At 37.9% G+C, this 72,089-nt stretch overlaps 3 protein-coding genes across 3 annotated transcripts; 1 reads left to right on the forward strand and 2 right to left on the reverse strand.

Annotated features, from left to right (window-relative positions):
• Window positions 1-15,936: 15,936 nt before the first annotated feature.
• Window positions 15,937-20,277, forward strand: LOC141684283 (eukaryotic translation initiation factor-like). Its single transcript, XM_074489200.1, has 5 exons — window positions 15,937-16,210; window positions 16,655-16,823; window positions 16,941-17,066; window positions 19,838-19,903; window positions 19,995-20,277. The coding sequence occupies exons 1-5, from the start codon at window positions 16,020-16,022 to the stop codon at window positions 20,040-20,042; spliced, it is 600 nt and encodes a 199-aa protein (XP_074345301.1). The 5' UTR covers window positions 15,937-16,019; the 3' UTR covers window positions 20,043-20,277.
• Window positions 20,278-21,276: 999 nt separating this feature from the next.
• LOC141684572 (uncharacterized) lies at window positions 21,277-22,736 on the reverse strand. Its single transcript, XM_074489610.1, has 3 exons — window positions 22,519-22,736; window positions 22,361-22,428; window positions 21,277-22,229 (listed from the first exon to the last, which is right to left on the reverse strand). The coding sequence occupies exons 1-3, from the start codon at window positions 22,603-22,605 to the stop codon at window positions 21,395-21,397; spliced, it is 990 nt and encodes a 329-aa protein (XP_074345711.1). The 5' UTR covers window positions 22,606-22,736; the 3' UTR covers window positions 21,277-21,394.
• Window positions 22,737-31,967: 9,231 nt separating this feature from the next.
• Window positions 31,968-32,763, reverse strand: LOC141685954 (uncharacterized). The gene is made up of 3 exons (XM_074491027.1): window positions 32,559-32,763; window positions 32,218-32,368; window positions 31,968-32,166 (listed from the first exon to the last, which is right to left on the reverse strand). The coding sequence occupies exons 1-3, from the start codon at window positions 32,761-32,763 to the stop codon at window positions 31,968-31,970; spliced, it is 555 nt and encodes a 184-aa protein (XP_074347128.1).
• Between the last annotated feature and the right edge of the window lie 39,326 nt (window positions 32,764-72,089).

Genomic DNA, 72,089 nt, shown 5'->3' on the forward strand with positions numbered 1-72,089 from the left:
GTAATAAGATCCCGGGTATGATCCCTCAAACGAGAAACGAGAACGAAAGTTAAGCGAACCGTATAACAGATCAGTGGTCATTAGGCAAACAATTAGGAAGTTAATCAAGCAGGTTAGGGATGATGAGGTCATCCAACCAATAAGAAGAGGGCAAGTAAGGGATGATGACATCACAAAGTGACATAAGCATGACATAAGGGGAATGAGGTGTGGTTGATTTAAAACCACACAAAGGTCAAGGTTAGAAAGGTAATTAACCAAAAAACAAAACAAAAACAACCAAGCTAGCCAAAACAAATCAAAGCAAAACACAAAATCATTTCTTTCTTCAACATTGCTCTCGGCTTTTCTTCATTTCAAGAAGAAGAATTTTCAAAATTCAAGTTCCAAGCTTCCTAAATTAGTAAGGTAATTATCTAGTACTCCTTATGCATAGATATGGCTATCCTATAAGTTTCAGCCTCCAATTCATTCTCAATCTCTTCCAAGAAATCAATGAAGAAGATAATGAATAGTTATTTCAAGATTTTTAACTTGATTTTTCTTGTTTTTCCTTTAAGATCCAAGCATCCCTAAGACATCTCAAGGCTTCTTAAGGCTTCCTAGCTACTCACATCACTTCAAGGAAGGTATATCATCTCCAAACCCTAGCTTTACTTTGTATATTAGGATGATTTTGGTTGTTATGGTAAAAGAGTAGCTTAATGCTTGTAGGTTTAGAGTTTGGGTTGGAGTTGTAGTGAACTGAATGTTGAAACTTGTTGATTAGTAAAGGACTTAAGTATAGTTTTAAATTCATGATTGAGAATAACATAAATTGGAGAACTTGAGGTTTTGGGTGCTGTTGTAATGTGATATGGATGGACTTTGGTTGTATGAATGGATTGGGGTTGATTGGTGATTGTTTTGGAATGGTATAAATTTGGGAAATCGCGTAAACATAGCCGTCGTAATGTCCGATTTACTTTAGACTGCTTTTGTTCATAACATTAGGACCCGAGAACTCCCTGCTAGGTTTTGACCATTGCCATGTTTAGATAGTTCATGTTACGAGCTTCGTTTTGATATGTGGTTCGTTTGATTCCGATGTACGGTTTAGGAGAAACGGCCGTTTTAAGTAACGACGTTTCGCGAACGAATCATTACCCCTCGCCTTACTTTGAAACATATGTTAAAGACCAAAAAGGGCTAATTGGAGTATGAAACATTTATGTAAAGTGTAATAGGCAGTTTGTAAGACACTCACGAAGGAATCGCCTTAAAACTCGTAACGGTTAAATTATTAAAAATGGTGGAGCCGAGGGTACTGGAGTGACTTAAGAGAATCAGTAAGCGCAAAGCGAGTGTTAGAGTCTAATTTGGTTAAAGTATAGATTTACAAGTGACTTTGGTTTAATTCCAACTTACATGTTGTTTATAGGTTACCAGACTCGTCCCAAGCCATTTATAACCCCCAGTCGCTCAGGCAAGTTTTCTACCCGTATAACTGTTGTTGTGATGTATATGTGTATATGCATGATCTTGTGATAAATGCATATTTGTTATTAGCAAATTCTTCCGATATATTGGAGCATGTGATATGGTATATATGCATGCCTGTTTCGTATTCTTGATTTATATATCTGTTGGTTCAAATGCTTATTAGTTGCATAATACCTATGCTAGAGATAAGCGGTATTTGAGTTTACCCTTAGTATAGGAGATCAAAAGGTGAACATATTTCTAAACCGGGAGTCGATGTTCCCGAGTATATTATATATATATATTTATATATATATATGGATGTAGTTTTCAGAACTATTGATCGAATAAGGTTTATTTGATAACTTTATTTTATTTAATGAATATTATTTGAATATTCATTCGAGGACTTATGACTCTGTTTATTCTATTTAATGATTATTAATTGGATTTTCATTTGAGGATGTATGACTCTGTTTATTTTATTTAATGAATATTATTTATAATATTCATTCGAGGTATTATGACTCCGCTTTTATTTAATAATATTCTTTATTTTATTAAAGAATAATGTTTCGATAACCAAACTTATTTTCGATTATTCAAATAAAGATAGTACTTTCATATAAGTATATCTTTGGTTATTTAATATCCATTTCAAGTATGAGTTTTAAAAATTCTACTTCGAATATTTTATAAGGATTATCTTTATGAGAATATTATTTAAATAATAATATTCAGATATTTCTAATATATCGAGACTGATTTATTTTAATAAATCAGCAGTACTCCAAACATTCTTAAAAAAAATTTAGAGTCTTCAAAATGATTTTTAAAGTTAGAGTGGACCCCAAAACTCATTTTTATATTTAAGATCTTTCTTTCAAAGGGGATTTAAATACTCGCTCAAAACCTGGGGGATCCGGCTCGGTGGTGTATTTTACATTCGCAACGTGGTTGCTGTTTTGAGAAAACAATTTGATTACTTGCCCAACGTTCGGGAAGTAAGTCCATCTAATTGAGTCGGCATAAGCGACAGACCGGGGTACGGTCTATCAAAGTGTAAGTGGCTGGGTGGCAGTCCATCAACGCGTAAGAGGCCGGGTGGCGGTCCAGCACAAGGTCCTTATGTGGCCAGGGTGATGACCGGTGGGGGATTCATCCATCTACTAGTAGAAAAGGTTACTTATTGGTATCTTTGCCTGATCAGCAAGATATCGGGTTTATGCCAAAATTCTTTTCCTTTCCAAAATTCATTGGATGTTACAAACTCTGTTCATACTTTACATAACAGAGGTTCTAGGAAATGTTTAAGAGATATATATGTGGATATATATATATATCGGGACTAAATAAAGTATCTCGTAACTTTATTTCATTCAATAATATTTCAAAGATTGAATCTATTCAAGTCTTAACTTGTGGTCTCATCTATGGGATGACCTTTTAAAACCTATAATACTTTGAACAGTGGTAGTTCAAGTAGCTTTATAAATGATATAAGTATAGTGAAGTATTTGATAACTTCATCCCTTGTTTTTGCTTATATCCAGTAAGTAATTATCTTTCACCTGATAAAGGTTTCCAGCAAGTTATCCATTTAGATGCTTGCGTTATTGTTTACACTATATATTATCTTGCGAGCTGTAATGCTCACTCTTGCTTTATTTCTTCATCACACAACAACAGTTAGGAAAGATGGACAGACTCAAGCAGACCCAGCGCAAGAGCGTGGGAAGCGCCCCGCGCCTTCCCGTTGAGATCATAGCTGCTATAGCTGCAGAGGTAGATCTATTGGTAGATCAGGCATTCTACTTTTGGGAACCAAATATTGTATAATTATAACTTGTGGCAGATAATGGCAATTAACTGTAAATTTATCAAGTAATCATTTTTGGGTTGTAATAACTTTTAAATTGTGGATTCAAAGACTTGTACTTATTTCAATTTCATGTCTGAGACTATAACGGGTTGTGGTGTGTGTTAGTGTGGGGTCACAGCATGAGGTTATTTATTGTTAATTAAGTGAAGTGATATTGTGGAAAGAAAGACCGTGACGACCCGGATCCCTGACCCCGGATCTGGGGGTGTTACAGAAATGGTATCAGAGCGAAGTGTTATAAACCTCAGAGATGATGCGACGATATAATAATAAACTCACAAAGATAATAAGAACTCTTGCCAAGTTCATGGTCGGACTACTTAAAGTAGCACTGACAGTTAAAACCCTTACGGGAACCCTTATAAGTATCATGATAGTAACTTAGCTCGTTTAATGTGTAGGCTCATGAGATAGAGGACCCAGAGATGTTCGAGCATGAGCATGATGAGGCACTACTAGATGTCGAGGATCAGGAGGAGCCTGAGATGGAAGAGGATGAGGAGGACCCCTCAGAGGAGTCAGAGACAGAGGTCATTGCTATTTTAGATGAGGAGGACCCGAATGAGGTCCCAGTAGCTGAGGAGCGTGTCGGACCTATGGTAGTATACACTGGTACCCCTTTACCCACACTCCCGGTGGTCAGAGCTCCTACCCCTCGACCACTATCTTGGATCCCCTATGATGATAGCTCAGAGACCCATACTTCCAAGCCTAAGCAGACCGAGGAGGCACCCCCAGCGGCTCCGGATTCACCACCTCTCGACCCTGCCCATAGGCAGTCTTTGTTAGCCCACGGCTATGTTCAGGATGTACTGAGGACCCGAGTGGCCGTTGTTGAGGCCCGGATGGATGAGGTCAGGAGGTAGTTGGATGAGGAGAGGGCGGGTAGGCGTACCCGAGCTTATGAGACTAGGGCTACTATACCCCGATCCTTGAGGAAGGAGCTGACGGGGATAGTGCTCACTTCCCGAGCGAGACTCAGATCGCTCCAGGGGGACAGGCATGGTAGGATCTCCAGGCGGCAGGCCGACTATATCTTCCGTCGTGCGATGGAAAGGGTATGGGAGTTGACCCGCTCCGGTGTGTGATTCAGGACTGACGATGGGATAATCTAGTTGTCTAGTTAGTCGAGGCCTTAGTAAGAGACAATTTTCCGGGATAGTTGACTTGTATATAGCATCCCTTTTTCTGACTAGACGGATAGACTAGTGTGTATCACTTTTGGGACAGATGGCTGTAGCACTGTTGTACTTTTGACCAGATCAAACTATGTATTTCTCGCATTATGTATATATTTGTTTCCTTTCAGTTCAGTTCCTTAGTGACGAGATCACTGTTTTTATCATTATTATTACTGCACTTCTTATTAGAACTGTCATAAAACATTAGAATTGCGAGATACATTCTCCCCATTATAGAGCTGTGCAAGGCACAATGTTGAGTATGATTGTGACCTAACATTGATTTTCTTCCCCAATAATTTTTTTTATTATCAGTAGCATGCCGCCAAGAAAGATTGGAACTAGAGCGAACCCTGGATCTGAGGACCAGGGAAGCCATAACCAGGATGATAGGAACCAGGAACACAATGAAGAGGAAGACGAGGATTATGTTGAACAGGATGACTCCCTGTATGAAGAGGAGGATGAGATATATGATGTTGAGGGATTTGAGATAGAGGCTGAGGAAGGAGAAACTGAGGTTGAGCAACCAATACCAAACCCAGGCATGGATCCCATGGGCCAGTTCATGCAACTACTAAGGCAGAACTTGGAACGTCAACCCAACCCACCCCCTCAAGGAAATAACAATGCTGTGGCAAACTCTTTCAGGGCTTTTAAGTCCCTTAAGCCCCCTGAGTTCCACGGATCAGCCGACCCAGTTGAGGCAAGGGTATGGTTAAAGGAAATGGAGAAATCCTTTGAGATTCTGAGTATCGATGAGGCACAGAAGACTGTATTTGCTACCTACCTTCTGAAAGGAGAGGCTAACTACTGGTGGGAGGCCAAGAAAAACATGGAGACAGATGCTATTATAACCTGGGAAAGATTCAGTCAGTTGTTTCTGGGAAAATATTTCCCGAGGTTTATGGAAAACCAGATGGAGCTCAAGTTCTTGGAGCTAAAGTAGAATAACTTATCTGTAGCAGAGTACAAAGTGAAATTTACTGAGTTATCAAGGTTTGTGCCGGAGTTTGTGAGCACCGAGGAAAAGAAAGCTAGGAGGTTTCAGCAGGGACTGAAACCGTGGATTCAGAATAGGGTGGCAATCCTTGAGCTTACTGATTATGCCACTCTGGTGCAAAAGGCAACAATTGTAGAAGCCGGAAGTGAACAAATGCAGAAGGAAAGAGAGAAGAAGGGAATAAAGAGGAAAAGTATGAGCATGGGTGGAGGTTCCGCAGGAAGGAACTTCCCAACTAGAGTTAATAGGAGAGCAGTGTCCCTACCGGGAAAGGACATTCGGTTTAAGCGGCCAATGAGTGTAAATGTGAGCCAGAGCGGCCAGAAGTCAGGAATGTCCTATTCCAACCAGTCTCGACCCCCATTGCCAGCCTGTAACACTTGTGAAAGGATGCATTCTGGGGAATGTAAAGGAAAGCCGGTAATCTGCTTCAAGTGTGGTCGAGAGGGTCACTATTCGGACAAGTGCACTTCGCCAACCCCCATTACCCGCCCAACCACCACTTGTCATCAGTGTGGACGCCCGGGTCATTGGAAGAGGGAATGCCTAATGAACAAACTAGCAGCTTCGGGAGCAAGCAGGGCTGCTTCTAATAAGCCACCTACTGCAAGGACTTTCAACATGACAGTCCAGGATGCTATGAAAGATCCAGATGTGATAGCAGGTACCCTTTCTCTAAATTCAGTCAGTGCAAATGTTTTATTTGATTCAGGAGCAACTAAATCTTTTATATCAAGGGACTTTGCACGTAAATTAAGACTTAAAGCTGAACCCTTGATAGAGCCCTTACAAGTAGAAATATCCAACCATGAAGTTATTCTTGTTAATCTGATTCACCCCGCCTGTGAGTTAGGCATAGGGGAACAATCTTTCAGTGTTGATCTGATTTCTTTTAAGTTAGGGGAATTTGATATAATTTTGGGAATGGACTGGCTGTCTAGCAATGATGCTCAAATAGACTGTAAGGGGAAGAAAGTTAAGTTAAATATCCCAGGAAAGAAAGAAGTCATATTTAGGGGAAAGAGGCAGACGCAGAAATTTTTGACCATGGCCCAGGCCAAAAGGATGCTACGAAAAGGAAACGAGGCTTACCTAGCCTATGTGGTAGACACGCAAAAGGAGGTGCCCAACTTACAAGATATTCTAGTAGTCAACGAATTTGAAGATGTATTCCCACAAGACCTTCCGGGATTACCACCCGATAGAGTGATTGAATTTGCTATTGAGTTGGCCCCAGGGACGGCGCCAGTTTCAAAAGCACCTTACCGGTTAGCCCCGTTAGAAATGAAGGAATTAGCTACCCAATTGCAGGAACTCTTGGATAAGGGTATGATAAGACCCAGTGTGTCTCCGTGGGGAGCACCAGTTTTATTTGTTAAGAAGAAAGATGGGAGCATGAGGCTGTGCATCGACTATCGAGAGTTGAACAAGCTAACCATAAAGAACAGGTACCCATTACCTAGAATAGACGATCTGTTCGACCAGCTAAAGGATGCTGTTTATTTTTCCAAGATTGACCTGAGAACTGGATATCACCAACTAAAGATTAAACCCGAAGATATTCCCAAGACAGCGTTCCATACCAGGTATGGGCATTATGAGTTCTTGGTAATGTCCTTTGGATTAACCAACGCCCCAGCGGCTTTCATGGATTTAATGAATAGAGTATTTAAGAAGTACTTGGACAAGTGTGTGATAGTTTTTATCGATGATATTTTGATCTACTCAAGGACTGAGGCAGAACATGCAGAGCATTTGAGGATAGCTCTAGGAATACTCGGAGAGGAACAGTTATATGTCAAATTCTCGAAGTGTGAATTCTGGCGGAATGAAGTACAGTTTTTAGGACATGTGATCAATAAAGAAGGAGTATTGGTCGACCCCTCCAAGATAGAGGCGGTCTCAAATTGGAAAAGGCCAACCACACCCACAGAGGTAAGTAGTTTCATAGGATTGGCCGGCTACTATCGTAGATTTGTGCAGGACTTTGCGAAGATCGCAGCCCCTTTGACACGACTTACTCGTAAGACAGAGAAGTTTGAATGGACGGAGAAATGCGAGAACAGTTTTCAGGAATTAAAGAAAAGGTTGGTAACGGCCCCGGTGTTGGAATTGCCAGACGGAAAAGGAGATTTTGTGATATATAGTGACGCGTCACACAAAGGATTAGGGTGTGTGCTTATGCAACACGGTAAAGTGATTGCGTATGCATCAAGACAACTGAAGGAATACTCGATTAGATATCCTACCCATGATCTTGAGCTAGCGGCAATAGTTTTTGCCTTAAAAATTTGGAGGCACTACTTGTACGGAGAGAAGTGCGAGATTTTCACAGACCATAAGAGCCTCAAGTACATATTTACGCAGAAAGAGCTCAACATGCGCCAAAGGAGATGGTTAGAACTAATCAAGGACTATGATTGTGAGATTCTCTATCATCCGGGGAAAGCCAATGTGGTGGCTAACGCCCTCAGTAGGAAGGAAAGGCTCAGAATGATAATGACTTCGAAAGAATTAATCAGGGATTTCAAAAGAATGGAAATAGAAGTAAAGGTAACCGGAACCGGAACTGAAAAGCTGTTTGAGATATCAATGCAGCCAGAGTTATTAGAAAAGATTAGATTGTGCCAAGAAAGAATGATGAATGAGGGCAGAGAGTCAATGACTGGAGAAGAGATCCATACTGAGAGAGACAATAAGGGGATAATGAGGTATTCCTACAGGATTTGGGTTCCGAATATTCAAGAACTTAAAGACGAGATTTTGGATGAAAGTCATAGTTCAAGGTATTCCATTCACCCGGGAAGCACCAAGATGTATATGGATTTGAAGGAATATTACTGGTGGCCCAACATGAAGAGGGACGTAGCAGAATGGGTAAGCAAATGTTTGACTTGCCAAAGAGTAAAGGCAGAGCACCAGAGACCCAGTGGACTTTTATGACCCCTGGAGATTCCCGAGTGGAAATGGGAACAGATAGCGATGGATTTTGTTGTAGGCTTGCCAAGGACGAAAGCCAATCATGACGCCATATGGGTAATTATAGACCGACCGACAAAGTCAGCTCATTTCATTCCTATCAATGAGAGATACACAGTCGATAGACTGGTGGACATTTACCTTAAGGAAATAGTGACGCGACATGGAGTCCCAGCGTCCATTGTCTCAGACCGAGACCCCAGATTCAACTCCAGATTTTGGAAGAGCTTTCAAGAATGTGCGGGGACCAAGTTAAATATGAGTACCGCGTACCATCCCCAGACGGATGGGCAGAGTGAAAGGACCATCCAGACACTAGAGGATATGTTGAGAGTATGTACAATAGACTTTAAAGGAAGTTGGAATGATCACTTGCCGTTGATCGAGTTTTCTTATAACAATAGCTTTCATGCTAGCATTGGAATGCCACCTTATGAGGCCCTGTACGGAAGAAGGTGTCGATCTCCCTTATACTGGGATGAAGTAGGAGAGCAGAATATGCTTGGACCCGAGGTGGTCCAAAGGACCAAAGACATAGTGGATCTTATCAGAGGGCGGCTTGTAGCAGCCCAAGACAGACAGAAGAAATATGCAGACCTAGCCCGAAAGGACAAGGAATATGAAGTAGGGGACTTAGTACTGCTAAAGGTATCCCCTTGGAAGGGATTAATGAGGTTCGGAAAGAAAGGGAAACTAAGCCCAAGGTACATTGGACCTTTTGAGATATTAAGACGGATTGGAAAGTTAGCTTACGAGCTAGCCTTACCCCCGAACCTACAACAAGTTCATAATGTGTTCCATGTATCAATGCTAAGGAAGTATCATCGGGATGCCAGACACATAGTGGAGTACGAGCATGTGGATATGCAACCAGATCTGACTTACGTGGAGAAACTAGTAAGGATTATAGATAAGAAGGAGCAGGTGCTTCGGAACAAAGTGATAAAGCTAGTCAGAGTGCTGTGGCAGAATCATAATGTGGAAGAATCAACTTGGGAACTAGAGGGCGCAATGCTAGAAAAGTACCCCCATTTTTTTCTATTTGATTCCGGGACGGAATCCTTTTAAGGAGGGGAGACTGTAATAACCCCCAAAATTTTGAACTTTTTGTAACCCTTATGAATAGTGTTTCTGCTGAATGAGAAAACTTTTCATGCCACACTATGTAGGGGTTCTGTTATTGATATTCTGAGATTTTATTAGTACTCTATATGGTATATAAGTGTATGTAAAGATCGTCAGAATCCAATTCCGAACACTTTGATTTTTCCCGGAAATCCACTAGATACGGAAAGAATTGAGTATAAGGTAACAGGATAAAAAGGATTTAAATTAAAGGATTATAAGAGAGGATCATAAAAGGATTATAATGTATTGAGAAAGGTTAAGGAAACCCAAGTAATAAGATCCCGGGTATGATCCCTCAAACGAGAAACGAGAACGAAAGTTAAGCGAACCGTATAACAGATCAGCGGTCATTAGGCAAACAATTAGGAAGTTAATCAAGGAGGTTAGGGATGATGAGGTCATCCAACCAATAAGAAGATGGCAAGTAAGGGATGATGACATCACAAAGTGACATAAGCATGACATAAGGGGAAGGAGGTGTGGTTGATTTAAAACCACACAAAGTTCAAGGTTAGAAAGGTAATTAACCAAAAAATAAAACAAAAACAACCAAGCTAGCCAAAACAAATCAAAGCAAAACACAAAATCATTTCTTTCTTCAACATTGCTCTCGGCTTTTCTTCATTTCAAGAAGATAGTACTTTCAAATAAAGATAGTACTTTCATATAAGTATATCTTTGGTTATTTAATATCCATTTCAAGTATGAGTTTTAAAACTTCTACTTCAAATATTTTATAAGGATTATCTTTATGAGAATATTATTAAATAATAATATTCAGATATTCCTAATATATCGGGACTGATTTATTTTAATAAATCAGCAGCACTCCAAACATTCTTAAAAATGTTTTCGAGTCTTCAAAATGATTTTTAAAGTTAGAGTGGACCCCAAAACTCATTTTTATATTTAAGATCTTCCTTTCAAAGGGGATTTAAATACTCGCTCAAAACCTGGGGGATCCGGCTCGGTGGTGTATTTTACATTCGCAACGTGGTTGCTGTTTTGAGAAAACAATTTGATTACTTGCCCAATGTTCGGGAAGTAAGTCCATCTAATTGAGTCGGCATAAGCGACAGGCCGGGGTACGGTCTATCAAAGTGTAAGTGGCTGGGTGGCAGTCCATCAACGCGTAAGAGGTCGGGTGGCGGTCCAGCACAAGGTCCTTATGTGGCCAGGGTGATGACCGGTGGGGGATTCATCCATCTACTAGTAGAAAAGGTTACTTATTGGTATCTTTGCCTGATCAGCAAGATATCGGGTTTATGCCAAAATTCTTTTCCTTTCCAAAATTCATCGGATGTTACAAACTTTGTTCATACTTTACATAATAGAGGTTCCAGGAAATGTTTAAGAGATAAATATGTGGATATATATATCGGGACTAAATAAAGTATCTCGTAACTTTATTTCATTCAATAATATTTCAAAGATTGAATCTATTCAAGTCTTAACTTGTGGTCTCATCTATGGGATGACCTTTTGAAACCTATAATACTTTGAACAATGGTAGTTCAAGTAGCTTTATAAATGATATAAGTATAGTGAAGTATTTGATAACTTCATCCCTTGTTTTTGCTTATATCCAGTAAGTAATTATCTTTCACCTGATAAAGGTTTCCAGCAAGTTATCCATTTAGATGCTTGCGTTATTGTTTACACTATATATTATCTTGCGAGCTGTAATGCTCACTCTTGCTTTATTTCTTCATCACACAACAACAGTTAGGAAAGATGGCCAGACTCATGCAGACCCAACGCAAGAGCGTGGGAAGCGCCCCGCGCCTTCCCGTTGAGATCATAGCTGCTATAGCTGCAGAGGTAGATCTATTGGTAGATCAGGCATTCTACTTTTGGGAACCAAATATTGTATAATTATAACTTGTGGCAGATAATGGCAATTAACTGTAAATTTATCAAGTAATCATTTTTGGGTTGTAATAACTTTTAAATTGTGGATTCAAAGACTTGTACTTATTTCAATTTCATCTCTGAGACTATAACGGGTTGTGGTGTGTGTTAGTGTGGGGTCACAGCATGAGGTTATTTATTGTTAATTAAGTAAAGTGATATTGTGGAAAGAAAGACCGTGATGACCCAGATCCCTGACCCCGGATCTGGGGGTGTTACACTTTATCTGAATCTTCAAAATCTATCTTCTCCGGAATATCAAGAACTCAGTCTGTCTCCTCAGCCGTATCTAAAGTCCTCTGGTGAGTATGAGAACGTGTTTGCATAAATGCTCGCTAAAGTACCTGAAACACAACCGAAAACGATAAGTAACACGTCTTAATCAATGAGTCCTAATGACCACTGATGGTAAGTACATAAACTAAACAAATACGCCGAGTCCCCGGCAGCGGCGCCAAAAACTTGTTAGGGCGGAAAACACGCGCTAATAATACACGCAAGTATACGCGTTCGCAAGTAATATAGAATATTTTCTAGTTCGTTCCCACAGAGACTCGGACTAATTATATTCAATTACACTTACTCACCAATGTATGATTACTTCTCAATGTTAAGACAATAACACGTAGATTTGATTAACTAATTATTAACTATAATTAACTACGAGAATTAAATACTTAATTGACACTTGAATTAACAATATTAAACACACATGAGATCATAACTTCATTACTACTCCCTTCAATAGTTATTGTTATTACCCTTAGCATGTAACAGTGATGATATTAATCGAACAACACTAAACTGATAAAAGTCAACTTTCGTTGTACTAATACCATTCTACCAAACATTCACAATTAAGATAGAAGTTGAATAGTCATCAATTATGTTGAGACCCTATATGTCTACAGAGTTTGACAACATAACGATTTAAGCACTAGTTAGTCCTTATGATTACACAGGGCAAGTAAAACGGTTAGAGTTACCTACTAATCATGCATACACATACATGAACCTATGCTAGAATGGCAAGTTCTAAATCTCAAGCTCCACCATCTCTTCACAAGAGATTAACACCCTATCCTATATGTTCGCGACGCACATAAGACGAATAAGCACAACCAATACTAGATATCATACAATCATCACACACTAAGGTATTAAACAACTAACTAAAGAATTCCATAGAAAATCCGTTACGATCCCATGATCACGATTAGCCCATGATTGAACTCATCGTCACCATGGGTTCATATGAAAACATGATAATAAAACACACGAGAATAATTAATAAAACTACTTATATTAAACCAGAGTACGTCACAAGAGTAAATATGTTCAAAGTAAAGAAAACTAGCATCCACTGTTACAACGAATAAAAGGATCACAAGAAACTATGCTTCCTCTTCGTTGCGATGTGCTAAAACGGTCTTCTTCCTTATCTCCTTGATCCTCGATTAATACCAAAATTCAACACACGTGAAACGTCTCTGAAAACTACTTATATAGAAGCCCCACAAAACCCAACCATCTATGAAGTCAGAAGTCCAGCAGAACAAGAACTCTAAAAATCAGATTTTTAATTCGCGCCTCTGAGCGGCCGCCCAGCAATCCTGAGCAGGTGCTCAGCTTCCTGAGCGGACGCCCAGCCAGGCTGAGCGGGCGCCCAACACCTTTCTGGAAAATTAATTATTTTACTCCCGTTCTCTGCTGCATTCTGCTCCTATCTTCCCACTTGCAATGTCAAACACATACTAAGGCTTATTCTTGATGAAATCTCCCCACAAACACAAGGAACACCTTGAAATGCACAAACACTAGAAAAACGCATCAAATACACAAAATACTTGAATTTAAGACTTCAATTCAAGCCATTATAAGACGTTCTAAGTGGTATAAAATGCTACTTATCAAATAGTTGTAATATTAGCTCATACTTTATCCTGTTTATATACTGTTAGTTTCGGGGTTTTTTATATTCTGCTGTTATTATATTAGTTTATTGGTGTTGTGGGTTATCATTCCTAACCCCGAGATTGAGGGCGTCACAAATAACATTTAAAACATATATTTAGAAACTAAAGTTAATAAAAAAGTTAAAAATCAAAATAAGTTAAGAAAAAAATACGTAGCTACTAATATTCGACTTATCAACTTATAAGTTATAAATTCAACTTATAAGTTGGGTCGACAATAATTCATCGATAAGCTGAATGTCCTAGAAAATGCACTATAAATATTATAAAATATAATGTTCTAGTGAATTAAAACAAGATTTTTGCGCATCAAATTCAACAACATGCCTTATTTTGTGCCTTGTTATTAAAATAACAGTATATTTAAATAATAATTGGAGGGGAATGAAAAAGATGAGAAAGAAGTGATTTTTGAAAAAGGAGGTAAACAAATATTTGATTGATAGAGATAGTATAAGTCATGTAAAATAGTGCCTTATAAATAAGGCATATGATAAATATCTTAATATTTTAAAACACCACTAATATATTATTGAAACACTCAATTATTTAAAATGTCTCGAAATTTACTTGCAAGTGGTGCCCAAACATGCCCTAAATATGTTGAACTTGGGCCTGTACCGGTTTGTTTGTTTGGCTACATGAACATTATGAACTCCCTCCATGCTTGCATAGAGTTACTTGTTTCTTTTTACAATTTTATAAAATTAGAAAATTAGCTAAAATAATTGATCTTTTTAATAATGAACGAGGTTCAAATTTCAATTACAGAGTTCTTTTCTTACCATTACGAAATGGATTATAATAAAATAATATTCTCACGTTGTAATATCGGTTAAAATTAATGCAGGTGGAAGTGAACTAGAGCCGCAAACGAACATAATTGAATCAGTTTCTGTCCGAATAAGCCAAGTTTAATTTTTTTTAAAGCGATTCAAGCCAGGTCGAGTTTAATAAACAAGCCGAAAGTGATGATCAAATTTGGCTCATTTATAAACGAGTCGAGTCTGAACCGAACAAGAGTTTGCTCACAAACAACCTAGATGAGCCAAATTTGAGTCGAGTTCGAACAGACTCGAGCTGTCCACTAATAATTCACACATAGTTTTTAATAGACCAACCTTAAAAAATAATTTATATTTTACAAATTGTCTCGAGATCTAATTCTAGTCTTAACTTACGATTATATTAGCACACTCACACTCTACACTTCTTTCTTAATATTTATCATTTTTATATTTCAAAACAAGTTTTAGGAATATATCTATTTGTTTAAATTATTGAGATATTTATATCTTAATAAATCATACATTACTTTTTAAACCGTTGATGTCGAAATTTTATTATATTTTAATGTTTTACTTAAATTTGTGTATGTAAATTACAAATTATTTAATGGTATTTATGAAAATTGGAATAATTAAAGACAAAGATATCATGATAACAATGTTTGATTGTTTATTAACGAAAAAACTAAATGTTAAATATAGAAAATTAAACCAAATTCTAACATAATTAAATTGTTAATAACTAATGAAAAAATGTAATAATAAAAATATTTAAGTGATTAATATTAATTTATTATTTGTATTATATATAAATTTTATCCAAGCCGAGTTGAGTTATCGAGTTCGAGCCGAATCCTAGCCGATTCCGAGCTAAACGAGCCGAGTCCGTGTCGAACAGACAAAAAACTCGGCTCGGCTTTTCTATTTATCCGAGCTCATTTTTATTATTAAAAACGGGCTCATTTAAGATTGAAAAATCCGGAATTTTATTCACAAACGACCCTATTTATTTGCAGCGCTAATTACAACGAGTTAAAAGTTAACTAAAAAATATACTATTATTGTGATAAGGTCAAACGGAGGATTTCATGGATGTCTGTATACAACATTACAAATACGTCTCTTTTGAATTCGAAAATCTGATTTTTTTTTGAATTTGTATTTAAATTTGAAAAATATAATAAGAATTCGGATTCAACGAATATTATTTGAATTCAGATATTTAAACGACTTTTAATAAAAAATATTAAAAATTTTAAAACTTTATTTTGATGGATGCTTTAAAGTATAATATTATTATCTTTCAAAATTGAATTTATATGATATACATAAGTCTACAATATGTTTACAATTATATTTAACTCATACGAATATATTATTAAAAAAATAAAGATCTATACTATACACACAATACAATAAACTTGAAATTATATGTAATTATATAAAATATTTATATACGTTTATTTTGAATTTAGATATTTTCAGATACGAAGAAAAGTATAGTCCAATCTATTTTCAATGCCGAAAATAACATAGCAATAATCGATAAAAATCCGGACCGAACCGGCAAATCGATGGCATCCTTAAAAAACCGCTAATTTTTAATACGGTCCCCTATATAGCGCATTGTACCGAAAATATAAGCCTTTTCTTTGCTGCGGCGGAGCTGAAACACACACTAATCAAAACAAACACACACACACACAAGACATGGCGAGTGAAACAATTGAATCTACGGCGGAGATCACCACCACAGCTCCGGTGGATAAACAGCCACACAAGTTGGGGCGTGACTGGACTTTCTGGTTCGACAATCAATCCAAGCCCAAACTACAAGGCGCTGCTTGGGGCTCTTCTCTTCGCAAGGCCTATACTTTTAACACTGTTGAAGACTTTTGGTGGTACATACTTTTTCATCTGGATTTACTGTTTATTTTTTATTTTATTTTAAAATACTGGGTTTTATGTGTTTTTTGTTTTTCAAGATTTTGTTATTCTATGCTGTCAATTTATATGGGATGTTTGTAGATTGGTTTTAGCTGAATAAATTGTGGTTCAAGATTGCTTTTTGCTTTTTTTTTTATTGGGATCTTGTGATTTAAGATAGTGGAGATTGTGGAAAAGGTGGAGAATTTAGATTGATGTTTTAGAATTCAAGATTGGGTTTTTGCTGGTATTTTGTTTTTTTATTTTTTTTAGATTTGATGATATTTGACAGTATGGTTGTTAAAATTGCGAAAGGCTGAAACTTTGTGCAATTGTTTTATGATATTTGACAGTATGGCTGTTAGAATTACGGAAATGCGGAAAAATTGTACTAAGTTTGATTGTTTTTATTATTGCAGCTTGTATGACCAGGTTTTCAGGCCTAATAAGTTAACGGGGAATGCTGATTTTCATTTATTTAAAGCTGGGATTGAGCCTAAGTGGGAAGATATCGAGTGTGCTAATGGAGGCAAATGGACTGTTATTAGTAGCAGAAAGGAAACTCTTGACACCATGTGGCGAGAAACTGTAATATTTTTTCTTTATCTTTGTTGTTTTTTTGTTGTTGAGAGTGTTGTGTGGTGTTGAAGGGAGAGGATGGTTTTGTTTGGTTTTCAATAGGTAATTAGTGTTTTCTGCATGTAGCTAATGGCTCTGATTGGAGAGCAATTTGACGAAGCTGAAGAGATTTGTGGTGTGGTTGTGAGCGTGCGTCAAAGACAGGATAAGCTTGCATTGTGGACCAAGAATGCTGCTAATGAAGCTGTTCAGGTTCTACTATAAATTCGTTATTATAACATTGACGTCGTGTTATCTTGAATTGTCATGAATCTGTTAATTGTTTATGCTTGTTTTCTTGATTAGTATATACATAATTAAATCTATTGAAGTTTGCATATGGTTAGAGGATCTAGGATGTACATCAAATGCAGTAGAAGCGTGGAAACACTATCCTGGCATAGTCGTGTGGATTATTGAATATCATACTGTGATATGGTTGCCAGAGTTGCATGATTATAACTGTTTTGTTACTTTAAAAACATATCAAGAAAAGAACTTTTTGGTATGGTTTTGTCCTACTATGAAAAATTAAGACTGCAGGGGTGAACCTTTTTTATTTAAATGTTAGTGGGGTGGGGTGGGGTGAGTTTCCTCAAGGTTCATGTGGCATATGAGAAATTATATTGGAGGAGAACTCTTAAGCAAACACCCTATGCATCAGAAACTACTTGCAACTTATGAGTTCACATAGGCACCCTTCTAACTACTGAAATTAGTAAAAACTTAGATATAGAAAGTTTAGACAAACTTCATAGATGTGACAATTGAAAAGATGTTTAGTAAAAAGATAGCTGTAAATAATTAGACAAATGTCATAGATATGACAATTGATATGACAGATATGACAATTGTTTAGTTATGAACTGTTTCGTAAAATCCCCATGCGCTAATATGATGTTAACATCTATCTCAATCGGTATGCAAACCATGGAACCACAAGCTATAAAGTATAAACATTAAACGACACCGTTGCAATTCTGCTCTGCTTCCAGTAATTTTACAAAAGCAATTATTTTGGTTTCACACATGTTATGGGGATTTTTGTTTTTGCTTTTGTACATATTATAAGAGGAGAAAAATATCCTAAATAATGGTTTATGTGGCATATAAGAACTTATACCAGAGAAGAACTCTTAAGCATACATCAGAAAGTACTCGCACCTTATGAGTGTAAGCACCCTTCCAACTACTGAAATTAGTAACAAATAGAAGTAGAAAGATTTGACAAACATCCTAGATATGACGATTGACGAGACGCTTAGAATGGAAAAAATAGCTGAAAATAATTTTTGTCCTTCCATAAGACCCATGTTATTCATTTTATTGCAAAATAAACTAGAATTTACATACTTGAGTACATACAAGTATCTAGCAAGATTGATGTTAGGCTGAAGCTTGGTTAGGAATTGTGGTCATAAAGGTGTTGTTTTAGCTCTCACCAGTTCGTAGAATTCACATGTGCTAATGGTGACGTTACCATCTAGCTCAATCGGGATGAAAACCTGGAAATAAACACTAAAAGACACTATTGCAACTCTACTCTTCTTCGAATCTTGGCACAAAAGCAATTTTTTTTTTTGCATATTGTGGAATTTTTGGTTTAGCATTTGGACATATTATAAGAGGAGAAAAATATCCCAATAGGTACTAATTTTTCTCTTTTAAGAGGAAGATTAGCTAAACCAAATGGCCCCTATTTTGAAATGTTTGCGTCCTATCTGGGTGTGTAGATTTTTTAAAGCTGGTTAACAAAACTGGTATCTTCTTAAGGCTCTTGTTCCGGACACATTTTCAGTTGCAACACTATTCTTGCTAAATTCCTATATATGTGCCTATCTATGTAAGTATCTTATTTATGTTGCTTTGAAAAGAATAGTCATTTCTATACAACAAATAACTAAACACAATACAACATTAATATTGTTATCAAGTTATTAATTAGAAGCCTATAATCCATTGTTGCTTCCATGCTGTTTGTTAATTTCTCCTTGATTGTTATGTTGTTTCATTGAGTTGAGTTAATATATAGGAGATTTCTACCCATGTAAAGATTTAATTTATGTACGTATATTATTTCATTTACAAAGTAGATTAATGCAATTGAAATTACAACACAATTGTGGTGAAGACAATATTCAGTTTTAAAATTTGAGGGTATCACAAGTTTAAATATTCATAATTTTAACATTTAAAAACAATTTAGTGATTGCACATTTTTCCGTCTTTAGTATATGCACGGTCGTAAGTGTGTACATGATTAAGAACTTGTGGATATAGAATCATTAAAAGCCAAAAAAACAATAGATTCAGTTGGTTATAAACAGTTACTGCCTGTAAAACCTTTGTACTGGAAATAAAATAGAATTAGCAGCCATGTGAAGAAACCTATGAATAATCAGTAGCGAGGAGAAGGGGACTTCTGGATCAATAGCAAGAGTGACATGCTATCCTGGCATTGTATTTTAGTGGATATCTGCCCCTCTTCTCTTGGTAATCAAGTGGTCGGGTGGTTTACGCCTTAGTTGAAGGCCGGAGTCATTAGTGTAAAGTATGAGTATTTAAATATTTCTAATTGACCTTCACCAGATAACTATAGCAAGTCATGGAAAAGGGATCACTTTTATGAGTAAGAAGGTACAAACGGTCAAGTGTTAGAAGAAATTGACAAAAGGCACAAAAAAGACTTTGGTTAAGGCGACATCAGCCTTTTTAAAATTCGAAAGAAGTGCTTAATCTGCATGGTTTATTTTGTTTGTTTTTTATTGATTGCTCAAAAAAGAATAAAATGTAGTTTATAGATAAATTTCTTGTATTATAGTGGTCATTGTATTAATAGTTATGTTTGGTGTGTAAATATTTTTTTCTTTACCCATGTATGCATGTGTATCAGCAAAATGTCGGTTTTTTCTTTTGAAAAATTATAAACCTAAAGTTAGTTATTGAATATGCCTAATACTTAAAATTGATACTGCTTTGAATAGATGAGCATTGGAAGGAAGTGGAAAGAGGTTCTGGATATTACTGACAAGATCTCTTATAGCTTTCACGTAAGAAATCATCATTTTCTTTCTCATATACATTCAGAAAAATTTGACCCCGAAATAACTTATTATTTTGTTTTTTCTTTTATTATTGCAGGATGATTCCAAAAGGGAAAGATCTGCAAAAAGTCGATATTTTGTGTAACTCTTTCGTTGATTCTGTTGTGAGTTTTTTCATTTTCAATCTCATGATTGTAGTGAGAACTAAACGGGTACAATATTTCTCTAAAATGGTGTAGTAATGAGCTCAGAAGAAGATATCTTACAGTGTACACACTTATGGTTTAAGATTGAGAAATATAGTGTTGTATGTTGTTGGATCCTTTAAAATCTTCTTTTCTACAGAGAACCCATTTATTAAGAGACAATGCTTTTCCCTACCTTTTTTTCCTTTCGGCTCTTTTAGTTAAAAAGAGGGTTTGTTAACGTTCTTATTGTTTTTCTCGATAAAATTGTCTGAATGAATTTACTATGAGTAGGGATTGTGTAAAATAAATATTTCCGAAACAAATCGTTATGGGATACCTTTAGGCAAAAGCATGAACTGATAGACTGATAGGATTGTCTTTAAATTTGATTAAATTGAACAATTAGGGGGAACACTTCACTGTGGAGTGTGGACTATGTTCTCAACAAAAGCAATTTACTTCTACATTTCGTAGTGGTATGTTTGAAAGCTGGAACCAAGACTTGCCTGGGCATTAGAAGATGGTTGGGAAAGTATTGTTTTGCGATAATGTTACAGAATGTGTAGTTTGTCAATTCTCAGATTCTACGAAATGTAGAACTTGATTGGATTAGAAGAATCACAGGGCTTGTGATTCAGACCTAATTATAGTGAAAGTTGTGCTTCTTCATCCAATTTTTTGCTTGCATGTCTTCTATATGTTTTATTTATTTATTAAGAATTGTCAAATTTCACGATGAAGATGCACTAATTATATCCTCACTTGATTATGCTACTAACCCTATCGTGCTCCTTTACCTATTTTTCTATGCGAGAATAAAGCTCTTGTACTAGGTATTCTTGCTGCATTTATTTGCGAGAAAGGTCACTTGATTAATATATTTGTGAAACATGCTAAGGTATTAGTCAAAATGTGTTTGAAGGGAGTTAAAAAATCTGTTTAAAACAGAAGAAAATAGAGGGAATATACAGGATCAGCTCGGAATACTATGTACTGTCAGTTATTATCTGATCATATTCTTGTTTCACTTATGCTGTCTACCATTCACATAATATTGCTTAATGAATGTCTTTTGTGTAGTGAAGCATGTTAATCTCTTGCGTATATATTGACTTGCAGAAACTTTAGTAATTATTCTATTCATTGCACAATACTGAACATTGACAAACAACCACTCAAAGACAATCAAGAAAAACAAAACTCAACTATATCAATGTAACTTCTTAGCATGATTCAAGGAACTCTGATAAGGGCCAGGATTCATAAATATTCAAACCTGCATTCTAGGTATAGCCATACTGTGAGTGCTTCATTTAGACGGTGAATTTGTTGATTTATTCTTAGGCGAGACCAGCCAATTAGCGAGGCTGGAGACAACTACTTGGTCTTGCATCAGAGGCTTGGAAATATTCAAATTTGATATGGACCCTGAAAGTTGGTTGAAACTTGGGGTCGAGTTCAAACATCTCTGCTGTTCTTGACATGGGACATTTTCCTTCTGATACAGTAAAGATGGTACCGATTTAGACTTTACCACCTTCCACTGACTCAGATTTGCTACTGGATTTAGCACAGGATGTACGTAATGACTCCTATCTCGAGCACTGCAATTTCCTTTGAACTTTTTCGGGTCTTCAGGAAGAGGCCTAAAATTGTCATTTCCTTCTGCAAACAGTGGAGGATTAGTAACATTGTCCTGGGTAGAGCCATTCTGAGAGTAGAACTGCTCAATAAACTCAGACTCATTAGTCTTCCACGCATCATTTTCTTCATCTTTGCTTTTCCAACTGTCTTCTTCATCAGTATCCCCAATAGAATCATCATCATCATCGTCTTCTAAATCACTCTCTTCAAGTCCTACATCATCCTCCTCATCATAGGTACCACTGATATTCTGGTATCTATAATTGGCAGGGTATAATACCATTCTCGATCCTACTGAGTTCCCGTCATTTCCATGGTTTGATGACGATTTTGACAATTTCTCCATCACTTCGCCACTCTCTTCCCAAGTTTCAATTTCATTAGAAATCGGAAAACAATCAGAAGTTTCATAATTTGGGATTGGCTCATACATCTTCACATTCAAGTTGAAACTCACTTTCTTTCTTATCTTAGAAGTTAAGCTATGTTTCCGCTTATTTCTGAATAATAGTGATGCAATGACAACAAGATGTTAAATTTAAACAAAACACAACTTCCATGTTTGTCTAAATAAATTAACTAGATGTGTCTGTGTGTGTAAAATATATCAGTGCTCAATATTGAATCTTACTTAATTGGATCTTCTGTTATATTTAATGTGACGACCTCTGGTTGAAGTGGCTTGTAGCTGCCATGCCCCTAATTTTTAATTTAAAGTAAACGAAATTCAGTAGTGGAATCAAAAGAAGAGCAAGTGATTCATGAATAAAAAGAAGGAAGAGGGCTTACATGATCTTCACATAAAATTCGAATGCTCGATTTTCGACCCTTCTTTGGCTTGTTAGAGTAACCAAAACAAGCAAGAAAACACGGCATTGTAAGACTCTGCAAGGTTTTCTCTGAACCTCTCCCTTGAAATGAGAAGAAAAACCTTCTTTGGTTTTTGAATGCAGTGGCTCCAAGAGTGTTTGAAAATAGATACGTTAAGGAGGTGGAAGTGGAGTAATGATGATCAAAAGAGAGGTGGGTTGTGCATGAGTTCAGTTAAAGACAAAACCATGCTTTGCTCTTTACAGCATTACATTACATTACGGCTCCGCATTTGTTGACATTTTCTTAACTTATTTCAAAAATGTAAAATTCAACAACAAAAACCTGAAATACAACTGTTCCTCGTGCTTAATTTTTTATTCTACACTAATACTTGTACTATATAATTGATTTTGAGCTAAGAATGAAATTAAACGGAAATCCTCATTCCGAGCGACACACCGAAACACGTATGCCTTTTAATTAATTCGTGTACGTAAAATGTCAAACGATAAAAATTATTATTACAGTTTGCAAAATTTAACAAGTTTTGTCTGTTGTTGTTGTCTATAATTTGTGTGGACGTGATATTATTCTTTTTTTTAGAGACAATTTTTTGTTACTTTAAAATTTCTAATTATAATCCTTCTGTTAAATATTAACTAAATTAAAAATAAAAAAATGACTTGAAAATTGATTAGGAAATGTCATGAAAAAAACTGAACATTATAAATTACGTGAGACATTTTATAACTTACAATTCCAAACACATATACCAAAAATACATTAAATGTTAATTTGTGGTATAGTTACGATTAAGAGAAAATTGGGGATATATAGTTCATCTATACATTGGTTAAATTAAAAGCTATTTTGACCATTTTTTAAGGTATGTGCGTATATGTTTAAAACTTTATACAATCTTTTATCACGTATGAGTGATGAACCCTAATTATTTTGTTATCTTGCAGATGAAAATTTATCATATGAACATTGCGGGAGCTTGATGGAGTGCGATATTATAAAGGAGGTAAAGTTGAATACATTTACGACAAGATTTAGATGCAATCACTTTTGATGTGTTTTTTGTAAAACTGATCTTGGTTACAAGGATTATAAACTTTACCGGCACAAGGAAGGTTATTCTATTGATAGTTGTAGTATATTATGAAATGATATTGTTGTAGGAAAATTGAATACATATGCATTGAAATTTGATACTGCTATTATATATTGATCATGCCTCTAAAACTAGTTCTAATGTGAATATTGTCATGAAGTTGCTGGTAAAGAGAAGGAAATTAATGACAGTGACAGTGAATGGTTTATGAGGGGTGATGAGATTAAGAAAGAGTATAGTGAAAATGAAAGTGCTAAAGATGAGGAGTTTCATGAAATTATAGAGAAGAAAAAATAAATAAATAAGGTTAAGAAATATCCAAATAGAGATGAAAATGAGGTCTTGGATGATAATTTGCATGCTCTATTGATTTGCTCATTAAAAAAGATATGAAAAATTCAAAAAAAGAAGAAAAAATAGACTGGAGTAAAAATACCGATTGTGAGAGTAACCATGACAGTCATAACTTTAAATTGTCTTTTAAAGAGTCAGCAGACTCTAGTGATTATGACGAGGAATCATCAAATATTGTGCAGAGAATAAAAAGGAACAATGTTGTATTTAATCTAACCCCTATGAAAAATATTGAATTTGAGCTTGGATTATTATTTACTAGTGTTGCAATCTTGAAGCATGTTGTTATTTACTACGCAGTAAAACAAAAAAAAAGATGTTTGTTTTTCTAAGAATGATTTACAAAGGGTCCAGGTTAAATGTAGATCAAACAAATAATTATCAAAAATTGTTAAACAAACTGTTATATGTATTTGTATGCTAGTAAGATCGACGTGGATGAAACATTTCAAATAAAACGTATAGTAAACTACATAGTTGCATCTTAGTGCATAAACATAGATTTAGATTTCTTAGTTTCATCTTGGTTGGAAAGGAAATTTGGGAATCATATCAGGGAAAATCCTAAATGGAAGCTAAGAGAGTTTCAACAACATATTAATGAAGTGCATGGTCTGATAATATCAAAGAATCATTGTTGTTAGCTAATAATTTAGCATTATCTGAAACTGAAAGTGAAACTGGTAAGAAATATAATATGCTATATGATTATGGAGCAGAGATATTGCGGTCAAATCCAGGGAGCACAATTAAGATTGGTGTTAATAAAAATGATAGTGATAATTTAGGTACTAGTAAAAGAACATACATTTATTTTGCTGTTGTGAAAGTGGGTTTTGCTTAAGGTTGTAGGAAGTTCATTGGTTTAGATAGTTGCTTTTAAAAGAGTTTTATGAAGGGTAAGCTACTGGCTGCAATAGGCAGGGATGAGAACAATCTAATGTTACCAATTGCATGGGCTATAATTGATGTTAAGTCAATAGAAAGTTGTGAATGGTTTATTTCCTTATTGAAGACTGATCTCAACTTAGATAATCGTTTTGGCTACACTTTGGTGACTAACTAGAAGAAGGTAAATTATTACTCCATATGTCCCATTTATTTCTATTTTCCTTTTTTGGATGTCTCATTCATTTCTATACATTTTAAAACTTACCGAAAGTAGTAAAATTTTATAATATAAAAATTAACTACACCCACTACTTTCTTCCACTATAATAACTTTATATATTTAAAATAATTGGTCCCACCACCTTACCAACTTTTCTTACTTTTTCTCACTAAATTACACATTTTCTTAATCACCAAGTTCAAACCCAATGTATACATCTCAAAAACATAGAGGGAGTAGTAATTTTCCAATTTCCATTATGTTACACACATATATAAGATATTCATTAATTTATTAGTACATTATGTGCAGGGTCTACTCATAGCCATTGATGAACAATTATATGTCGATGGCTAAGAAATAACAGTTGATATACATGACTTGTTTATCAATTGCTACATAACATATATAAACTCCAAGTGTTCATTTTGATTGTCAAAGGCTAAAACTATCCATTGATGAAGTTAGAGCAGATTTAAAAAGACTCCAAATTGTCCTATCTCTGATATCGGAAATCAGATACGAACCTCATTTGAACATTTGGCTACTAAGTAACATGCAACACGATTCATTCATTGATATACAGATAGATAATCAGAAGTCATGACATATTAGATATCCAGATTATGTGCTATGACTACTAAACAACAAAGCATAAGCTGATCTTGAAAATTCACAAGCATCAAACTGATTGAAGAATATATTATTATTAAAATTCATAGCATATAATCTGGCTACTTAAAATATATATCTGACAAAGATTAAAGAGAGTTTTGGCATACATAGCTTGCTTACCAACGTTGTGGAAGTGGATTCTGCTTGGTAGAGATATATGTTTGTGTTGATGTGCTTGATTCTTCACTCTTGAGCTGAAAATTCACTTATGCAAAAGGTATAGTGTTGTCACAGTAGTATGAAGTTCATTTCATCTGCAAGCCATAGGTAATAAATTGACTCTTTGTCCATAAAAGTTGTGAACCATAACCTTCAATTGCAGTGTTTTCTTTCTCAGCAATAGAGATTGTCACGTAGTTTAGCTTTATTGCACAATCGAGAGTTTAGTTTATCTTCTAGACAGTGACCACTCCTTGTGGATTCTTTCCTGTCATTATTGCAAACTACACAGTCTGCATCTAGACAACCAGTTAGCTCAAACTAAGAGTCTCTAATTTATCAATTTCTTGGAATTGACGATTCTTTGAGATATCTGAATAATTACTTTAAAGTTTATGAGTAAGAATATAGTGGAGACAAACTAAGAAGTAAGCACAAAAATTATGGTAAATATAATCTTTGATATATTGTAGATTTTAATAGAAAGAGAACCAACTTAGCTCTTGTATCTTGAAATATTCACTAAAGCATTCTTTTCAGACTAATCAAGAGTTTGCATGAGTGATTTCGCAGATATATAACCAGTTAAGTCAAACATCTAAAAAAGAACATGCATAACCAGTGTTTGACTGATAAAAAATTCATCACCTACTTTATTTTCCTGAGCATCAAGAAAATAATTGAGTTCACTCATCATGCTCATTTTATATTTAATTGTTCATTGATTTTGATATGCCTTTTTTAAGATTTATCAATAGTAAAGTCAATGATTATATTATTCACACAAAAATATACAATTATTCTAGAGTAATATGTATTTCTAAAAGAGGAGAGATTTGGCTTTTGTACCTCTAAAGAAATATCCCTGATATAAACAGTCATACCACGCTCTAGATAACTGCATTAATTCACATAGTGCTTTCAGAAGCTAGTCGGTCGACACACTCTGCAATTCATACCATACATATTCCTGCGAGTACGAGCTCATGAGGCCGTATGCATGTTTGGACGCCTCGCACTCCTTCAATAGTCGTGTCTTTTGGGTGGTTGACAGCTGTAAGACAACTGTCATGGGGATCTGTGTCATCCACCAAGATGATGACACGTGTCATCATCACTTTCTATCTTCTATCCCCTATAAAAATGAGATATTCACTTCCTATTTCTCACTTTTCCAAGAACATTGACAAATTATTGTCCCTTTTACTCAAGGATCTACCACGGCCAAGACAATCATCACTACCAGGACCGTTTACAGGCGGCGTTATTCTCCGGCGACAGATTCTTCAGGATCTTCATTTGAATCATCTATAGGTACCATATTAATCCAAAATCATGCATTTTCATTGTTGTTTATTCATCAATTGTTGTGCCACATGCGAGCACACACCACATGTTCGATGCGAGCCTGCTTTAACAGACATACTCATAAACCACGATGCGAGCCCATGGGCTCGCACAAAATTTTAGGTGCGACCCCATTTTTGTGTGAGATGCGATGACACTAGCTTACTTGTAATTTTACTTTATAGGGTCACACACTAACATTCACCATCTTTTACAGATGTCGAGTGCGTCTTCAGCCCGCTCCTACGGATCGTCTCGCTCTTCTTCGAGCCCAACTCGCTCTTTAGCTACTCCTTCCTCTCTCAATCAATATCCATCCGAATAGCGAGGTTCCAAAGACTTTCATGGTGAAATGACTTCTCTATCTGGACGTCTCAGTCAGCCCATATCGCCCAGCTCCGCCATCCTACCCCAGGGGGCCATGAACATTGCTCTTGTTGAAAACTCAATGTGTGCTAGTGGCTCCAGCTCGCTAAATATCTGCCTCGATCCCAACCCTGAGGACTATACCAGGGAAACCAACATTTATAACTGGATAAGTAGGTCTATGGATCTCTACAAGATTCCTGCATCCTTGGTGTAGAGGAGCTTCTCAGGTGCGAGCCCACTCCAATTGACAAAGAGCGAGCCAATGAGATTTTGAGGGAAATGGCTCAAGAAAGAGCAGCTCGTCTCAAGCTGGCCGTAGATACTGCCCTCGACCCCATTCACCTCGACTCTGAGTCCACCGATAGCAACCTGGGCAGCGCCTACCATGATACCAAAAAGGGAGGAAGCCGGTTGCTACAGAATATCCCATTCTCGGGCTCGAGGGCGAGGAAGACGGCTCGCACTGGTCTTATGACTCTCCAAGGAGCGAGAAAGTGGAAGACGTGACAAGCCAGGTCAACATCTCTGTCCCCGCTGCCTCTCCTAAACCATATTCACCCATGCCCAACCCGAGCTCGAAGGTGAGATTTTTTTAGGAAATAAATTATTCCAGGTGGGAAGGAGAGGTCCACCTCGGCTCAAGAAGAGGTGAAAGTCTTAGCATGTCGTGACCTAGCATCCTCACTCACTCAAAAATACCTGGTCAACATTGTTGACCAGTTCCAGCTCGAGGGCCATGTAATCCCTCTCAAGCCGCACATGCGATGTCATAGATTCAACCACCCCGAGAACGGGGGCATGGTGTCTCACATGGTCTTGTCCACCTTCCTACTTAGGCTGGGGATTTCTTCACCTCTCCACCCATTCATCAAAGATGTCTGTGAGAACTATCAGCTCGCCCCGCTTCAAATTAAACCGAATGGATATAAGGCCTCTATTGTTTTGTATATTATGTACCACAAGCGCGGGTTCCCTCCTCTCACCGTGAGGCAATTAGATTATTTCCTTAACTTGAAGCATTCACCGAATGATTTTGGATATTTCTATCTTTCGGTCTGGCCGTGCTACAACAAGAAAAACCTTATCCACAGCAGGCCGAGCAACTCGGGGAAGTGGAAGAGTCTCTACTTATACATTCATGAGGTGCTTCGAGTCCAAACCTACTTCTACTACAACCCAAGTAAGACAAGTTCTTTCTAACCGTATTTTCTTCTTTCATAATAGTTCATTTTAATAATCCATCTTTCCTTTTTCATTTATCTCCACCCACTCCGCCTCGCACTTTCCTTCAGGGGCAGGAAAAAATAAACGCGAATAGCCTCCTTGAGCTTCCCACTGCGGACAAGAATATCCGTAAGCTCATTACTACCTCGAACCTGGTCGAGTGTGGGTTTTTGAAAGAGGGAGTAAGGCTCACTCCTCAAAAGAAAAAACCAAAAAAGGGAACCAAGAAAGGTAAGGTACCAGTCTCGTAGCTTGGCATTCTAACCTCGTATATTATTAATAATGTGGGCCGGTGGGCTCGCACCTTTATATTTCTGCCTGCATCTCATATTGCGCTTTATTTGCATATCTTATATTACATTTTACTTGCTATCTCTTGCCTACTCGCACCTTTACTTGAAATTTTTTGCATTACATCTTTTTCTAGATCGTATCTAGTCTGTGTTAACATTTTTTTCTGTTGATTATTTTCAGAAATGGCCATCTCTCCCATCCATTTCATGGAGGAGGCGGAACAAGATGTCGCAGCTTCAGGTCCTGTTCAGCCAGCAGCAGCGACCATGGCGGTTCGCACCCAGTAAATTCATGTGGCTCATAGGATAACTCTGACCTGGAATCTTAAAAGCGGCGGCTTCTTTCCTAAACTCAAAAGGCATCACAACTCCAAGGAGGGGAGAACAGGCTTGCCTGATCCTAAGAGGACCCTCCTCTCCATTCCTGCTGATATTCCTCCTCCATCCTCCTCATCTGCCAGCGCAGTCGCGACCATATTTGGTCAGCTCACACAAGCTATCAGGACGTCAAGAATTGGACCTCAACATATCTTGAAGCTAACAATGATGCGTTCACCCGGGCCACAGCCGAGGTATACTTCTACCAGCTCTCCAGGACCTGGTAGATTCGAGCCATAGACCAGGCTAGCATGAAGTTGGATGCCAAGATTAAAGCTCTGCAAGGCCAAGTAAAAGAGCACATGCAGGAGAAAAAAGCTCTGCTAAAAAATTATAATAAAAAAATGCTTGACTTGTCCACTGCTCATGCCAAGGAACAGAGGGAGTAGAAGGAGGCTTATGACCTGGCCACTGATGAAGCAAGGAAGAAGAGCGAGGCCCTGGAAAAAAAGTTGCAGAGTTGGAGGGGTCGCTTTCGGCTTTGACCGCGAGCCGGGAGGCCGTCCTCGCGGATTCCAGGAACTTAGGGGCGGGAAACTTTATGAAAATATTTATTGGCAAGGTCCCTAATTTCGAATGGGGTCTCTTGGGCGCGGGCACAACTAGACATGCTGAAAAGCTGAAGCTGGAGATGGAGAGAGATGCCAATATAGCAGAGGAGGCTTGAGTCACGGATGAGCAGGCCCAGAAGGACCCAGAAGCCGACAAAGCTTAGTTTCTTTTAATTTGATAAACTTTGGACGGGGAGGCGGGCACCCCGTTTGCCTCGCATTTGTATTTATATTATCTCGCCCTCGGGCCCAACTTCCAACTTTATGCAATGTTTTTATTTTGCTCGCATATGATTGTTGTACATATATTTGTGCCTCTTCTTCTTTTTCCTATTTTTTTAACAAGTTAAATGAGCTCGCATGTTTGTTTCTACTCTGGCCGCGTATGATAAATTTATTAATTAGAGAGCGGGCTGAGCCCACCAGCTCATATCGTATTCTTGTATCTTCTACCAAATTTCTAATTGCATAGTCTTGCCAAATGTTCCCTCCTCGCATGTTTAGTAATGCGAGTCAGATAATACAAATCAAATTTACTCACAATATCCTTATTTGTTGTGACTGGCTCGCATAATTACTTACAAAATTATACTTTTTGATAGTTTAATTGAGATGAACTTTTGCTGCTACTGACCTAGAAGTATCATAACTCTGGCCGCGTATGGCGGGTTTATTTATTTTAAAAGTGAGTCGAGCCCATCAGCTTACATCATTTGTCTATTATTCTCACCCCTTTTTTATGAGCTCGTCTTGCTTCTTAATTTATCATAAGTAAAATATACCCATGATAAATTCAAGTTGAATAAGCTCGCATCACTACTAGCCTAGAATTGTTATAATTTTGGCTGCATATAGCAAGTCTGTTTACTTGATAGAGAGTCGAGCCCACCGGCTTGCATTGCATGTCCATACCTTTATAAGAAGAATTTACAAATACGAGTCGATGGCGCGAGCTCGTGTCGCTGGTGGCTTTAAACCTTTGCAATTTTGGCCTTGCATGGCGTAACTCTAGGTGGGCTCACGAGCTCGTCCTGCTTTAATTCTGCAATCTTGTTCAAATCTTTACCAATCCATTTTGTAAGCATTATTTACAAGTGGGCCAAGGACCAACTTGAATTATAAACCTTATTTCTAAGCAGGCCGAGACCCGGCTTGATTTGTAATTATAACATGCTAAATAGTGGTAAACTGTTTTGTCCTTGCATAGGATTCCCTAGGATGGGCTCCCCTGCTGGTATCTTAGTGTATTAACAAATGTCAAAACTCAAGGCACAAAGAAATATATAACAATTAGGCATTCATTCATAAATAGTGGAAGGTGAGTCAAGTACATGCTTGTGGCCTCGGGGAGGTACCTATATAGCACTACCCCCCAAGACTTAGGAATATTTTAATAATACTAAGTCTAAAAAGAACAATATTACTGATAATACTTACGGAGATGCTCCGCATTTAGGATCAACTTGTCCCGCATATCATTGAGATGGCAGGTTTCCTCCCAAAGTACTGATTTTATCTTATAGGGGCCTTCCCAGTTTTCCCCAAAGACTCCATGACTTACTACCTTGGTGTTTGGCATGACCCGACGCAAAACCAAATATCCCATTTTAAAAGTCCGGGCTCAAACCTTGTTGTTGTAGTGTCGAGCTGTCCTCTGCTGATATGCTGCTATCTTGATCCGAGCATCCTCTCGAGTTTCCTCAATCATGTCCAAGTAGAGTCGACGATTAACCTCATTCGCCTCCAAGTCATAATTATTCCTTCGAAAAGATCTTGCCCCCACTTCTACTGGCACTATGGCCTCACATCCATACACCAAAAAGAAAGGCATTTCCCCAGTTGTCGTTCTACGGGGTCGTGTTATAGGACCACAAGACCCGTAAGAGCTCATCTGACCATGTTCCCTTCTTCTCCTCTAGCTTTGCCTTTAGGGTGTGCTTGATGATCTTATTAACAGCCTCAGTCTGTCCATTACTTTGAGGGTGACTAACTACACTGAAACTCTTATGAATCCCCAACTGCTCACAAAATTCTTTCATCTCCTTGCTGTCAAATTGGTTTCAATTATTAGAGACCAAATTGTATAGGATACCATACTGGCACACGATGGCTCTGTACACAAAATTTTTAAGCTTCTTTGTTGTAATGGTGGTCAGAGGCTCAGCTTCTGCCCACTTCGTGAAGTAATACACCGCAATCACTGCATACTTAACACCTCCTTTTACTTTGGGAAGCTCTCCAATCAAGTCTGTTCCCCATATGAAAAAGGGCCAGAGACTCATAAGAGATGAGGAGCCACAAAGCTATTATAATATTTGGCATACCGCTGACACTTATCACAAGCTCGAGAGAATTTAAAGGCATCCTTTTTTAGCGTTGGCCAACAGTTGCCCTGACGGAGAATTTTCAGAGCTAAAGAACTACCCCCGAGTGATTGCCGCAAATGCCCTCATGTACCTCCCTCAAAATATAGTTGCACTCATCCCCATCTATATACTTGAGGAGGAGCATACTGGACCCTCTTCTGTATAGAATCCCATCATATATCACAGAGTGAACTGACTTGTATCTCATCCTTCGTGCCTCATTCTTTCCGTCTAGAAGCGATCCTTCTTTTATGTAAGCCAAGATAGGGGTCTCCATGTTGGGCTAAGACCGCCACCAATGTTACTAATCTCGTGCTCGAGCATACTAGGCCGCCCTGTATATGAAGGGGAATGGCCCCTAACAGAGTGGCTTCATAGCACGAGCCCAGTTTGCCTAGCTCGTCTGCGCCTTCATTCTGTCCGTGTGGGATAAGCTCCAGTCTTACTTCATGGAACATGCCAATTATTATTGTGCACACTTTAGGTAAAGTTCTGTTCCCGGCCCTTTAATTTGGTACCCCCGTGTATCTGGAAAACCACGATCATGGAGTCACTAAACACATTCAAATTCTCAACCTTTATTTCCAAGACTAGTTAGAGGCCATTGATTAAGGCCTCATATTCAGCCTCATTGTTATTCGCATGAAAAGCCAAATAGGTCGCATGTCTTATCTTGTGTCCTTCTGGGCTACTCAGCTCAACTCCGGCTCCTGCCCCTTCCCTATTAGAGGCACCATCCACAAACAGACTCCAATATGGGGAACTTTTCTGTTTCCCCTGTTCATTTTCCTCTGCCCCAGGTATGACAATAAGGGCCCCTTGGTCCACTTCCTAGTGTGGGGGAAACTCTAGTATAAAATCAGTCAAGGCTTGGCCTTTGATCGCGGTCTTAGGCTTATAATCCACCTCAAACTGGTCGAGCTCTACAGTCCATTTCAACATTTAACCAGAAGCTTTGGGCTTGTGCATCATCTGCCTGAGGGGATAAGAGGTCCTTACTTCTATTTTGTGGGCCTGAAAATAAGGCCTGAGCTTCCGAGAGGCCAGTATTAGAGCATATGCCAACTTCTCAAGACTTTCATACCGAGTCTCTGCATCGGCTAGTCTTTTACTCACATAATATACCGGAAGTTGAACATCATCTGTGGCGCCCTCCAAACCCGGGTCAAAAGTTTGGGGTCCATAACACAGACACAACATATAAACCTGTATATAAGATACTATTTGCAATGACCCTGCTTTACATAACCACGGATAACAACAGGTTAAAGTATGAAAACAAGCCACAACCTTAACTTTTATTACATCGTGCCAAATCCCAACTAATTTAACTTACATCTGATAATGGAATTATTTTTACAATCTTACTATCTCACTACCGCAATAAGCTCCTGCTAGCTCGATCCAACTCAATCTGGAATCCTAGCTCGTACATTGAACTGGGAAACCTCGTTATCAACCGTATCCTTCTTAACTGTAGAATACATAAAAAGATTCACAAAAGTGAGCTAACTAGCTCAGCAAGTCATAATGACAATAATTGAGGTTAATCAATGATCAAACGAGATGATTTAGAGGAATTCAAGTTTATTGCTAAATAATCATTAGAATTGGATATTCAATTTAAGTTTTTAAAACCAAGGTTAGGCTGCTGATCAGTCACGCACTAACCCCGAGCAAAGCACACAACACTGCTCTAATTACTGGATCCACGGCACACATTGGCCTAACTTAACCATTGATATGGTCTGACCACGAATCTGGTCCTTATATAAAAACTATCCAATTCTAAAGCAGTTCAACATGGTAAACAATATAATCCGATAAAACAAGATCATAATCAATGATGATTAAACACTTTGAATAAAACGTAAGGAACTCATGGATATCACAAGGGTATATCAGGGTATGTATAAGAAACGATTTTCAGTTCGTAAGGGATCAGGTATTTGACAAATATTGATTTTTCAAGGTATAGTTCTTTGATGTTATAAAGAATGGTTGGGGTATAAAAGTTTATGTGTTTTCAAACAATTTTCTTCCAGTGATTGGTGTTTGGTAGTTAAAAATTTGGGGAGTAGTATCATATTTGTATGGTTTGGTGTCTGAGGATCAACAAAGGACGATTTACAGAGAATAAGGCTTATGGCTCAAGATCAAGAAAATCAGGGTTCAAGGTTAAATAGTTTAAAACACTTGCAATATAAAACAAGAGTTATTTTGAATAATAGCGACATGTTATGAAACAGTTCGATAATATTGGTAAGATATCTTGAAGAAAAGTTCAAAAATACTTGCCTTACAGGGCTTTATAACTAATACTGATTAACTTTGAGCCGACTCCATCTCTCAGGCTTTAACGTCCAACCACTAGATCCCATTGGATTCGACTTCGACACTCAGGTTTTTCTGTTGAAACTCTACTGAGCTCGTCGACTAACCGCTTGGTTATCTTTAGTCCATCATCCACTTTCAGATTCCCGACTATAACCTACAGGGTCGAAATACCCTACGTTAGATGTCTAGGTATGCTTGACATATCCTTGATACCAATTTTATCCAACGATATTCAAACCTGATTCGTAATTATGTATATTACAATATCACACGCAACAAGTAGGGTTCACAATCTCGAAAAAAAATCGGTTCAGTGTTCGTTTTCAGAAAATACATATACTTTTTATTTTACGGAATCAGGGTTATCGATTTGGCAAAATATTTCATCACATCGTACAACCAAGTTTCATATAAAACACACACACACACACACACACACACACACATATATATAGTTTCTCGACGTCCCGATATTCATCAGATATGTTCCCGTATTTACGGAGTTCGATTTCCAGGAAATCGGATAGCGTTCCCTTTGTTTATCGGACTACCCGTCGACACATCATCGACGTCAATTCATCACAACAATCCATAATCACAACAACCAACATCCATACTTTCCCAGTCACCAATTTAATACTATTAGTAATTATTATTCGCATTTTACATTTATTTATTTTATAAAAATTAGGACTCAGAATAAATTCATCACCGTCCACCGTCGGCTCGCCGAGGCTCATCGCCGACGGCGGCAGAATTCGTGGGTTTTCATTTATAACGAACATCCTACACGAATTCCACCGATTATATCCATACTTTCTCGTAATAAATATATGTTATTTTCACGAAACCAATCAATTAAGCACCTGCAAAATTAAATAAAATAATTAAAATTCCCGAAATGAACATGGCAACACGCGCGTATACATGCGCCAAACACAGGCCAACCATCGTGGCCGGAAAAGCACAGAAACAGGCGGCAAAACACCACCACAACACTCAAAATCTCAACTGACAACCACACACACGCAATAGCACACACAGATACGCACATATATATACGGATATATATATTCACCGAACCAGAATCACCAGGAACAAACGGAAATTACCGGAAAATCAGCGGAAAAGATAGCCGCGACCAGGAGAAGAAACGGAGAAAGGAGCGGAAAAAAAAGAAAGGAAGAACAGGGAATATTGCAAGGAAGAGGGACTGAGACGAGTAAGAGAGATTGAGACGATACAGAGGAGAAAAAGATGATGTTTTGGGGGTTAATCTGCAGCCCACACGTGTCCTTTAAATGGATACGTGTTAACATCTTTTATTAGATGTTAACACGTGTCCCTGAATACCCGGGGACCCGATAATCACCCCGAATTCTGAAATTAACGAACCGAGTCGTTTTTAAAACAAATTCAATAAATTACAATAATAATCTTAAAATGCTAGAAATATCCCAGAGTAAATGAAAACAAAATTTTTGAAATTTTAACACAATTTTTGGGATGCCACTTATACCCGCTTTTATCAATAAAATGAAACAACGCGCGGGTAAAAATTAATCCTAAAATTACCAAAATAATTTTAAAATTCTCAAAATAATACGAACTAAATAAATATAAGTTTCATGATTTTTGAAGATTTCCATATTTAAATACGGATTTTACCATTAAACACACTCTGAAAAATCATTTATAACTAAATAATTAATGAAATATTGATTTCTCAATTTTATAAAATCCTAAAAATAATTAATGTAATTATAAAGTCATAAGAATAATTTTAGAGACATTCTCAATATTTATGCAAATAAATTTGCACTAAATCCACTTATGAAAGTAAAAACAATTCAATACGATCCCATAATTAATCACGCGGACAACCCGGTACACCATAAATCATATATGGATAATAATCAAACAACACATAGCGGTCAAAACCAACACACATATTTTATTTAGTTAATAATTTCTATAATTAAATATTTAAATAATTCAACAATACACGAGTCGTTATATCATCTTCCTCCCAGACCAATACAACACTGAACAAATAGTCGAAGACAACCAAGTAAAGGACCAGAACTTCCCTTGCCTTCGGGTTGGACAACAAATGAGGGCTGCCGAGGTGCTTCTTTATATTCTGAAAAGCATCTTCACACTCCTCTATCCACTCAAATTTTTCCCCCACTCTTTTGATCACTTTAAAAAACTCCTGGCATTTGTCGGAGGACCTTGAGATGAAGCGGTTTAGAGCAGCCACTCCCCCTGTCAAGCTCTGCACATCTTTGACCCGTCGCAGAGACTTCATCTCGAGTAGGACTTGTATCTTCGCGTGGTTGGCCTCAATACCCCTATGGTTGACAATAAAATCCAGAAACTTCCAAGAGTCGGCCCCAAATACACATTTATGGGGGTTGAGCTTCATCCTATATGCTCTCAGGATTTGGAACATTTCTGATAGGCGATGAACATGATCTTTTGCCTCCTACGACTTCGCGAGCATATCATCCACATACGCCTCCATAGAATTTCCCAGTTGATGTTTGAACATCTTTTTTACCAACCTTTGGTAGGTTGCCCTAGCATTAAAGAGCCCGAAGGGCATCCCAATGTAACAATAGAGGCCCCAGTTAGTGATGAAGGAGGCATGCTCCTGATCTGGCCCATACATTGGGATTTGGTTATATCCTGAGTAAGCGTCCATGAAATTGAGTAACGCATGTCCAGATGTAGAATCAACCAGCTGATCGATCTGGGGCAAAAGCAAATTTTCCTTCAGGCAGGCTTTTTTGAGGTCAGTGAAGTACACACATGTCCTCTATTTACCATTTGGTTTCTTCACGAGCATAGGGTTGGCGAGCCACATTTGGTAAAAAGCTTCCCTCATGAGCCCCGCCTCCATCAGCCTATCCATTTCTTTTTTGAGGGCTTCTTCCCTCTCTCTACTAATCGGCCGTCTCTTCTGTTTGACCCCCTTCTTTCTTGAATCTAAGTTGAGCAGGTGGCACGTGACACTGGGTCGATCCCCATCATATATTAGAATGTGTTAGGTCTCGAAGTATCGTAGAAGAATGGTTGAATACGATACTCACTAAATAGAAAAATTCTTTCGAATGTTAGTGGTTTCGTGTTCTTGAGGTGAATAGTGTTTGGAACAATAAAATGAGGAATAAAAGATATCCGGGGAAATATATATTCATATATAAATTCGTTAGGGTGTTGCTACACTCCAGTAAATAATTTAACCGGCTACAGTCTAAGAACAATAAAGTTCCTAGCTACTACAAAGATCAACAAATTAAATCCTATACAATGATCTAGCTTTAATTTGTCTAAGGATTTAATTACTGGATAAAAGCCCCTAAGAATATACAAGAGTTAAACCGGGTATTATAACGTTTCTCTGGTGAGAAGTTAAATGGATATTCAAGGTGCCTGAGCTTCTCTGTAAATCTTTGCTTCTTATTTTTATCAACTCTCTTTTTTGGAGAAGAAGATAAATAGAACAACTGATCTGATTCTATTGCTTGAGCATAGAATTATTTCAGTTGCAATATGTGGCTAAAAATGAACCACATAAATTAATTGATTGTACAATAAAATTATAGCTAAGGAGTGACTTGTGACTAGGGGTATTTATCTTTACTTGTGACCAGAGGGAAATTAGTACTTGGTGTAATATATAATAGATGATGTCAAAGATTACTGGAGCTAACAATGTCATTAGCATCTCTGATCATAGTATAGAGCAAATCAAATGGACATATGATCTGAGTAGAAGATTAATGAACAGTTATCTTCAGTAATCAGTTAAGCTGGGGGTTAATCTTAAGTAAGTTGTATTGTTATCTAAATTTGTATTTTGTACTTGTAACACTTAAAGTCTGTGAAAATGCAAAAGAGCACACTGGAGTCCTTTTCTTAGAACAGTATCAAGCCTAAGGATTCTATCTGGAAGAAGATCAAGAAGATCATGCCTCAGAAGAATTTTGAAGAAGCTTGGAGTTGAATAAATCTGTTTAGAGAAAAATGCTCCAAGTCAAGATCTCTACAAGTCACATATTTAATGTTATAGAGAAGTCATTCGAGAACTCCAGAATGGCTTATCGAGAAGTCATTCAAACTCCAGAGAGTACCGATGGATTAGCAGTGTCTACTCGATGAATGTGCAGTGTCTACTCGATGGATGTGCAGTGTCTACTCGATGGATGAACAATGTCTACTCGACGGATGATCAATGTCTACTCGATGGATAAGCAACCACTACTCGACGGATAAGCAATATCCACCGGGAGTAGAGAAGTCAGGAAAGCTACTCGAAAACTCAAGAAGGTATCGATAAGCCAATTGAAGAACTGTAGGTTGGAGATATCGACAAGTCATTCCTTCACTAGAGAACTCAGAGTTATCGACAAGTCTACATTTATTCGAGAACTCAGAGTTATCGACAAGTCAAATTGAAGATATGAAGAGTAGAGATCTCAACAAGCTGAAGACCTCTACAAGCCAAACTCATTACGGAGTGCTAGAGATCTCGATAAGCCTATGTACTTATTGAGATGTCAAGTGTTCTATTAAATCAAACTGGAGATCTTGAAGTACGGTCTCAAAGTACAAAATTACAGATCAGTTCAATATCCAAGATAAACAATCAACAAACAATCCAACAACTGGATTGACAAGTCTACAAAAAGCAGCTTGAAGAGTGTGCAAGATTAATGGCAAAGATTAACTGAAAGAGGAAGATTAAAGTAAACACGGGATGCCAAAGATATGCTAAGCCAGAAATGGAAGATTTGCTTTTCTATCAATAGAAATGACAAGTGACAGTTTAGAAAAGTTAATAGCATGTTTATTATCCATTGTGTAAACCAGCAGTTAACTGAGATATAAAGTTAGCACTGGTCCTCTAGTTAGAAGTAACAATTTAGATTAAAATTCTTGTAACACTCTCGAGAAGAAGCTGAGCTCTTTAACTTCAAAGAGCTTAGAAATTTTGTAGCAAAACATCTTAATTTTTAATACAAAAATTAAGTGAGTTTCGAAGATCTGTGTTCTTTATTTTCTGCAAGCTTATATTCTGCATGAACACTTTTCTATACAAGATTTAAGTTACTTTGTTCAACCATTAACTTTCAAGAAAAGTCTAAAATCAGGAAAACACATTCACCCCCTCTGTGTGTGATTCATTACCTAACACTTGGTTTTTATTTTCACAAAACCTAACTTGCAAACAGGAGAAGAGTCTATTGCCTTAAAAAAAACTAACTTGTGACCTCTAGTACTCCTTCTCACTGACGACCAGAGGGGGGGGGGAAACTTTGCCTTAGTTTTTATTTAACAACTAGGTGACTTTGTCACTTGAATTCTTTTACAAGCCGGTGACATGCGACCACTACTAGACACCACCCTCCGTTCTCCTTTTCTTTTCTTTTTTTGTTTTCTTTATTTTGTTTTTTTCCTTTTTTGTCTCTTTTCTTTTTTTTTCTTTTTTTCTTTTTATTTAAGTTTAAATTGTAAATAAATTAATTTATAAAATAAACTTAAATATAACTTATATTGTTATGGATTAAAAACTAGGTCGTATTAATTGCTAGGGTTCGTGAACATCAAGACTCGATTTGACTGCTCTTATGCTTCGTGACTCGATCTGCCTTAACAAGATGCCTACATACCTTGTTATTTGCCAATGATCAAGTCAAAAAATGTAGTTTTTATTTGAAGGATGAGACCCCTTATATAGGCATAGAATGCCTTATAAGTCTCAGATTTAGACTGGACTTTGGAGTCCTATAATGCAGGAAATTGATTCCTTGTCCCTTGGGGTTTCTTGGAGGTCAATCCCAAAAGAGTCATATCCCTATTTGGATTGTACTTGTTAGCTGATTTTACCCATATTAATTAATTACAAAATTAATTAATATTCAGGGTTTTGGGCCCTTTTATTTGGGCTTTATTGTCAGCCCAATCCAGGCATAATTAATGTGATATTAATTGCGCAACCAGGGTTTATTTTTCTCCCTGTCATTTTCCCCCTAACTTCTGGAAAATCGTACAAGATTTCACAAAAGTTAAGTTCATTTAATCCCTTACAGGGTATCGTTTTCTGCGTAAAGTGTGGAGCGACCTACACATTTTCAACGATTTGCCTTGTTCGCAGCTTCAGGGTATTTTTTGAAACTCCCTATCATTTTTTACCTTATTACTATTTTTTTAGGAATTTTCAGGTATTTTCCAGGAATTTTCTCTTAATTTATGGACTTTTCCCTTAATTTCTAGAACTTTTCCTTATTTTTCTAGAATTTTTCCTTCTTTTCTAGAATTTTTCCTTATTTTCGGAATTTTTCCATATTTTCGATCAGGATTCATGCTATATCGACCAGGATTCCTGATCGAAATCGATCAGGAGTCTGGTCGAATTATCTTCTAATTTACCATCCTGGTCGACTAAGATTTCGATCAGGATTCCTAATCGAAATCGACCAGGATCCTGGTTGAATTAACTCTAGTTTTGTTACTGTGGGCTAATTGAATTTCAATCAGGATTTCTGATCGATTCAATCAGGATGTTGATCGATTTATCTCTATTTTTGACACGGAGGTCTAATTGAATTTCGATCAGGATATATGATCGATTCGATCAGGATGTTGATCGACTTATCTCTATTTTTGACACTGAGGTCTAATTGAATTTTGATCAGGAATCCTGATCGATTAGATCAGGATGCTGATGGACTTATCTCTATTTTTGACAGTGAGGTTTAATTGAATTTCGATCAGGATTTCTGATCGATTCAATCAGGATGCTGATCGACTTATCTCTATTTTTTACCACTCTAGTCGAGTAAACGTTCGATAAAAGTCACTTTTTAATCGATCAGGACTCTGGTCGAACAAGTGATTTTTTACCACTCTAGTCGATCAAAATTTCGATTAAAGCTACTTTTTAATCAACCAGAGTTCTGGTCGATTATAGACCATTCAAATTCCTTCAAACCTTCTAGATTGTCCCAGAAATGTCCTTTTTAGTGGGCTTCCCTCAATTGGGCCATACTTCAATGGGCTTTTGTCGATTCACTTTCCCTTAATTCTGCTATATAAGTGTGGTGAGAGGCACAGTGTCTCATTTCACCTCGCACTCACAAATTTCTCTCAAATTTCTCTGTAGTTCCTCTCTTAGGAAGGCGATTTCCGAGTTATTTGCCACCGTAGCTCTACCACCTTCAACCGTTTTCTGAGTTTCAAGCCTTCTTCCCAAGAATATCAATGGCGGATCGCGACCTTGCTAGGCTGGCAAAGATGAACACTTCTAAAAGAGGTACCGCTATTCAAATACGATCTCCTTATATTTCTCTCATAGACATGATTAATGCTAAAGAGGATGAATATCCATCTCTTTCTGATTTAGATTCTTACAACCATGGTAATACTTTCCATGATCTAGATGGTAGGATAGAATCTTACAACACCTTGTACAAACTCCCCCTAACCTTATGATTACTCCAGCCTCCCCTGGGGATAAACCTGTAACTGGGAGGGGGATACTATTTTTTATTTATCGAGGAGCCTTAACCACAGGCCTTAGGTTTCCCTTCTATGAATTCATTCCGTGATGTGCAAATAAACCCTTGTCAACTCCCCCCAATGCATGGAGAAACATTATTTGTTTTATGGTTTTATGTCTTAGGAATGAATTTCCCCTTTCCGTTGCCTTTTTAGGAAAATATTCCAATTCTATAATAGTGCTTTAACTCAACCGGGCTGGGTTTTAATACGTCAAAGGACCAAAATTCCCCACATTTTTTATGGTACCTCCATTGTTGAGAATAATAAATGAAGAGATGAATTTGTTAGGCTGACTTAGGCCGGAGGTGATTGGGCCACTCTTTTTCGTAGGCCCTTTTGCAAAGTAGTCGATGGTAGCCCTTCTAGTATTTGACTAACTGATGAGGAGGAGGTCGCTTATCAAACCCTCATCGCATATAATGGTCAAATGGACACTTGGACCCTTTTAGAGGAATTTTTCTTGAAGAAAGTTGGTCTCTCTCAGGCCACTGATAATGGTAACTTTATCTGTTTTTCCTTATTTCTAATTCTTCATTGCAACTTAATCATTCGCAAATGTTAATGTTTCTTTTTTTTTTTTCCATCTTGCGAGGCCATTAACAACATTAACAGGCCTAAAGAAGGAGAATCAGGCCGCCAAAAAAGGGCCAAGCTTAACAGGGATCCAAGGAGTAAGCCTGATGGCCCTTCCTTCCTATAGCCTCATGTCCCAGAGGTTGCACTGGGGGACAATGTGGATCCTCCACTCAAAGCGCATTCTTTTAGGACCAACTGGGGCTTTAGAAGAAGTGACACAGTGGTAGGATCCACCAAACTTGCTAAGGATTGGTCCTACCACTCCATTACTCCTCAGGATTTTACTGATATTGTGACGGGGAGTGACATAGAGTCCATTAAGCTTATGGGTTCTCAAGCTCAAGCTTCGGTAATATTCCTCTCTCTCCCTTTATTTATAATTTCCTTTTCACTTTAAATCCTTATTAAATCCTCTTTCCTTTGTGCAGAGCAATACCTACTTCCAAGAGGCACTTCACCAAGATAGGTCTTGGAAGGGGAACTCAGATGAGTTTGAAAGGGAGATGAAAAATGGAAAGAGAGAGCCGGGGTCCTCGAGAAGAAGCTGAAGAATAAAGATAAAGAGCTGTCTAAGGCCCATGCCGAGCTGGTTAAACTCCAAAGTGATAAGGAGACACTCATTGATGAGTATATGGACTCCCAGAAGCTCAGGGATCTAATGAACATTCACGATGAGGGTTTCTTTCCCATCCATCTTACGCAAGGTTGGGATGATGCAGTGAAGGTCGTGGCTGAGAAGCACCCCGGCTTGATAGAAGCCAATGACTTTATTAGTCTTGAGCAGCCATAGACTGAGGACAGCTTGGACGCTCTCTTTAACTCCCCTCTGCAAGAAGATCGCATCCTTAATGCTAGCGCTACTTCTCCTCCTTCCTCCCCATCAAAGGATGCATAGACTTCTGCTAACGCGAAGGAGGGGCACATTGAAGCTGAGAAGGATAAGGATGATCCTGCTAGGGATGAGTAGATTTTTATCTATTTCTAGATTTATGTATCATCTTTTTGTACCTTTGAACTTATTACCCGTCGAGGTTTATTTATGTCATTTTCCTTGCCTTATTTTGCTAATTCCTTTTAATTTTCTAAGTGCTTTTGGAGTTTGTACTTTTAAGGAAATAGATTAACAACCCGAACTACACAGTTCTAAGAGTCATGCATTGAATAATGGAAACGAGACTGAAAAATAGATAGATATGACAGACTTGCAAATGCTGCTCATGCCATTCCCATTCTTTGGTTATCAAAGCACGAATGTTGTTAAGTAACTAAAGCATTATCATAACTTGGCTTTTTAAAGTTTGAAATAATTTCAACTTAAGAATATATAGTCTGGTTTTTCAAAACCTTATATAAAATGGGTTCAACCCTTGATAGTCACAAACTAGAATGTAAATCCTACTAAAACTAAGATATAAATCCTAAGCAAGCAAAGCTTCATGGTGCTTTTGAATCTTGTTACCACCTTAATAAGTACGGACTATATGTAGTAAATCTTCAGGTTTTGAGCATTCCAAGTCCGAGGTACTTCTTCTCCGTCCATGGTCTCCAATCTGTAAGGTCCTCTTCCTTGAACACTCTTAACCTTGTATGGCCCTTCCCAATTTGGGGCGAGCTTTCCTTTCTGCTCTACTCCAGAAGCTTCCACCCTCCTTAAGACCAAATCTCCTTGTTTGAAGAACCTCTCCTTCACCATCAGGTTGTAGTAAAAAGAGGCTTTTTCTAATATTCCACGATCTTTGCATGCGTTGCCTCTCGTACTTCATCTATCAAGTCCAAGGCTAACCTTTGCCCCTCTTCATTTTGTTCAGCATTATATGCTTGGATCCTTGGAGATGAATGAGATATCTCCACTGAAACAACCATTTCTGCCCCATATGCTAGCACATATGGTGTTGCTCCGGTAGTAACCCTACATGTAGTTCTGTAAGCCCAAAGTATTGGAAGAACTTCATCCACCCAATAATTTCTGGATTTTTCAATCCTCTTCTTTAACCCATCTAGAATGATACGATTTGCAACTTCTGCTTACCCATTGGCTTGAGGGTGAGCAACAGAAGTGAATCTCAAGTTAATTGTGTTCTCTTCACAATACTTTATGAACTCTTCATAATTGAACTGTATTCCGTTTTCGGTATTTGGGGAATTCCGTATCTACACATAATATTCTCCTATAGGAACTGAGAGACTTGTTTAGTCGTAATCTTTGCCAAGGGCTTGGATTTAATCCATTTAGTAAAGTAATCAATCACCACAATCAAGAATTTCCTTTGAGCGGTAGCCATTGGGAAAGGCCAGAGAATATCTATTCCCCACATAACAAATGGGATTGGGGAGTTTATAGAAGTCAGCATTTCAGGAGGTTGTCTTACTACAGGGGCATGTTTCTGACAATGATCACATTTCTAAATATATTCTTTGGCATCAGCCATCATTTCTGGCCAATAGAAGACTAAGCGAGTAATTTTATGGGATAAGGCCCTGCCCACTAAGTGTTAGCCACATATACCCTTATGCACTTCTTCTAAAGCAGGTCGAGCCTCATCCGGTCTGAGATATCTTAAGTAAGGAACTACAAAAGACCTTTTATAAAGAATCCCATCAATGAAAGAATATCTTAGGGCTCGCACAATCAACTTTCTTGCTTCTATAACATTACTAGAAAGCCATCTGATTTGCAGATGAGCCTTAATAGGATCTATCCATGACCCTTCAAGTCCAATATGGGCAATTAACTTGATGTCTATGCTCCGTGTTGTCAAAACGCGAAAGTACACACTCCCAGAGCTTTCTTTTATTTCTGACGAGGCAAATTTGGATAACGCATCGGCCTTAGCATTTTCTTCCCTTGGAATGTGTTCAACTTGGTATTCATCGAACTGAGTCATTACGACCCTCACTAGGCGTACATACTTTGTCATGGTTTCATCTCTTGCCTCAAATTCCCCCTTGACCTGGGATATCACTAGCTTAGAATCTCCACAGACTTTCAAGTTCTTGACCCTTAATGTTCCTACTAGGCGAAGGCCAGCTATCAGAGCTTCATACTCAGCTTCATTATTTGAAGTTGGAAAATCTAATTTATGGCATATTCAATCAATAATCCATCGGGGCTTTGTAAAACTAGCCCTGCTCCACTCGAATTTGTTTTTGATGCTCCATCAAAATAGAGAACCCAAAATTCTTTGTCCTTGTTCTGTTTTCCTGAGGTTCAGTATCTTCCTGCCCCCGACTTCTTGGTTGGGGATGGTACATTTAACCACGAAGTCAGCCAAGGCTTGGGCTTTTATCGCCGTTCGTGGCTTATACTTTATGTCGAATTCTCCCAACTCAATAGCCCATTTAATTAGCCTTCCACTAGCATTAAGAATGTGGATGATGTTCCTCAAAGGTTGATTTGTCAGCACTTCAATTTTATGTTCTTGGAAGTAAGGACACAATTTCCTTGAGGTCATCACCAGGGCTAAAGCGAACTTTTCTATAATGGAATAATTCAACTCAGCTCCATGCAATATCTTACTGACATAGTATATGGGTAGGCCCTCCTTTATCAATACAGCGCTCAAGACATTTTCTGAAACGGCCAAATATAAGTACAAAGTTTCGTTCAAGTCTGGTTTGGCCAGCAATGGGGCTTGGACCATATATTTCTTTAACCCTTCAAACGCTTCTTGAATTTCCTCAGTCCATATGAAATCTTTTATTTTCTTCAAGGATCTGAAGAATGGCAGGAACTTGTCTCCAGATTTGGCGATAAATCACCCTAAGGCAGCAACCCTTTCGGTGAGCTTCTGAACATCTTTTATAGTCTTTGGAGGTTCCATGTCCAAAATGGCCTTTATCTTATCAGGATTTTCCTCGAATCCCCTATTCGATACCATCAATCCCAAGAACTTTCCTGATCCCACCCTGAAAGCACACTTTGTAGGATTTAACATCATTTTATGGTATCTCAGGACCTCAAAGGGTTCCCTCAAATGGGTTATGTGGTCAGTCTTCACAAGACTCTTGACTAACATGTCATCTACATATACTTCCATTGTTTTTCAATAAGATCTTTAAAAATCTTATTTACCAACCTTTGATAGGTAGCTCCTGCATTCTTGAGCCCAAACGCTATAACAAGATAACAAAAAACACCAAAGTCAGTGATAAATGATACCCTTGGGATGTCAACCTTATGTATTTTTTATCTAATTGTATCCACTGAATCCATCCATAAAGCTCAGCATCTCATGACCAGCGGTCACATCGATCAATGAATCTATCCTTGGCAGCGGGAAATAATCCTTTAGGCATGTATCATTTAGATCGGTGAAATCCACGCACATCCTCCATTTTCCATTAGCCTTATTTACCATTACAGGGTTCACTAACCATTCCGGAAATTATATCTCTTCAATAAAACTAGGCTCTAAGAGCTTCTCTACTTCTTGCTTGATTTCCTCTTACCTCTCAGGGGTAAAGCTCCTTTTCTTTTGCTTCACGATCTTTTGATTCGGATCTTTGTTCAATTTATGAGTGATCAGCCCCGGGTCTATGCCAGGCATATCAGCTGCTAACCATACGAATACATCACTGTTTTCTTCTAAAAATTTCACCAACTTCCCTCGAAGGGGCTCCTCTAGTGAAGCTCCGATGAAAGTCACTTTCTCAGGATCCTTGGGAGCCAAAGGGATCGGGATCAAGTCTTCAGCTGGCTTCCCTCTTTTCCCATCATTCTCGCGGATATCCAAATCTTTGATATGTGAAACCTGCCCCCCAAATCCATCAGCCCTAAGGGAGGCCACATAACAACTCCTTGCCATCTTTTGATCTCCTCTCTCTTCTCCAATCCCGTTCCGGGTGAGAAACTTCATCACTTAATGGTAAGAAGATGGGACTTCCTTGAAAGCATATATTCCCATCCTTCCCATGATTGCATTGTAAGTTGATCCAGCCTTTACCACTACAAAGTCCAACATCTGTGTAGCTTGTCTTGGTTCCTGACCTATAGTCATAAGAAACTTAATTATTCCTTCCACGGGGCACTCAATTCCAGCGAAACCATATATTGGCATGTTAGTTGGGGTTAATTGAGAATTATTGTAACCCATCCTTATAAAGGTATCATGAAGTAAGATGTCCACTGAGGCTCCATTGTCTACAAAGACCATCTTTACCGGGCTGTTCCCTATTATTGGTGTTATGACCAGAGGATTGTCATGAGGAAATTTGACACCCTCTAAGTCAAAATCATCGAATGTCATTGTTACTCAAAGAGAGCTTCTCCGACAACGTGCATGACTTCTCTAGTATATTCTTTCCTCGAGTTTTTAGATGAGCCAGCAGTATTCGGTCCTCAAAAGATTGTTTTATTACCGGTCCTCTAGGTTTGAGTCCCCCAAAGATTGTGTTTATCACCGACCCTCGAGGTTGGGGGTTTCTCCCCTGATCATCTTGATCCTTTTTACGATCACCAAAGTTCCTTTTTCCACTATTATTCCTATCTCCTCCATCTCCGGTATACTTGTTCAGCCTTCATTTTCGAATGAGGAATTCAATTTCATCCTTCAGTTGTCTACACTCATCGGTGTCATGACTGACATCCTTATGAAACCTTCAATATTTGCTTCTATCTAGCTTAGCAGGATCAGCCTTTAAGGGCTTGGGCCAATAAATATCTCTATCTTTCTCGATTTCCATCAAGATCTAACTTCTATGAGCGTTTAACTTAGCATATTCGGCAAACTTTTGTCCAGATCCTCCCTTCTTCGGGGTTGAATCAACGTCTTTTTCGGTTCTAGGATACTTGTCCTTAGCATTATATTCCATATCAGTTTTTCACTTCTTGCCACCAGCAGGCTCGTTGTTCACCACCATTTTCCTCATACTTTCCTCCACCTTAATGTACTTTCCGACCCTATCTTGGAGCTGTAACATGCTTTTAGGGGGGCGATTGGCTAAGGACATCTTGAAAAACTCATCCCTAGTTCCCTGCTGCAGTGTTATCATAGCCACCTTGTCATCAAGGTCTGGGACCTTCAAAGCCTCCTTTGTGAAATGGTTCAGATAGTCCCTCAAGGACTCCTTTGCTCCCTATACAATATTCATGAGAGATGCTGAACTTTTCTCATGTACTCTTCCACTGATGAATAGCTTGATGAAAGCTTGACTTAGATCTCTAAAGGACCCAATTGAATTCAGAGGCAAATGACTGTACCACCTTTGAGCCATTCCCGACAGGGTTTAAGGAAAGGCCCGACACTTAATAACATCGTTCACGGGCTGCAACAATAGTGCATTAGAGAATTTTCTGATATGATTAGCGGGATCTCCAGTACCATCATGTGCTTTGATGGTGGGCATCGTAAACTTCCTTGAGATGTGAGCATTCATTATTTATTCAGTATATGGTGGAGTCAGATCATCAGGATCTCCTAGGGGCATAAGATCACTTGGGTCAGCCCTTGGGATAACAGCCCTTCTTGGTATGGGACCATCCAGGTCTATAATTGGAGGAGGATCTCTCATCCTTGGAGGAAGTGGGGGTCTTGGGGTCAAGTGCGCCTCCAAGTCACGCTTCAGCCTTTGGATCTCAGCTTTGTGAGCCCTGATCCTCTCCTGTACTTCATAGGGATTCGTCCATCGGGTATTCCTGGGATGCTGATTAGCATAAGACATCAGTTCTTTACCAGCATGACTCCTCCTTGGGGCCACATCATCGTCCGAGGATTCAGAGTCTCTTTCAATATAAGGCCCGGAAAATTCTAGATAATCTAGTATGGGAGCCAAACCGCGTTTATAATGGGGCGTCTACCCTTGTGCTTCACTCTAGTTGGAGTGCCCACTCCCTCCAACCTTAGAATGTAGGGGCATCCCGTAAGGGGGTTGGTGGTCACGATCGTTGAATATTCATACCCAATGGGTTGAGGATCCAAATGTGCTTGAACTGCTAAAATTGGGGATTCTTCCCCTGAAAAGTCGGGGTATTCATCCCTTGAGGCTGTGCCTCAGTTGCCCCTACCAGAGTTCCTCCTTGAGTGGAGGCGTAGGTTGAATGCTGGGGTATCTCCATCACGGACGATATTGGTTGAGTTATCCCAGTCGATGTTCCTTCAAGGGCATTATTTCTTTCCCACAGACAGCGCCAAATGTTATGGATTAAAAACTAGGTCATATTAACTGCTAGGGTTCGTGAACTTCAAGATTCGATTTTACCGCTCTTGTGCTTCGTGACTCGATCTGCCTTAACAAGATGCCTACGTACCTTTCTATTTTCCAAGGATCAAGTCAAAAAACATAGTTCTGATTTGAAGGGTGAGACCCTTTATATAGGCATAGAATGCCTTGGAATTAACTTAGGGTTAGGAGACTTGGTGGAAAAGTCTCAAATTTAGAGTGGACTTTGGATTCCTATAATGCAGGAAATCGATTCCTTGTCCCTTGGGATTTCTTGGAGGTCAATCCCCAAAGAGTCATATCCCTATTTGGATTCTACTTGTCAGCTGATTTTACCCATATTAATTAATTACTAAATTAATTAATATTCAGGGTTTCGGGCCCTTTAAAATTGGCTTTATTGTCATCCCAATCCGAGCATAATTAATGTGATATTAATTGCGCAACCAGGATTTATTTTTCTCCATATCATATATAAATAAACTAATTTTGATTTATAAAATAAACTTATTTAAAGTTTATAAAATAAATCATTTTAAGTATATTATATAAATTATATTAAAGTCCACTAAATAAATTTATTTAAGTTAACAGTTAAACTTTGAACCTGGCCAATCCCTCGAGCTGTTTAGCTGTATACCCTGCGCACCTCTTCTCGTACTTTAACAGATAAACGTTCAATCCAAGTACAATCCTCAACTTAACAATTCTTATATAAATAATGCCCAGATTTCTTTCACGAGCTGTTGACGCCTAGTGTAACTGGTCTGGTTTACAGACGACTAACTTTGATTCAGGTCATCGTATTATAGCCTTGATTACATTGTTAAGCTTGCAACAACTTTCCTTTCTGGTACTTTAGACAACATCTTCATTGCTACTACAATATTGAATACTTCATTCACTGTTATTCACTGACGCTTGAACATATAAATGAAATCCTGTCACTGAGTATAACTTCAAGACTGCAGCTGTCTTCTTTAACCTTTGTCTATACCAAGTCTACATTTCTTCAGACTCCTATGCTTCAAACACTATATATCTTCAATCAATGCTGATACACTGAAATCCTCTGGTAGCACTTATACGCTGAATCTTCAACATTTATGAAACCCTGAAAGTCTTTAACCTTTATTCTTCACTGAGGCATGAACATATTAATGAACTTCTTTAAGTGACATGTAAACAGACTTCAAGCTTTCTTCTAATATTTTGATTCTTTGTATTTGCCTTATATTCATTTCTTATGATTTCTTGTGTAGTCGTAGTATTATTAACCTGTCCTCTTCTAGTGTTGTTCTCGTGTTGAGTTGAGCAGTCTCACCAATAATCTCCCCCGATTTGATTGTTAAACCTAACAAACAAATTAAATAGAGAGGATAACTCAACTAACAACTAGAAAAAGTAAAGTACCAGGACTTGTAAATAATATGTTACTGGTTTTCTGGATCAAATTCTGTATTTCCAGATTTCTTGTATAACTGAAATGAAAGATGCTTGTTCCTCTAGCACTGAACTGATCTTAAAGTAGTTTTATCTTCATTTCCTTGGTTCTTCAAATCTCTTCCAGATAACACTTCTCATTCTTGAAGTAATCATCAGCAACTTCTTTTGTACAACCACATTTCCTGTTGAGAAGCACATATCTCTCTTGATCACCCCCCATGAGAATCAAATACTTAAAGGAGATCACCTTCATTTACCACCTCTCCTAGATAAAAACCAATGGTACTCCCCTTTTGGAAAATAGCTTATCCCCTTATGAAGAACAGTGATGAACTAAACCACTTCTTCTGAGAACTAGGAAATCACCTTCGTGTTTACCACATCTCCGTACAATAGGATCCGTAGTTACAAACAACAATGGTATGGTGTAGTGTACATGTGCTTTACCTTTTTCCTCCTACTTATTATTTCTCCCCCTTAGTTGAGGAATCCTCCAAACTATTATTTAAGCTTTTATCCCCCCTTTAGAGAAGGAATGTATACTGTTGTCTGAAGGAGTTCTCATATTTACTTGGCTGGAAAAAAATAACAAGTCATAGTCTGATCAACCATGTCCATTTAAATGCTGCAAAAATGGCTTCACTGTTGATCATCATGTTAACCAACCTTCCCAACATCCTTATACCTCCCAACTGTTAGATCACAATTGTTAAGCCCAACTATTCGATTCCAATCTGTAAATGTTTGGTCCCTAAGAGTTAGGTTCCAATCATAAATAGACTCGAGACCCGAAGTATCTAGAACCAGTGTTTAGGGATATGGAATGTGATATGGTGTTTGTCTTTCTTCCTCACTGTGAGTGTGTGATTCTGTTTTATGTACCTCACAAGTGTTTCACTCTTCTTTCCACTCGTGTTTACACTCATTCTTACAAGTGTATCACTCCTCTCATGGCTCCATAATCCAGCTGTACTTGTAAGGAAAATCACCTTAGTCATCCTTAAGGAGGTCACATGTGGTGCAATTGAAGTTCGCAATTCCCCATCCTTGTTAGACTCATTAAATGAATCTGATTCATAATCTACAAGTTGCTAGTTTCCCTTTTAGGGTTCCAGATTTAAACTCTGGGAAGGTAAACAATGATCCAAAGAATTTAGAATAAAGATCAAAGTTTCCTTCTAATGTCTGTAAAGACATTTCCTTGTGACTCATCAGGTAAATCTGAATCATTGTTTACAAGTTTCTGATCTGCACCTATGTCAGATCCACTATTCACAGATGCATCCAGGGGATTTAAGCCTGGGGAGGTAGACACTGACCACTGACATATGGCTATTGGATCAGTATCCTCTCCTAACACCTATAAAGGCAATTGGTACGTTAAAGAACCTTGAATAATCAAATCTGACCTTAAAATGGTTGAAACTCCTGTTTCCGTCAACTCTTCCTTTGTGTGTGTAACCTATCCTAGTGCATCAAGAATTGTTTATATTTGAGGTGGTGACACTATATCGGATACCCTAGCCGACAGTCGAATTTCAATAGACGCACCCTGTTGAGAGGATGAATCTAGTAACTATTTTTATGCCTTTTCAGCCATTACAGCTTTTTGAGAAGATATACGGGGGCTAGCAGTTGCCTCGATTTTAATATATCTCAACTATGTAGGAGACAGAGCTGTTGGGTTGACTTAAGAACCTTCCTTATGTGGTGCACTAAGGCACTTTCTCCCTCACGCTCATTCATACTTCATTTTAGTGGTAAGAGAGTGTTGGTTGGTTCTGTTTCTGTGTTTGTCTTTACAGTCTGGGATAGAAGTTGTGGGTTTTCAACCTCATGACTATCAAATGAAAGAAGGCCATTGGAGGCTGAACCTGCATTATAAAACATATAGCATAGTAGATAGAATGCACATGAATCTATAATGAATGAAAATCATGCATTTAATCTTTTGAGAGAAATTATGTACAATAGTGATTTCAAAAAAAATATTATGAATTAATCAATCACCACTGTAGAAAGAAGTTTAATTTTCTTTTAAAACTATATGCGTGCACAAGTCTTTTTTTATGCATAAAAAGATAAATGATCATGTCTTTTAATATGAAAAAGACACAGACTTATGACCTAGCAGTATTAAGAAGAGAAAGAAAGATTTTGTCTTTCAGTATGAATGAGTTTTTATAAAGGCATTGATCACTTAGGGTAAAGTCTAAGTAATTCTCATTTATGTCAAAAGCTCCATAATCTATCTCTATAAAATTATAATCAACAACATGGGTTATTGATAAATAATCTTAATAAGAATGACTATGCTGCTGATTTCAAATTATAGTGCATCTTTAAGATGTAGCAACACGCATAAATTCACTATAACGTAAAATCTCACAATTATCTGCAACAAAATATTAACAATATATCATTGACTGATACTTGTCAAGTACTTTAAATACCAATAATTATGTTGCATCCTATTTTAAATATTAAAATAAGATATAAATGAATTAGATACCAATTATCTATCAAATAGACATTAGCATTCAATTTCATATATCATACAATTGTTAACTCCTAACAATTGTAATATTTCAAATAATTTTGGTTCGATGAATAAAGCAACATTAACCAGCATTATCTTGTTTGCAATCTTAGAAAAGCATTCTAAGTTCCATATATTTGATCCATTGAATTTTGCATCTATATCAAAGTATGCAGGAATTTGCAAGTATAAAAATTATTCTAATTGAACAACCTATACTTACTTTTAATAAAGTATTATCCACATTGACCATAGTCACGCTTAAGAAAGATTTTCACACCTTTTATATTAGTATAAGTGGCCGAGGATAAGCATTGATTACTTAGAGGAGTTCTAAGTAATGTCACAAATACTAATACTTCACAATTAGTTCATAGTTAAACTCTTAACTTAATATCATTAACTAATATAAGTCAAGAATTAGCACACAACTAATCATGCTACAATCATGATTTTGATTTCAGTGAATTCTTGAGATGTAAGATGATAAATTCACTAAACCAAAGTCTCATAATTAACCTATAACAGTTTAGTTACAATCAATATACTAGATATCAATCGTTAACAGATTTTGTTATGATCAATCATGCTGCTTATTTATTTTAAGTTAGTTTGAATTATGGAGCAAATAAAATCATTAAATTGCTTCTATTTCCATAATCCAAACTACCTAAAATAAATATTAAATAAATAAATACTAAATATCTATGAGTTAGATACTAGCACTTAAATATTTAAAATTATCCTTGAATAATCACCAAAAGGATATATGACTTATATTTATGACAATCACTCTATGGATAATTAGTAATTTTAGAAATACTTTCTAAGCATATAAAATATTGAGAGTTTTATACACATAACTTAGAAAATACTTCAACTTTCAATATTAGTGATTTTAGAAATAAGCATTGATTACTTAGAACAAAAATTCTAAATAATATCACCAATATTAAAAATATCACAATTATTCGTACATGATACAAATAACTATGCTGCATATTATTTTAATATAATTTAAATTATGAGACTGATTTGGAATGAAATTATCTACTATCATAATTTAAATCAATTAAAATAATATTCAAACTTAATGATATAATACTTAACTACCACAAATGTATATGACATTGTAATCATGATAATCAAGATAGTAGCACTTAGTACGAGGTACTGGATTACTGATAAATTCACAAGTCCTTTAAATATTGAAGAGTTAGTACTTATGAACTTATATTAAGAATTCCTTATATATGGGATTTCCAACTAAAATGCAATGAATGGTATCACCCATTTGCAAACCAGTTATGAATGATTAACTTGAACAAGTGATTTAATAAATGTTTCTGCAAGTGACTTTTTGACTATAAGACACGATCATGAAAGTAATGATACTTGGTGTGAAGGTGCCTTGTCATAGAATGTTCCACAAAGTTATTGGATATAAAGTTTTGTTTCTCTTCATAACAAAAAATTAATCTTCTTCTATGAAGTTGACACCTTCCCTAGATGCTTCTCCTGTCACTTAAGTTGACAGCTTCAGAGATGCTTCTCATGTCTTTCTTACAACATGCGTAATCTATATCTATATATCCAAACATGTTAAGCATAATATCTTTAGGGTACTTTACTCCAAGAGTTGGTAGTCCCGTAAGATATTTAATAATCTTGTTAATAGCTATACGACTGGATTCTCTAGGATCTACTTTGAACCTTGCACATTGACATTTTAAGAACATTACATGTTGTCTATTAGCATTTGAGTAAAAGAGTGAGCTTGTCATACCTCTATAGCTTGTCATTTTACTTGAGTTGCACTGATCAAGCTTTAGTGGTTCCTGTTGGTAAGTAGACTTGGCATGTTCAGAATCTTCCAAATTTTACATCTTCAGAAGATCCTTAACTTACTTGTATAGCCATCATTCTTTTGGTTTACCTGAGCTTCTAAAAGAAATATTCTTTTAGCATGCTTGTAGTAATTCCAAACAGAATTGCAACCTTTCCAACACGCTCATCCATACCTATTCTGTAATTACTTAAATAATAATTTTGCACAAATATTTGTTAATAGACCAATATATAACATTATCATTATATCACCGTACATATAAAACAATATATTTGTTCCTAGTGATAATGAGAGTTATTAATATGACAACTCTACTAGTTCATATTAAACTGTAACTTCAGTTAGAGTGTCATACCATGTCCTTGATGATTTCTTCAGTAGTATATTAGTTCATACCTGTAACACCCCAGTCCCACATCGAGGAGATTTAGGACTTCTGTTTAGTTTATAAGACAAAATACTACTACCATGTGCACCAACAAATCATGATCTTTTGGGGGTCTGTGGTGGGCTTGTCGTAACCCCATTTGGATGCACTCGGGACAGTATGCTTCGACTTATTTCAGACTCGGAATCGGGACTTGACCCGGTTTTCGAAAAAGGCTCGGGATTTGACCCGGGCTGTCACATATGGTATCAGAGCCGACTCTCGAACGCTTGATGTGTCAAGTTGCCGGAGGTGGGGATATGAAGGCTGGTGGTATTATCCCACAATGGCAAGAGGTCCGGAGGTGGGGACACGAAGCCAACCGGTATTATCCCATAATGGCTAGAGAGGTACGATCTTGGTCTTATGGGCTGTCTGTTCGGGCCTGACGAGGACGTCAGGAGTTTAAGTAGGGGAGTTTGTAACACCCCAGTCCCACATCGAGGAGATTTGGGACTTCTTTTTAGTTTATAAGACAAAGTACTAATACTATGTGCACCAACAAATCATGATCTTTTGGGGGCCTGTGGTGGGCTTGTCATAACCCAAGTTGGCTACACTCAGGACAGTATGCTTCAACTTATTTCGGACTCGGAATCGGGACTTGACCCGGTTTTCGAAAAAGGCTCGGGATTTGACCCGGGTTGTCACAATACCAACCTGAAGTGAGCTAGTGAAGAAGAGATATACATAGTCCAATACATCTGTAACTGCGAATCCATGAACTGTCGTGCATTGACTTCCTCGTTTGACTTACCAACCAGATTTGCAATTGTACACATCTAATAGAGTTTAATTCCAAGTTTGAATGTGCATCAGGTTCCTGATATGTCATAATATCCTCAAGTATTGTCACTGGTGCTTTCTTCTAGATACCGCTTCCTGATAATAACCTAGCATCCAGTTTGGCCTTATCCCTTATAACACTGCCATTGTCTGTTAGGTCACACAACACTGTAGAAGGGGGTTGAATACAATTTAGAATACAATCAAATTGACTTAAAGCACAAGTAACAGAAAATAGATGTATTCGATATAACAAACTCTGTTACAATGTAACTGTTCTCTCTCAGTGATGAACAAATATCATGAGAGCTGCTAGGTTATAATATATGATCTTCTCGATGATCGTAACTCTTATAGAGTAAACCTATATATGTGTTTATATAGACACACAGTTACAAGATAACTTCTAGTTGATATGGAATATAATTCTGTCTCCTAAAATATATCAACCAGATATCTTATAATTCTTCTAGTCCTCGAACTCTTTCCTTGCATATCTTCTTCTTGTATTAGTCTCTATCTTCTTTCCTGTAAATCAGCTTCCTTCCTTAACTGTGAGTCCTCTAGTACTTAAGTTCTGATATCCATCTTCTGATATTATCTTCTGATAATCTAAGTTTTGATATCCTTAAGTTCTGACTTACAGTAAGTCCTGATTCCAGTAAAAACAGATATTTCCTGTCTATTAAGATCTGAGAACTAAACATGAAACATATTAGACATGACATCTCAAATATATTCAACAATCTCCCCTAACTTGTAAATTATGCAAGAATGTACAAGTTAATAGATTTGATGATGTCAAAAACATTTAAGTTCAAATGCAATAAGAGTTTGACTAAACAAATAATTACAACTTACTAAACATCCAGCTTTACCAGCATCACTGAATCAATCTGAATCCATAATGATTCTTAACAAAATCTCTTATCAGATTATCTTTTGCTTTCTTCAGAACTTCAGCTAACTATGCTTTGACCTGCATCAGTTCTTCTTCTTTACTATCACCAATTTGATAAATGGTTGTTCTGAGAGCTTGAATGGATGTTCTTTCAAGTCCATCACCAAGTCTGATAACCTTAGGATGTGAAGAGTTTTCATTATAACATAAGCATCTTCCTTTCAAAATAACTTCCACCTTAGCAGAATTCTTCAGCATAGGAATTTCTCTTCCATCATCTTCAGTAATCGTTGGACTGTAATGAGAAGTCTTTGTACTATAGATTCTGAATAGATCTCTTATAGCCTTCAAAATATATTCTGACCATCTTCTTGTAACATCAAATTTTACTTCCAGAAGATAATGAATTTGTTGAAGCTCTCTGATAGACTTCTTTAATACATCAGAATCAACTAATCTATAAGTCCTTCCATCATTGAAAAATAAGATCAATTTCTCTTTTAGATTCTCCTTATCATGAGCATCTATCACAACTTGAGCAGACAACACCTTGTCAAGGTGTCTTTGTTTGATTTGTTCATATGGCTTGTCTGTCAATATGAAAGGATCTTTTAGAGTAATTGATAAGTGGCATTTTATACCACTTAGAACGTCTTAAAATAGCTTAAATTGGTGTCTTGAAATCAAGTATTTTGTGTATTTGATGCGTTTTTCTAGTGTTTATGCATTTCAGGGTATTAGTTGTATTTCGAAGGAGTAATCATCAAGAATAAGCCTTGGCATGTGTTCAGCGTTGCGAGAGGAAAGAAAGGGGCAGATTATAGCGAAAAAACGGAGTAAACTCAGGAATTTTCCAGTAGGGTCCTGAGCGCCCGCTCAGCTATGCTGAGCGGCCGCGCAGGGTAGGGAAAAATAATAATTTGTTTTAGACTTCTACTTCTGTTTGGCTTTCAACTTCTATGTAATCTGATTTTTATGGGACTATTATATAAGTAGATTTAGAGACATTTTCACAGGGGTTGGATCGTGGTATTAAGCAAGGAGCGAAGGAGATAAGGAAGGAGACCGTTTTAGCACACCGCAACGAAGAGGAAGCATATTTTCTTGTGATTCTTTATTTCGTTGTAACGTTGGATGCTAGTTTTCTTGCTTTTGAACCTTTTTACTCTTGTGACGTACTCTGGTTTAATATAATTAGTTTATTTATTATTCTCTTGTGTTTGTTTATCATGTTTTCATATGAACCCATGATGACGATAAGTGCTATTATGGGCTAATCATGATCATGGGGTCGTAACGGATTTACTATGGAATTCTTTAGTTGATTGTTTAATACCTTAGTGTGTGATGATTGTATGATATCTAGTAATGGTTGTGCGTATTCGTCTTATGTGCGTCGCGAACATATAAGATAGGGTGTTAATCTCTTGTGAAGCGACGGTGGATCTCGAGATTTAGAACTTGCCATGCTAGCATAGGTTCATGTATGATGTGCATGATTAGTGGGTAACTCTAACCGTTTTATTCGCCCTGTGTAATCAAAAGGAATAACTTGTGCTTAAATCATTATGTTGTCAATTTATGTAGACATATAGGAACTCAATATAATTGATGCCTATTCAACTTCTATCTTAATTGTGGATGTTTGTTAGAATGGTATTAATACAATGAAAGTTGGCTTTTATCAGTTTTGTGTTATTCGATTAATATCATCACTGTTGCATGCTAAGGGTAATAACAATAACTATTGAAGGAAGTAGTAATGAAGTTGTGATCTTATGAGTGTTTTAATATTGTAAATTCGGAGTGTTAATTGAGTGGTTAATTAAGTAGTTAATTGTAGTTAATATTTAGTCAACAATTCTAAGTGTAAGTGTCTTAACATTGAGAAGTAATCATACATTGGTGAGTGAGTTTAATTGAACAATAATTAGTCTGAGTCTCTGTGGGAATGAACTAGAAAGTATTCTATATTACTTGCGAACGCGTATACTTGCGTGTATTATTAGCGCGTATTTCGCCCTAACAAGTTTTTGGCGCCGCTGCCGGGGACTCGGCGTATTTGTTTAGTTTATGTACTTACCATCATTGGTCATTAGGACTCAGTGATTAAGACGTATTTGTTAATTATTGTTTCTGGTTGTGTTTCAGGTACTTTAGCGAGCGTTTATGCAAACTCGTTCTCGTACTCGTAAGAGGACATTAGATACAGCTGAGGAGACAGACGAAGTTCTTGATCTTCCGAAGAAGATAGATTTTGAAGATTCGGATTCAGGAAGTGAGCAGAAAGAACTAGTAATCATGGGTGATCGTATTGTTCAGGCCGATCCAGCTCTTATGGACTTTTCTCGGCCTAAAATTGATGACATTCGGTCAAGCATTCTTCATCCGGCTATTCAAGCTTACACCTTTGAAATCAAGCCGGGCACTATTCAGATGGTGCAGAATTCTGTTTCTTTTGGAGGAGCTGCGACTGAAGACCCCAACATGCACATAAGGAATTTTGTCGAGATCTGCAGTACTTTCAAGTATAATGGCGTGACTGATGAGGCTATCAAGCTGAGGCTTTTCCCATTCTCACTGAGGGACAAAGCTAAGGACTGGTTACATTCTGAACCAGCTGGGTCCATCACTACTTGGCAAGATCTTGCGCAAAAGTTTCTGGTGAAGTTTTATCCGATGGCAAAGATTGCGGCTATGCGGAGTGCTCTTACTCAGTTTGCGCAGCAACCTACAGAATCTATGTGCGAAGCTTGGGAACGCTACAAGGAAATGTTGAGAAAGTGTCCACATCATGGAATGCCCGATTGGATGGTGATCACTGGTTTCTATAATGGTTTGGGGGCCCAATCTTGGCCCATGCTCGATGCAGCAGCTGGAGGCGCCTTGTGGGTCAAAAGCTATACTGAGGCTTATAATCTTATTGAGACTATGGCTGCAAATGAGCATCAAAACCCAACTCAGAGGATGATGCCTGGGAAGGTAGCAGGTATTCTGGAAGTCGATGCAGCCACTGCTATTACAATGCAGCTCTAAGCGCTGTCTATGAAGGTCGATTCTCTATCTACATATAGAGTTAATCAAATAGCTATGGTCTGTGAGCTTTGCGCAGGTTCTCATGCTACAGATCAGTGTTCTCTCGTCAATGAATCTGTTCAGTATGTGAACAATTATCAGCGACAACAGCAGCCTGTGCCAGCTACGTATCATCCTAACAACAGAAATCATCCAAATTTCAGCTGGGGTAATAATCAGAATGCTATTCAGCCACCATATCAGCAAGGTGTGAGTAAACAGTTCAATCCACCTGGATTCCAGCAACCGCAGCAATATGCTCAAAGGCGATCATATCCTCAAGAGGGAAGTGCAGCTGCACCTACTAGTGCTGATTTTGAGGAACTTAAGTTGTTATGCAAAAGTCAGGCGGTTTCTATCAAGACCTTGGAAAATCAAATCGGTCAAATAGCCAATGCAGTGCTCAATCGCCAACCTGGAACGCTTCCCAGTGACACGGAAGTACCAGGCAGGAAGGAAGCTAAAGAGCAAGTCAAGGCTATTACCTTAAGGTCTGGGAAAGTTGCTGATGCTGAAAAGGCAAAAGAAGAAGGAGCTGAAGTTAGAGATGAAGAAGCTAAGCAAAAGGAGAAAGCGGCGGAACCAAGGAAGACTACTGTTGAACACACTCTGCCTGAGGGTAATACAGGGGAGAAATAGCTCTATCCTCCACCACCTTTCCCTAAGAGATTGCAGCAACAAAAGCTGGATAAGCAGTTCGGTAAGTTTCTGGAGGTGTTCAAGAAACTTCACATCAATATACCTTTCGCTGAGGCTCTGGAGCAAATGCCTAGTTATGCGAAGTTTATGAAGAGTATTCTTTCAAGGAAGGTAAAACTGGATGACCTTGAGACCGTTGCTCTAACGGAAGAATGCAGCGCTGTTCTGCAGCAAAAGTTACCTCCAAAGCTTAAAGATCCAGGTAGCTTCACCATTCCTTGCACCATTGGCAAGTTGTCGTTTGACAAGTGCCTTTGTGATTTGGGAGCAAGCATCAATCTGATGCCGTTGTCGATCTTTAAAAAGTTGGATTTGCCTGATCCAAAACCCACCTACATGTCTCTACAATTGGCTGATCATTCTATTACTTACCCAAGGGGCATAGTGGAGGATGTGCTAGTCAAGGTGGATAAGCTCTTCTTTCCTGCAGACTTTGTTATTCTGGATTTCGAGGAAGATAAGAAGATTCCCATAATCTTGGGAAGACCTTTCTTGGCTACTGGCCGTACCTTGATAGATGTGCAGAAAGGTGAACTTACTATGCAGGTGCAGGATCAGGATGTGACCTTCAATGTATTCAAAGCAATGAAATTCCCTACAGAAGATGAGGAGTGCTTAAAAATAGATGTGATTGATTCTTCGGTTACTTCAGAACTCGATCATATGTTAATGTCTGATGCATTAGAAAAGGCCTTAGTGGGGGATTTTGACAGTGATGATGAAGATGGCAACGAGCAATTACAATATCTTAATGCTTCTCCCTGGAGGCGAAAGCTGGACATGCCGTTTGAATCTCTTGGTACTTCTGACCTCAAGAATGCTGAAGGAAAGCTCAAACCATCAATTGAGGAAGCACCTACCTTGGAGCTCAAGCCATTACCTGAACACTTGAGGTATGATTTTTTAGGTGATGCATCTACTTTACCTGTTATTATTGCATCTGACCTTTCAGGTAGTGAGGAAGACAAGCTCTTAAGGATTTTGAGAGAATTCAAATCAGCTATTGGATGGACCATAGCAGACATCAAAGGGATCAGCCCTTCATATTGTATGCATAAGATTCTGCTAGAGGAGGGTAGTAAGCCAACTGTTCAGCAGCAGTGTAGACTTAATCCTATCATGAAGGAGGTGGTGAAGAAAAAAATTCTGAAATGGATGGATGCAGGCATCATTTATCCTATTTCTGACAATTCTTGGGTGAGCCCCGTACAATGTGTGCCTAAGAAAGGAGGTATCACTGTGGTAGCAAATAAGAAGAATGAGCTCATCCCCACTCGAATAGTTACCAGATGGAGAGTATGCATGGACTACCGAAAGTTGAACATGGCCACGAGGAAGGATCACTTCCCTCTTCCATTTATTGATCAGATGCTTGACAGGTTGGCTGGTCATGAGTATTATTGTCTTCTGGATGGCTACTCAGGGTATAATCAGATTTGTATTGCACCAGAGGATCAGGAAAAGACTACCTTCACTTGTCCATTTGGCACGTTTGCTTTTCGCAGAGTTTCGTTTGGGTTAGGTGGCGCACTGGCCACTTTTCAGAGATGTATGATGGCTATATTCTCTGACATGATTGGGAATAATGTTGAGGTGTTCATGGATGACTTCTCCGTCTTTGGACATTCGTATGATGAATGTTTGAATAATCTTCGTGTCGTGCTCAAAAGGTGTGTGGAAACTAATTTGGTGCTCAATTGGGAGAAATGTCATTTTATGGTGCGTGAAGGCATTATTCTTGGGCATAAGATCTCTAGCAAGGGTCTTGAGGTGGATAAAGCCAAGGTGGGAGTCATTGAAAATCTTCCATCACCTAGTTCTGTGAAAGGAATCCGTAGTTTTCTTGGTCATGTGGGTTTTTATCGAAGGTTCATCAAGGACTTTTCAAAGATATCTAAGCCATTGTGCAACTTGCTTGAGAAATATGTGCCTTTCAAATTTGATGATGAATGTTTGTCGGCATTCGAAACTCTCAAGAAGAGTTTAATCACTGCACCAGTTATTACAGTACTGGATTGGACAGAGCCGTTTGAGATGATGTGTGATGCGAGTGATTATGCGGTAGGTGCAGTTCTTGGGCAGCGCAAGAATAATCTCTTTCATGTGGTCTACTATGCTAGTAAGACCTTAAATGGGGCCCAAATGAACTACACCACTACTGAGAAGGAGCTTTTGGCTATAGTCTCTGGTTTCGAGAAATTTCGATCTTATCTGCTTGGGACAAAAGTGACAGTATTCACTGATCATGCGGCCATTCGCTATTTGGTTTCCAAGAAGGATTCGAAGCCGAGACTCATTCGTTGGGTGCTCTTACTTCAGGAATTTGAGTTAGAGATCAAGGATCAAAAAGGTACTGAGAATCAAGTAGCTGACCATCTCTCTAAATTGGAGAATCCCGAGTCTACTTCACAGGATAAGACATTGATCAACGAATCTTTTCCGGATGAGCAGTTGTTCGCAGTTCAGGAGGAAGAGCCATGGTTTGCCGATATTGTAAACTATCTTGTCAGCAATATAATGCCTCATAAATTGACCTCAGCTCAAAAGAAGAAGTTTCTGCATGAGGTGAAGTGGTATATGTGGGATGAACCATATTTGTTTAGACAGGGAACTGACCAGATCATTAGGAGATGTATCCCATTCTGTGAGACGGAGGGGATATTACGAGACTGCCACTCCACAGTTTATGGTGGGCATTATGGTGGTGAGAAGACGGCAGCTCGTATTCTGCAAGCAGGTTTTTTCTGGCCTACTTTGTTTAAGGATGCTCATCAGTTTGTTTTAAGATGTGATCATTGCCAAAGAGTGGGAAATTTGACAAGAAAGGATGAGATGCCGTTAAATGTGATGCTTGAAGTCGAGGTCTTTGATGTTTGGGGAATCGATTTCATGGGGCCTTTTGTCTCGTCCTGCAATAATCAGTACATCTTGCTGGTAGTCGATTATGTCTCAAAATGGGTAGAAGTCAAAGCTCTACCGACAAATGATGCAAAGGCAGTGTTGAATTTTCTTCATAAGCAGATTTTCACAAGGTTTAGAACGCCTCGGGTAATCATAAGTGATGAAGGGTCGTATTTCTGCAACCGTAAGTTCACTTCTATGATGCAGTGCTACAATGTGAATCATCGAGTTGCTACTGCCTATCATCCGCAAACAAATGGTCAAGCGGAAGTGTCTAACAGAGAGATCAAGCGCATTCTAGAGAAGGTTGTTTGTCCATCAAGGAAGGATTGGTCTTTAAAGCTCGATGAAGCTGTTTGGGCTTACAGAACAGCATACAAAACTCCACTCGGTATGTCCCCGTTTCAACTGATGTATGGTAAGGGATGTCATTTACCTGCGGAGCTTGAGCATAAGGCTTATTGGGCGTTGAAGAAATTGAACCTTGATCTAGATGCAGCTGGGAAGAAGCGAATGCTTCAGTTAAATGAACTTGATGAATTTCGACTCCAAGCGTACGAGAACAACAAAATGTACAAGAAAAAAGTGAAAAGGTGCCACGACAGGAAACTATATCCTAAGTCATTTGTACCGGGGCAATAAGTTCTTTTATTCAACTCTCATCTCCGACTTTTTCCTGGAAAGTTGAAATCAAGGTGGTCTGGACCTTTTATTGTCAAAACTGTGTTTCCACATGGAGCGGTGGAGATTTTTGAGAATGATCCGGGCCAAGCGTTCAAGGTTATTGGTCAGCGTTTGAAGCATTACTATGGGGACACGGCAAACCGGGAAGTGGTTAGTGCCGTTTTATTGTCAACTTGAGCAAGGTACACTACATCAAGCTAATGACGAAAAAGAAGCGCTGTGTGGGAGGCAACCCATGATTTGTTGTTATAGGAACCCTTAGAAGTTAATAACCTATCCAAAACCACAAAAAAATCAAAAAAACCGGGCTCGAAATTTTTTTTTCCAGAGGCCCCCTGAGCGACCGCTCAGCAAGCTGAGCGCCCGCTCAGGGATCGGCTGCCAGAAAATTTTTTTAAGTTCATAAAAAATCAAAAAAAATCAAAAAATCAAAAAAAAATAAAAATAAATAAATTACAGCCCCATTACCCACGATTTCTTTTCCCATTACCCCATGTCTTTATCCCTCAAACCCACTCCTAATCTAATTTTAACCTAATCCATACCCTATATATACATACACCTATCCCATACATCTCCCACATACTTTCTACACTCAAACTCTCTCCCAAACACAAAAACACTATTCTCAAGCACTTTTATTCAGATTCAATGGCACCCAAGAGAGCAAGGACTATTGATAGCAGCAGCACAGTCCCTACTGCTGATTCATCGAGGGGTACTGCTGCGAGGCCTCGGTTGAATGACAGAGCTGCAGAGGAGGAGTACACTAGGCTTTTAGGGAAGCCGATTCTGAAGGAGAGGGGGTTTTTACCATCAGGGAGGGATGGTGAGTTGCTACCTATGATTGCAGAGAAGGGGTGGATAGCTTTCTGTGAGTCGCCTGAAGCAATACTGATGAGCGTGGTTCGCGAGTTCTATGCGAACGCGAAGGCCGAGAAGAATGGGTTTTCTGTGGTCCGAGGGCTGACGGTTGATTATCACCCAGCGGTGATTCGCCGTGTGATTGGGCAGCGAGAGAGGAAGCCCGAGGAGGAGAACTGGAATGAGAAGACTGCTGAGGATTTTGACTTGGATTTGATTTGTGCTACTCTCTGTAGGCCGGGCACAGTTTGGACCTTCAAGACAGAAACTAATGAGTATCGTCACTTTCCGGTGATCGCTATGAACAGGTATGCCCGTGCAAGGAATACGTTTATTTGTGCTAATATTCTGCCTTCTTCGCATGCACATGAGGTCACAGTTGAGAGAGCACAGTTGTTGTGGGGAATTCTGAATGAGGAGTACTATGTGGACCTTGGTGAGTTCATCTACCAAGGGATTCTGAAGTTTTTGAGGGGAGATAAGCACATGAACATCCCTTATGCATCCACGGTCACGAAGCTTTGCCGAGCAGTGGGAGTGAACTGGCCGTCTCATGAGCAGTTGCAGTTGTCGGCCGCTCCGATTGATTCTGGGATTCTGAATGGGATGCAGGAGTGGACCGGTGGTGAGCCCGAGAAGCATGGGTTGGGTTATCGTCTTCCAGGAGGGCGTCCAGCACGAGGTGCTACTATGGCTAGGCCTAGGCGTGATGAGGCTGGTTCTTCGAGAGCTCAGGAGGGTACTGGGATGGCTGATGCCCAGTATAGGAGGCTATCACGGCGGATGGATGCCATGTACGAGACGTAGAGCAGGTTTGCTCAGGAGCTCACCCTTGCGTTAAGGACTGCTTTTCGGGGCCTTGGAGCTGACATCCAGTGGCCAGTTTTTGGTGAGGACTCTGTATACCCGTCGCCTGATACTCCACCCACTGAGGGTGATGATGATGATGACTCCGAGTAGGTATACCCTGTGTTCCTTTCTACTACCTTCACTGGGGACAGTGAAGATTTTAAGTTTGGGGGTGGTAGTTAAGGAATATTTTGTGTGTGTATGTCATATAGCTGCATATTCATGATAGTTTAGTTCATATAGTTGCATAATGTTTGCCATATAGTTTTTTTTATAGCTTTATTTGTTTATCATATCATATAGCTCATGCATATGCCAAGATCCCTTTTGCGATGATTTACTGACTGATTTGTGATGTTGATGCGAGTGTAGTGATGGCGTTAAATTAATGTTGAGTCGTGTAGGTTGATATGCATGCTAGAAACACTTGTATTTTCACTAAGTCTTAGAGAATGCTTAAGGACTAGATTGTTGTTATGATCTGATTGTTTTCACGGTTAATCTATTTATTATGCTTAGAATTTGATAATAGGTTCTTAGTGATAAAGGCATGAAAAAGAAAAAATGGAGTAAAAAAATGGAATTTGTTGCTAAGTTGTTGCTAGGCGTCAAATGGCTAGTAGCCGGCTCGCATGTTATGCGAGTAGTCTAGGGTTGAGCAAGATGGAGCGAAACACACTTGCTCAGAAATTTTGAAAAAAAAACAGAATAAAAGAAAGTATGTGTTTATGCATAATTGATCGCGAGTGGGCTCTTTGGTATTCGAGTTATTAAGTTCTTAGGGGACTTTGTGCCTAGTGACCTAAGGCTTTTAGAGTTTGGGATCCGCTAACCTAACATTCGCTACATGGATACCATTGTATAAGTCTTTTGTGGACCTCACTCATTGTACGGTCAATAAGCATTGCTGTTATGAATAAAAGCATGATTCCGTAATAAGCTCCCGAATTTTTGTAGTGTTATAAGTCACTTTGTACCTAGAATTTTTATTCTTTGTATAATCATGTGATTGCCTTAATGATAGATGAGTCATAATAATTGATTTAGTTCCGAAGCATATCTGTTAAGCATCTGCACACACCACGTTTCTGGCTGTATGTTCGTTTGCATGATTTGATTGATCTTTAGTCGCCTAATTGCATTTGTTGAGATGTTGTAAGTTGGTTGGTTTGTTCGTAGTAAGGGGGATCGCTGTATTTCTTATAGATTACATTCATGCATGTTTTATTTGTTTTTGAGTCTGTGACACTTGAGGACAAGCATCGATTTAAGTTTGGGGGTGTGATAAGTGGCATTTTATACCACTTAGAACGTCTTAAAATAGCTTAAATTGGTGTCTTGAAATCAAGTATTTTGTGTATTTGATGCATTTTTCTAGTGTTTGTGCATTTCAGGATATTAGTTGCATTTCAGAGGAGTAATCATCAAGAATAAGCCTTGTCATGTGTTCAGCGTTGCGAGAGGAAAGAAAGGGGCAGATTACAGCGAAGAAACGGAGCAAACTCAGGAATTTTCCAGTAGGGTCCCGAGCGCCCGCTCAGCTATGCTGAGCGGCCGCGCAGGGTCGGGAAAAATAATAATTTGTTTTAGACTTCTACTTCTGTTTGGCTTTCAACTTCTATGTAATCTGAGTTTTATGGGACTATTATATAAGTAGATTTAGAGACATTTTCACAGGGGTTGGATCGTGGTATTAAGCAAGAAGCGAAGGAGATAAGGAAGGAGACCGTTTTAGCACACCGCAACGAAGAGGAAGCATATTTTCTTGTGATTCTTTATTTCGTTGTAACGTTGGATGCTAGTTTTCTTGCTTTTGAACCTTTTTACTCTTGTGACGTACTCTGGTTTAATATAATTAGTTTATTTATTATTATCTTGTGTTTATTTATCATGTTTTCATATGAACCCATGATGACGATAAGTGCTATTATGGGCTAATCGTGATCATGGGGTCGTAACGGATTTACTATGGAATTCTTTAGTTGATTGTTTAATACCTTAGTGTGTGATGATTGTATGATATCTAGTATTTGTTGTGCGTATTCGTCTTATGTGCGTCACGAATATATAAGATAGGGTGTTAATCTCTTGTGAAGCGACGGTGGATCTCGAGATTTAGAACTTGCCATGCTAGCGTAGGTTCATGTATGATGTGCATGATTAGTGGGTAACTCTAACCGTTTTATTCGCCCTGTGTAATCAAAAGGAATAACTTGTGTTTAAATCATTATGTTGTCAATTTCTGTAGACATATAGGAACTCAATATAATTGATGCCTATTCAACTTCTATCTTAATTGTGGATGTTTGGCAGAATGGTATTAGTACAATGAAAGTTGGCTTTTATCAGTTTTGTGTTATTCGATTAATATCATCATTGTTGCATGCTAAGGGTAATAACAATAACTATTGAAGGAAGTAGTAATGAAGTTGTGATCTCATGAGTGTTTTAATATTATTAATTCGGAGTGTTAATTGAGTGGTTAAATAAGTAGTTAATTATAGTTAATATTTAGTCAACAATTCTAAGTGTTAGTGTCTTAACATTGAGAAGTAATCATACATTGGTGAGTGAGTTTAATTGAACAATAATTAGTCTGAGTCTCTGTGGGAACGAACTAGAAAGTATTCTATATTACTTGCGAACGCATATACTTGCGTGTATTATTAGCGCGTGTTTCGCCCTAACAGTAATCTCTACTCCTGTTTGAATCTTCTCTTCATCAGAACCTAATCCAGCTGTATCTCTAGGTTGCTTGAATCTCAACCCAAATGTAGCAAGTTGACTCATCATGAGATTGGATTTTGGTTCAACTGGAGTAGCTTTCTTCCATAACAACTTCTTCTTATCAGCAATTGTCATTTTATCCAAATTAACTTGATCAGAATTTGTTGTTTCTTCTGTAGCTTGTTGTCCTTTATTCTGAACAACAACTTGAGCAGTGTCAGAGGTTATTTTAGAATCTTCACTTATTTTTCTTCTTTTCAGAATTTGAACAGTTTCGTCTTCTATCAAATCATCATCATGCAATGTAGTTTGATAGACTGGAATGGAAGAATTTTTCTTTTTCTTTAAAGGTTCACCAACCTTTTCTTTTCCTTTTGATTTAGAATCAATCTCAATTTGTGATCTTATTTTGGCTTTAGATGCCTCAGTGATTGATTTCTCCTTGATCACAATGCCTTTCTCCTTAGGCCTTGGAGGTTTCTTTGCATCAAAAGCTTTAGACTTAGGATTTGTCTTTTCAGCAGCAAATCTAGCTTCTTCCTCCTTGAGAGTTTCTAAATCCATTCCTGGATTGTGTTTCAGAAATAATCTTCTTGCTATCTCCTCATCAAGTGTCTGGATTTTAGGATCTTTGTAATAAACAGTAGTCTGCTTCCCCTTTAACTTCAGAGTTTGCAAAAGTCTCTGAGAGTCTTCAGATCCTGACTGAATCAGAATATCAGAACTTGACATCAGACTTTGCTTATCACCACTTGACTTCAGTCTTTGAGCATTCACAGCATCAGAACTTGACTTGTTCTGAATAAAAGATTTTCCTTAAACTTTTCTTTGACCTCTGCTCTTTTCAGAGTTTCCCTGGTCATCACTTTCATCATCCTTTTTCTTCAGTTCTTGAGTAGGTGAGCATTTGGACTTAACTACCTTCTCCCCCTTTTTGGCATCATCAGGAAGTAAGAGAGAAAGAAGAAGTTCAACTGAAGATTGGATTTCATCCAATTGAGCTTTCTGAGAAGCTTGATTAACTAGAACCTCAGCAATTTGGGCATGTTGCTTCTCTTGAGTTTTCTCAGTGGCTGCAACTTTCTCAGAAATAGGTCTGATATACCTGTTCTTGTCAAGCTTGAGCACTTGATCTAGCTTATCAGCTTGTTCTCTGAGTGTATCAACCTTTTCATGAGTAGCAGTATGTAGACCTTGAAGATGTTTTGTAGACAGAGCTGTGATCTTGAGTTGTGTCTTGAAATCAGCATTTGTAAGCAACTCATCATCTTTTGCAATATGCTCTCTCAGAATTTTAGAACATGGAATAAAATCTAATTGATTCCACTTCTTGGTCCACTCAACACCTCTGTGAGTATCCTCCCAAGGAATAGGTGCTTCTTTTTTAACAAATTTCTTCACCAATTCTTCCTTGCCCAGAATAGGTACTGGAGTCTCAGCAGAAATACTGTCATCAGAACTTGAGGAAGACTCATTGTGTTCTGATAGCTCAACAGTGTGTGAAGCAACTGGAGATTCAGGAATAACATTATCTAAATTCTGATCAGCAGAATTTATCTCCAGAGCTGGTGTCTTTGATGTAGATGGAGCTTCCAGATAAAGAACTTCAGGTATATTCAAATTATGAATATCTATTTCAAAATTATCAGTATGTTCTTTAGCATCATCTATAGCTTTAATTGGAGAGACAGGAGGAGTAACAACTGTATTGGAAGCAGTTTCTTTGGCCTGAGCTGGAAGGGCTTCAATGATAATCGCTTCCTGTGAGATCAGAGATTCCTGATCCCCTTCCTCAGCTTCTTCAGTATCTTTTGAGATAGCTTTAGCCAAATACCTCCTTGCCTTAATTTTCTTCAATCTCCTTGCCAATGAAGGAGTTGCTTTAGCAACATCAGAATGTACAGATTTCCTTTTCAAAGTATCAGAACTTTGAGCTGCTTTTTCTTTCTGAGAAGTAACATTCTCAGCTTCATTTATCACAGGTTCAGATGCATAAACCCGTGCTTCAATTGTTTCCTCAAATCATCAAAATTTATTATTGACCATTATTAAATCAAAACATTCATCACAGGATAAAGTTAAAAACGATGAAGCAAAGATTAAAAAATTGCAATTAACACATGCACAGTCATATAATTTGAGAAACAAAGAACAAATCTTGTAGGAAATTTCATTAATATATCAGATGAGTACATTTCATGAAATTTATCAATTAC

Source organism: Apium graveolens, chromosome 9, assembly GCF_009905375.1.
Source record: "Apium graveolens cultivar Ventura chromosome 9, ASM990537v1, whole genome shotgun sequence".
NCBI classification, from domain to species: Eukaryota; Viridiplantae; Streptophyta; class Magnoliopsida; order Apiales; family Apiaceae; genus Apium; species Apium graveolens.

Coding starts and splice junctions, on each gene's coding strand:
- LOC141684283 (XM_074489200.1), top strand. CDS start 16,020: ATGGCGAGTGAAACAATTGAATCTACGGCGGAGATCACCACCACAGCT. Junction 16,211..16,654: donor ACTGTTGAAGACTTTTGGTG/GTACATACTTTT, acceptor TTATTATTGCAG/CTTGTATGACCAGGTTTTCA. Junction 19,904..19,994: donor AGATCTCTTATAGCTTTCAC/GTAAGAAATCAT, acceptor TTATTATTGCAG/GATGATTCCAAAAGGGAAAG.
- LOC141684572 (XM_074489610.1), bottom strand. CDS start 22,605: ATGCCGTGTTTTCTTGCTTGTTTTGGTTACTCTAACAAGCCAAAGAAG. Junction 22,429..22,518: donor GAATTTTATGTGAAGATCAT/GTAAGCCCTCTT, acceptor ATTAAAAATTAG/GGGCATGGCAGCTACAAGCC. Junction 22,230..22,360: donor ATAACAGAAGATCCAATTAA/GTAAGATTCAAT, acceptor ACTATTATTCAG/AAATAAGCGGAAACATAGCT.
- LOC141685954 (XM_074491027.1), bottom strand. CDS start 32,763: ATGGAGACCCCTATCTTGGCTTACATAAAAGAAGGATCGCTTCTAGAC. Junction 32,369..32,558: donor GGTACATGAGGGCATTTGCG/GCAATCACTCGG, acceptor TATGGGGAACAG/ACTTGATTGGAGAGCTTCCC. Junction 32,167..32,217: donor TACAGAGCCATCGTGTGCCA/GTATGGTATCCT, acceptor CCAATTTGACAG/CAAGGAGATGAAAGAATTTT.